We start from the raw sequence: 72,089 nt of genomic DNA on the forward strand, positions 1-72,089 counted from the left end.
AGATGATCAGCACCCTCAAATTACCCTAAATTCATTCAAATATCCTTGACTATAGAAATGTTATATATTTTGTTGAGCTGTGTTATCTTTATTGTGCGTGTGTATTCAAATTCTATATTTATCTGTATGGCCAATTAACGGTTAGACTACAAGTCTAGGAGCTCTCTACCTGAGGATAAATATAGTATCTTTTTTTTTCCATCTCACCTTGAGAACGTGGAAAAAGAGAAGCATCTCAGCATGAATAGCCACAAAGGACTCTGGGGAATTACGTTAACACGTCTTTGGAAATTACTGCTAATTAAAGCACAGACAGAAAGGAGGTCTGAATGACAAAAAGGGACAATTTAACAATTACAATATAAAATGATTATTTAGTAGAAAAGACCATGGAAAGATATCTAAAAACTTTAAATCTGAGGAACATTAATATATGTGACATACTGTAGTGAGCAGTTTGCACAAGCCTTTGTACTGTATATTCTATTTGCGGAGCAATCTGTGCAGAATATGGAACAATTAAACATTGGTGCAACACAGCATTGTCCTGCACATATTTTTACACATGATGCGGCAGGCAGTGCAGCTGGGAGTGGGGCGGGCGACAGGGGTTTGGGGGTGCTTCCGAAAATAGGGCGGGTGGCTGGGTGTAGGGGCGATGGTGATGCCGGAAGTGGGCGGCAGTGGCAAGGCCAGGTTAGCGTAACCTCTGACCATCACACTGCACAGAGCTGCACGCCAGGTTCGTCACAGCCATGCAGCCTCTGAGCAAGTGCTCAGACTCATATAAGTAATTATGCCTATTTTAGGCGTATTCATATTTTCAGCATTTACTATGCCGAAAATACATCAATTCATATTCGTATTCATGGCACATTTGTATTCCTATTTACAAATACGAATGTATATGCCATTGAAAGAATACAACGAGGATTCCTAATTTACTATGCGGCCGTATATAACATATGGCTGCTTAGAAATTAGAAATCACCATTAGCGGGATATGGCCGCTTATTGCCGGTAAAATATGCCTGGAAAATACTGTACACTTCATTTTCCAGACATGTTTGGGAGAAGCCTGCATGGATCAGTCAGATCTACTACAACTGTTTTTGAACTACAAGTTCCAGCGGGCACTTTAATGCCACGCATGCTGCAACTTGTGGTTCTTCAGAGTTCCACAACAGTACACAATAGTTTCATCTATTATTTTACACCATCGGCCCAGTGCCCACCACCCAGGGGCACCGGGGACAGTCCCAGGCTTCAGCCTGGGCAGTTGAATGGGTGTATGTTTCAGCGCTGGCAATGTCTTTCAGCTGCCTACAAGGTTAGATTGGGGAGTTTTTAAGGCGCTACGGAAAGGATATGTGCATATATGACAGTGTATAACAATGTGCTTGCCTGTGAAAAAAGAGGATTAAAAAGTTTTAAAATGTATACAGCTCTTTTCTGAGTATGTGATAGCGGAGGCTCTGGGGATCACGCTTGGGTGAAACAGACCTACACTGTCCCTACAATACCTCTCCTGTGTCTTGCGGGGATCTTGTGCAGGGCTGTTACCCTTGATGTTGTTGTGTCTCTGTCTCCCGGCTTCTCCGTCCGATCGTGGTGACCGGAAGTTCGGGTAGCGTGTTTCCGGTTTCTTTGTTCCACGCTCCCGGCAGTGTGGGCAGGTATATTCTGGAGGGGGGGGGGACCCCTTCATTGGAGTGGTCCCACTTTCCCAGGATCCCTGCCCAGGCTGTCTGGTCATGGGGTAAATGCTTTGGCCGGGGGACTTCTTTAAAAAGTCTTCCCCGTCTGTGGCATTACCCTGCTGGCTGGTTGGGCCTGGTGCTGGTTCACAAAATACTGGGAACCCCTACTCATTTTGTCCCCTGTATTTTGGGATCCAGAACCGGCCCTTGAGCTAGGGGACACCTAATTGATTTGTTCCCTGATTTTTTAAAACCAGGACCTGCTCTTTGAGCCTGGGGCTGGTTATGGTCGTAGGGGGGGAACCCATGCTATTTTTTTATAAATTATTTATTTATTTTCGCTGCAGCCTGCACGGATCTGACTGATCCATGCAGGCTATTAGAAATAACTGGGTGAAGTGTCACAGGCAGGTTGTGAGGGAAAAAATGGAGATATAGGAATTGAATGGTGAACCAACATGCGACCTTTTAACAAGAAGAGTATTTGGGGTACTAGGTTGGTGGTGCTCCCAAAAGATTCAGCAGGATAACTGAATTAAAGTGGGTGTCTTGGAAGAGACGTAGGAAGAACGAAAGGGTTTTTGGAATATTAAGAAAGTGAAAAGATGGTGTACAAATGTGTGACATAAAATCTAACCTTTATTGATTACACTTAAAATACATACAAGCACACGTCAATTTGATACAAAGAACAGTTTTAAAATGCAAATCAGCATGTGAATTAAACTGTGGAATTTATTTTATAATAGTACATACACAATGCAGGCAAAAACGAAATTGTAATACAATAGCCGTCAGGTGGGCGAAAATGATTTTGCAGGGAATTTACCAGGCAGTAAATAATTTGGGCAAGGCAAGTTTATACAGGATAATGATACCGTGCACATGAAAGGTGCAGATGTTGTTAATATTTTGGGTTCTTGCTTCAGACCCTCCTTGAGTGGTATACAACAATTGATGGGCCCGAATGCGATGATAAGGGCAACAGGTTTACGTTACTATTGTTAGAGCAGAATTGGTGGATAAGAAAAGAGGGAGGAATGCTCTTCGTATGCATTCGCTACTTCTGCTGTCTGAGTGTGTGATACAGCACTGGATATTCCCTGGTGGTCTCCCAAAAGGTACTGATCCAGCCAGTCGCTGCTTAGCTGCTGAGTTCGGATGGGATCAGGCGGCCCAGCGATGTATGGCTGTATATAGCATCAGATGAGAGAGCCTCAAATGGAACTAGGAGCCAGTTATCACTTCTGCTTTTCCCCGGTGTCACCCAGGAGAATGAGAGAGTGAACGAGTCCAGATGAGAGGTGATAGTAGATTAGAATGAATAAATAAGGAAGGAAAAAAGTATGCTCCCAGAGTAACAGTATATGTACCCACTGCAGGATTTAATGGATTCGTGGTCACTGAGCCAGTAATGGGAAATACTGTGCACAATGCCACATGCATGGGTGAGTGAGGTCTTTATAGATCTTGGATCATTGTATGTGCAAGATAAATTTATTACCAGCAGCATACATAACAGCATGTGGATCAAAGCATCTATTGAAGGAATATATCAACACGCATTAGTTGTGGATACTAAATAATGATAACAGGTATCTAGATGAAAAGACAATATTAATCACTCAACAGAGTGCAGCGATAAAGTAGTGGTTGTGGGTCATACCTTAGTAGAACTGTTCGCAATGATTAGAAACAGGGAGGCTGACCAGTTGGTGTTAATTAGCTAATTATGCTAAATTACTTATAACAAGAATTCAGCAAGGTTGTGCAGGAGAGCTAGAAAGATAATATAATAGAGATATAGTAGACGTTACTGCAGTAATTCTCCACTACTTAGTGGAAGAGCAGTTGCACATAACCATATTTGCAGAATGGGTAACAATAGTAAGCAGGAAAGTTAACCTGAACATAACAATTGGCGCTCGATTTGTCATATAGCGGACACCTAATTATGGAGTGCCCCCATATGACAGAGCGCAAGCGTCCCGCTCAGTAGCGGTACTGATACATCCACGTACCAGACACAGAGTCTGTACGTGACCGTCAGGCAGTGTATTAGGTGCAAAATACCTTTAATACGTGGCAGCGGGATCCAGGCACGATAGTACAGACCGTGCGGCGAGTGCTCCCACCGTCTAAGCTGTAACTGCCGCGCTGTTCTGAGAAGGACTGAGGGAGGGCTCCGAGTGGCTGGAAATTCCCTGACGTCAAGGAGACACGTGTTTCGCCCCGATTGGGCTTGATCACAGTGACGTGTTAGGCTGGGGACTCCCTGTCTGTATATGAGAGGGAGGCAGACCAATCCTGCGTTAAAGAGATGATGGACATGAGAATGTCCCAATAGGAATGGAAGGTGTGTAATAGCCGCTTGTGTCCATAGTTAAGGCTTTAGCCTGAGCATTAGTAGCTGTAGACACTGGTTAAGTCGACTGTAGGCACCCTGAAAATTGTGCTGGGATAATGAGTGTGTGACACCACTGGTGTCCGATACAGTTATGGCTGTGGTTAAGGTATTCACTAATAGTGATACCGCACGATGTAGTCGACATTAGTTGTGTCGACTGATGGCACCGAGAATTGGTGTTTGCAGAAATGAGAGGAATGTGGGGAATATAACTGAGTATTAATTCTATTATGATTAATGAGGAGAAAGAAAGATGGATATAGGAAAGGGAATAGTGATACAAATAACGTTATGCTAGGGACAACATTAGTGGAGACCGGTATATTGGTCACGCTGTTCAGCACCTGATGGTGCGAGGGTTTGTCGATAGATGGGGATAAATGATTGTATAACTGCTTAAAGATATCAGAAATTGGGTATAATAGTTGAAGAAAAGCATTACTGGGTCAAGCGATTGGTAAAGTTGGAAAAATAATAATAATAGGTTAAGATAATTAGTAATGGAAATCCGTTCTGAAAGAAATCATATATAAAAAACAAATGTTAGTGGCATATTTTGCGAAAAGACATCCCCTGTTGAAGTATATCAAGATACAGGGTGATATGATCATAGTGAATTTAGTAAAATTTAATCCACTTGACTTGATAAATATATTAATGCATGGTAGGAGTAAGAGATTCTTATACAGTCTTATAATGGGATACGCATATACCATATAATATCGATGTCCTAATGAAATACCTTCCAATGTTATCTTCATATTGACAAATATTTAATTGGTTGGACAACCCAATTTTTGTTAAATGCAAGGAATCAAGAGACTAATGGTTGTAACCGATTTCGATATAGTACAGAATCATAAAGGTTTTTTGACCGTAGAATTTAGTGAGAGTGTTGGAGCTTTATTCGATTAAAAATAATACAAAGGAGTCGATAGACCATCTGTAGGGAATAAATTCTATGTCACAGAGACTTATATAAATTCTTTAACCGTAGAGGCTTGGAACCCATCGGTATCAAGCTGTCCACTTGACTTGATAAATATATTAATGCATGGTAGGAGTAAGAGATTCTTATACAGTCTTATAATGGGATAAGCATATACCATATAATATCGATGTCCTAATGAAATACCTTCCAATGTTATCTTCATATTGACAAATATTTGGTTGGTTGGACAACCCAATTTTTGTTAAATGCAAGGAATCAAGAGACTAATGGCTGTAACCGATTTCGATATAGTACAGAATCATAAAGGTATTTTGACCGTAGAATTTAGGGAGAGTGTTGGAGCTTTATTCGATTAAATATAATACAAAGGAATCGATAGACCATCTGTAGGGAATAAACTCTATGTCACAGAGACTTATATAAATTATTTAACCGTAGAGGCTTGGAACCCATCGGTATCAAGCTGTCCAAGTGACCCGTATGTCCTGAAAAAAGATATGCAGTGTTAGACATTATTATTGTATACTGTAGATATGGAAAAAGACAAGTTAGTTATTAAACTGTTCCCCTGTTATTAGAACCAAGGATTTTAGGAGAATATGTTGGAAGATGAATATGTGGAGATTGTTGATTGTAACTGCTTAGCAGTTAGTTGGACAATTGAAAATTTGGGTAGAGGTCTAATTAGTGAGATTTGGATGTGGTATATCATAGGAAAGAGCTGAAATTGATATCTTCGTTTAGGCCTTTGGGAGAAAGAGTGTCCAGCTGAAAGATCCACCAGCTCTCTTTTTGTAGCAAAGTTTGGTTAATGTCACCCCCTCTGCGTCCGAGATGAATTTGCTCAAGTCCTGAAAATGTTAGTAGGGAGGTATCCGAATTGTGGTGTCTGAGAAAATGTCTGGCTACCGAGGTTAGTTGTTTCATCTTCACTTTATCAGTAGCCGCATTCCTAATATTCCCGATGTGTTCAAGCATTCGTTGTTTGAGTGGGCGAGAGGTGAGGCCAACATACTTCATGTCACAGGGGCAGGTAATGCAGTAGATTACATTAGGACTTTTGCAGTTGAAGTAGCCATATATAGTTATTGGGTCCCCAAAGCGGTTATGTATAGTCAAGGTGTTCCTGATGTGACTGCAGGCTTTGCAGTTGCCGCATGGGTGGCTACCTTTAAGTCTGGGTTCTTTGCGTTGATTTTTCACAAAATGACTGTGGACAAGATTGTCCTTAAGGTTTGGGGCTCTTCTCCAGCTTACGTCTACCTGTGGTTTCAATTTCGCCGCCAGGTCTCTGTCCGTCAGTAGTATGGGCCAATGTTGTTGCAGAATGTTCTTGATGTCCCTCCATTCTTGGCAATATGTGCCAACCATTCTGATTGTAGGTGGTTCAGCCTCTTTAATTTTATTTTTGAACAGAATTTCTTCACGGGGGGTATGTTCCACTGCCTTTTTTGCTTTCTTGATGTTACGATTGGAATATCCTCGTTCCCGTAGTCTGTTTGTTAGTTCGTCACACTTCGCTTTAAACACTTGTTCGTCTGAGCAGTTGCGACGCACCCTGAGGAATTCTACCTATGGGTAGATTTTTGACTGTTGGGGGGGAAGTGAGAACTGGTGCTGTATAATAAACTGTTCGTTGATGTGGACTTCCTGTAAAGTTCTGTACAGAGTTTATTGTCTTGACCTCGGTAGAGATGTAGATCCAGGAATGTTATGCTCGATGAGCTGCTCTCATGTGTAAATTTAAAATTTTTTATTCCAGGGAATATCCAGTGCTGTATCACACACTCAGACAGCAGAAGTAGCGAATGCATACGAAGAGCATTCCTCCCTCTTTTCTTATCCACCAATTCTGCTCTAACAATAGTAACGTAAACCTGTTGCCCTTATCATCGCATTCGGGCCCATCAATTGTTGTATACCACTCAAGGAGGGTCTGAAGCAAGAACCCAAAATATTAACAACATCTGCACCTTTCATGTGCACGGTATCATTATCCTGTATAAACTTGCCTTGCCCAAATTATTTACTGCCTGGTAAATTCCCTGCAAAATCATTTTCGCCCACCTGACGGCTATTGTATTACAATTTCGTTTTTGCCTGCATTGTGTATGTACTATTATAAAATAAATTCCACAGTTTAATTCACATGCTGATTTGCATTTTAAAACTGTTCTTTGTATCAAATTGACGTGTGCTTGTATGTATTTTAAGTGTAATCAATAAAGGTTAGATTTTATGTCACACATTTGTACACCATCTTTTCACTTTCTTAATATTTCAAGTGTGCCCCAAAAACCCTTCTGATCCATGCAGGCTGCCAACTCGTATTTGTATTTAGTGGCCCTATATATTTGGCTACTAAATCCGAAAATGGCAGAATACGACTGGCTACGCCATCGGCAAAATACGAATCTGTAAATACGGCAGATTAGTAAATCTGCTCTATTTATGTTTCGTATTTTAGACAAAATACGACCAATGCCAGTCATATTCTGTCGTATTAAGAATATTCATATCCTTAGTAAATTTCCCCGTAGGTGACATGCATGTTTGGTGTTCCAAAGACGGCAAATTGTGCTGATCCCAGCCTAATATACACCCTGCTTTAAGGTGTATAAAAAAATAAGTGATCATTATAAAAGTACTCGGATTGAACTTTGTTGTCCTCAGTAAGTCCTACATTTTATTTTCAGTTATAATGGTCAATTTATTTTCTCTTATTACCTTAGCCATGTCTTCTTATTGCCTTTCTAGACACCGTTGTTCTCTGTCAGGGCCGTTTCTAGACAATTTAGCTCCCAGGGCAAAAAAAAAAAAATGCGCCCCCCCCCCCCCAATACATAACATGGCACAGAAGAAATTGAGCGCGCCGGAGGCGCGCGGCGAAATAGGGGTGTGGCTTAATTTAAAAGGGGGTGTGGCTTAATATAAGGGCGTGGCCTAGCCGGAAAACAATTACCTTACATCACACTTTTGCGACCTGCGTGACCAGACATTGGTTACCGCAGGAGTTGTCATTGTCCTCCTGCACTTAAGTTGGCGGGCTGAAGGCCACACAGTGACATAAAAAACATAAAGGCCCACACAGTGACCTAGTACGCCTCACAGATCAAGGCCAAACAATGACAGGCTACTTAAATCATTATACACTATTTATCCATGATGCCAATTACACATGACGCCGCACACTGTGATGACAATTACACATTACGTCACACACTGTGATGACAATTACACATTATGCCGCACACTGTGATGCCAATTACATATTACGCCGCACACCGTGATAAAAATGACACATTTTTGTTGCAGACCGTGATGCCCATTACACCCCACACTGGGATGGCAATTACGCAATACTCCCCACACCGTAATGCCCATTACACATTATGCCCCACGAGCCGCTGCCGCACAACTGATGCCATTTACTAATATGCCCCCACAGTGCCAGATATGCCCCCACAGTGCCACACATATATGCCCCCACAGTGACACACATATGCCCCCACAGATATGTCCCCACAGATATGCCCCCACAGTGCCACACATATGCCCCCACAGTGCCACACATATGCCCCCACAGTGCTGGATATGCCCCCCACAGCGCCACACATATATGCCCCCACAGTGACAGCTATTCCCTCAAAGGCCACACATATGCCCCCACAGCGCCACACATATATGCCCCCACAGAGACAGATATGCCCCAACAGTGCCAAATATGCCCCACAGTGCCACAGATATATGCCCCCACAGTGCCACAGATATATGCCCCCACAGTGCTGGATATGCCCCCCACAGCGCCACACATATATGCCCCCACAGTGACAGCTATTCCCACATAGTGCCACTCATATGCCCCCACAGCGCCACACATATATGCCCCCAGTGACAGCTATGCCCCAACAGTGCCAAATATGCCCCACATTGCCACAGATATATGCCCCCACAGTGCCAAATATGCCCCCACAGTGCCACAGATATATGCCCCCACTTTGCCACAGATATATGCCCCCACAGGGCCAAATATGCCCCCACAGTGCCACAGATATATTCCCCTACAGTGCCAAATATGCCCCCCACAGTGCCACAGATATATGCCCCCACAGTGCCAAATATGCCCCACAGTGCCAATATGCCCCACAGTGCCAGAAGAAGCATATACAGTAACTCACTGTGCCTCCCCCTGCTGCCATCGCCACTGCTGCTGCCTCTTCTTCAACTTCCTTGGGGAGGGGAGGGGAGCGCATCGCATGTCTCTCCTTCCCCTTCACTGAGCTGTCAGCCATTCATACATCGCGGGCTGTCTCCTGATTGGCTGACAGCCCAGTGACATAGTGAGAGAGGGGAAGGAGGGACGCACGATGCGCTCCCTCCCCTCCCCATGGAAATTAATCAGCGCGGCGCCGGCGGTGTGCGGTCACGGTGAGAGCTGAGCCGGAGAGGGGGAGGAAGGGAGGCAGCGCTGGGGGGAGCTGCTGCCGGGCGCCCCGGCTGTTTATTAGAGGCGGACAAGCCGTGCGGCGCCCCGGGCTGCTGCACGGCTTGTCCGCCTCTAGAAACGGCCCTGTTCTCTGTCAACAGTCTCTTCCCAGAGTGTCTTTCTTTTTTATCTCTCCTTTCTTTCTTTATTATTCCCTCTTTCTATCTACTCTTATTTATTTCACTTCCTCAGTCTGTAGTTGCATTGCCTGCTGTTACCACCACTTCCTCTCCCAGCCTACTCTCTCTCTCAACCAATCACAGACATAATCACTTTGTACAAATATTATGCAAATATATTTAATCAGCAACCAAATGATTTAGTAAACTAATCAGAAGCATTGTATCTAACTAATGAACAATGGTAGATATGTATACAGATATTAGCATATGACACTAGGATTGCCAACTTTTCTAGATCTCATCAAATCACCAGAAACAGGCAGCTATTTTTATACAAGGCACTAACAGCAGAGGCAGCTGCTGTTTCAGCTATCTTGTATGCCAGTACGTTAAGAAAAAAATAATAATCCACACTTGATATTTGGAGGTGAGTGAGATCCCATTGAGATGTCTTTTCTAGTCTTCCTCCTCACACCCTTTATGTATTAGTGGACCTTCAAGTATCAGTGGGCTGGCCCAGGGGTCATCCGTGTTATAGCTGGCCCTGCACAGACTGACTGGGATCCAATAAAGTGGAGTTGCAGCTGTGGCACGGGATGTGGGGAGGGCTGCAGCTGCATTTGGCGAGAGGGGATCCCATCCCCCATTGACAGGTTCCAACCCCCCTTTAGCAGACCCCGCCTCATTGGGACTGTGTACAGAGGTTTCTCAGGCTCAGTTTCCTTTCCCATACAGATGTGTGTGTGAGTGGTGGTGGTGGTGTTGGTAGGGGGGTGGTTGCAAGAGATGGGTACTATTCAGGGCCGGATTTGTGCCTAGGCCCATGAGGCACCGGCCTCAGGGCAGCACCAATTAAGGGCGGCAGGCAGGCAGACATTCTTTTAAATAGGAGCATGGCAGAGCGGGTGGGCAGCGGCGAGTGATGAGCGCTGCCGCCCCAGACATGAATTATCATATGTCGGCGGCAGCGCTGCTCGTGACCCGCCGCTGCCCACCCACTCTGCCATGCACATTACATCACCGCTTAGTGGCTGGGTCCGACGGTCCCCCTCCGCGTCCAGAAATAGCTCAGGCTCACTGCTGCCGGCTCCCGCCCATTGGCTACTCTACACACACACAGTCTATTGGCTGCTGTGTATCCAATAGCTGAGCGGCGCACAGATCCTCCCTGCGCTCAGTCAGTCACAGTGTGTGAGCCGGAGAGAGACTGACGGAGACACTGTGCTAATCACTGTACTAATAAGTGCCTCCCTCCCTCCGGGTCCTCCGTACAGTGAGCAGTCCGCAGTGCTTAAAAAAATATTAAGGTGGGCTACAGTTACATTTTTATGAAATATATAAATAACAATGTATATACATATATGATTACATTAAAATAGGGGGGGGGGGGGCACAAAAATGTTGTGCCTAGGGGCGGCCTGACCCCTAAATTCGCCCATGGTACTATTGGGAGTGTGAGGTGGATGCAGGAGATTCCCCTTCCCCATGCACCATGAGTTTTGGTTATGCTGTCAAATATTCATATAGGGTTAGGCTGAGGTGGTGGGTTAGGGGTAGGGTCAGGATTAAAATGCTCACCACAATCTGTTGGCATTCTGGGTGGTGGGATTCCATCATTGAGATTTTGAACATTGGTATTTTCAATACCAACCCTGTTAGAGAAGCCAGGAAAAGCCATGGATTATGACTCTGGTTCCATATTCCTCTGGAATACAACCATAAAGTGAAAACAAATATGACTACCGTGCATTTAAGGATCCACTAATGTCAGTTCTGTGGGTTCAACTTCTTAGTATAGTATTTCATCATGTGCCACTCATAACAATGGCTATATAACTCAGTCACAATTCTGATATAAACATTTCCCCATTTCCAATTCATACATATTTATTCAGCCTTCATAATAACTAGTGAGCGCTGGCAGTGATTACAGTCATGTGTGTGTGAATAGCTGCCAAACATTGAAAATAACTCTAAGGAATAATTTCCCCGACCATGTGTGGGAGTCACAGCGAATGGGCTGCCATCTGAAACGACATGCACATTGCAGGCTGTTTGCATAATGTGTGTCACTTCAGGGTATAACGCATGCCAAGACGTAGCCCTTACATAAAGGGTTATCTTTGGAACAGTTTATGTAATGGTGTATTATATTTTTATAGATGGGTACAATTTATTATGTCTGTGTTTTTTATTTCGCAGCATGTGTCAGATTATCACTATTTTTCTATCACAAAAGTATAGATTGTGTTTTATCATATCAAAGCTATTTATCATCTTTAGTGTATTTACTATTTTCATCATTAGATTAATTTTTCCTATGCACTACACCTAGGGCAGTGGTTCCCAACCTGAGGGTACTCTGCTGACCGGTTGGTAGTATATGAAAATAATATTAGTAATGGTGGAAGAAGAAGCGGTCTTCCGATGACAGAAGAAGTCTTCCATTGCCATGGAGATGAACCTCGTTGCATCACTTCTGGTTCCATCTGCAGCATCATCAGCGTCTCCTCAGGCTTTTGCCTGACCAGCAATCCACTGGGAGCTACCTGCGCTGCGCTCAGACATCAGTGTTTATCTACCCTGCACTGACATGGGTGGAGGAAGCAGCGGCATTAATCCTACAGGCGTTAGTGAGAAACCCAGAGACCGTACACAGCCAGACACAGAGGGACCCGAATCCTGACCGCAAACTACTCCTCCGCTACTCCTTAATATGAAAAAATGAAAATGGGAGTCATGGCACTCCCCTATGTCAAATGCCACACTCCTTCATGTGAGACCCCACCCCCTTTTGACGTGACTGCCTATGGTACGGCAGATGTCACACATCAAGAGTTGGAAGGTATGCTGCAACAAAATTTTGCATTGGGTGGTCATTGTGGGTTGTTGTCAGTTTCATTTCAGTGTTTTTTATTAATACAATTGGTTATGTTTGAGGAAAGTGTAGGTAAGTGATTCGCGTAGTTAAGGGAAATTTCTAGGTGTAATAGGTGGACTAAACATTATAACTTAACGTACCAGAACAAAATTACTTAATATAAAAATGAGTGGGCCACAATTAATTGTTACCAGTGGCATCACTACGGAAGTGCGGTTGTGCGATCCTTACTGTCACCATCCAGGTGGTATTATTGTGTAGCATCTTGCTGTCAGTTACTGAGGAGGAGTACGCAGTGTGGGGAGAGTCCCAGTGTGTCAGGAAGTGGTGGTGCTTTAAGTGCCATCATTTTATTCATTTTCTTTTTGACATATATGATTTTGTTTACATGCTGGCGTTCACCCTTCTTAGAAGGGAACATGCATCAAATCTTTGAGAGAGATAAAGTTATTTATAGCATGAGATTCTATCTAATATTTATCTAGCACAGTCTATAAAATAACAATTTGAAGCTGAACGGCTGCTATGGGCAACTATCAATTTTATCAGAATCAGAATTTGATACAGAATGTTATCAGTGCATTTTATGTGCCAGGTAGAGCACACAAAACTATGACTACCATGCGGTTACACTATATATTCTCACTCAGGGCGGGATGTATTAATATACATCGCCGCCCAGCTGCCGCGATGCTACCGCATATGTAATAACCTATGCGGCTAGCATCGGGGTTCAGTGACTGAGACCCCCGCGATACCTGTAATGTGGTGTGCGGGGGTCTCCGTCACATCCCAGCGGCTGCCAGTGTCCCCCTGCGTCTCCTCCTCCCCCCTGCAGCCGGATGTCCTCCCGGCTGTGACACCTGCTGGGGGAGGAGGAGATCGATGGAGGACGGGAGGGGGGGTCGCATGGACGGCGGGCAGCGGGCGGCGATAGAAGCCCATAGGCTTCTATAGGGGGTACTTATGTATTATCTGGGCTCCCATGTTAAATGCACCCCATTTTTTCATACCCCTACTATCCAACTACGCATGGAGTTGATTTTATATAGAGTGGCGAGCGCAGCGAGCCACCGTGCCTAAAGCGTGGTGAGCGCAGCGAGGCCCCGCGAGGGGACGCGGTCTCACAAGAAAAACGGGAGCCCAAATATTACATAAGTACCGGAAAATGCAGTAAAACCCCAGTTTTACCGCATTTTCCCTTTAGTACATCCCGCCCTCATTGATTAGAATTGCACTACTATCTCTAATAGTTAATGTATATGCTCCTGTCTGTCGTCTTCTATGCCAAGTCTCATTGGATACTTTCCTCAGCAAAAGCAGCTTACTGTTTAACTGGGATCTTTTATGCATTGTCTGTATTCCACATGCTCCTCATGTTAGAATCATAGCTTATGAGAACTATTTGGTAATCTTCAATTACTCAAATATGTTATTTCTAGAAGGTGATTTGTGGTGACGACCCCTTTTTCTCCCTTCATACTTCGATAAATGAGGTACCATTTTAAAGATTAAGTTCTCTGCTTCTGACAAATTGTTCATTTAGAATTGCACATTGTTTGCTTGAAAATCAAAGTAAAAAATGAACCTTTGGCCCCAGAGTTCTTTCCCTGGATGCATAGATACGGCATGGCTAAGATGATCAGTTTTGATCGGCTATTCAAAATGGCTACAAATGAACCGGTTCTTCTTTCATCCTACTACAAACCACCATCCGCACTAAAATGAATCGTATTTTATCTCCATGCAAATTTTCACACGGGCCACCTAGTAAACATATGTTTGCTCTAAACAAAGGATGGAAGTGCTTAGTTTCGGGTGCTAATGATCACATAACATGGATAAGACAATGTGAACTATACAATGCAACTCCTCTAAATGGAGTCAGTTCTGGTCACAGTCCCTGTTCTTCTCTTTCCAAACCTTTTTTAGGTTTGGAAAAGGGGGGTGCAGGAGCTGCCTGCCAATTGCGGGAGGATTGCCGACCTTCCCGGGGGGCCGGGAGGGGGACACGATTTTCGAGAGCCTCCCGGCAATTCCGGGATGGGAGGCAAGCCTGAGATAGACCATGAATTAGTTTGTGCTGTGATTTCATAATGGTAACTTTCTACTATACCAATGATTTGCTGTTGTTACCTCTCTCACACACACCCAGGACACTGACACAGCATAACCATTGCTGTCATTACCATCCTCCAAAAGCATCTCCTGCAAACTGATGTTTCCTCATATACACCCAGCCTTCTCGGGGAGAGATACCCGTGGGAGGTAAGTATCTTTTCACAGGCAAGTTGCCTAATTTGGGTGTGCCTGCAGACTTGGAGCTTGACTACCCTAAAAAAAAAAAAGACCTTGGACTTGTTTACTATCATTGGAGGTTCTAGAAGAACGTCGCTGTTTGGGAATATTCGGTGCTTCTCAAAAGGGGATGAGCATCCTCTTTAGAAAATTGCACAGCTTTGTGTGGAATGTGACTTGGGTAACAGCAGGAGATGTGGACAGGAGCTTTATTAATGACATCAGCCAATGTTAGCTATTAGGGTATATTTGTATGTTTCTTTTTATAAGAATGTATATTTAATTCTTCCATGTTCATACAGTATTTCATTATGTCTGTTAATATAACTCTGCATAGTCTCCTAATGCCCAGAGTGATGGGTAGTCCTTCAGCCACGGGTCCGCAGGGGTTTCCCCCACAGGGGGTTTTCCCTCTCCTGAGTGATGAAGGATGACTCTTTGTGAGTCACGAGGCTACCACCAGCTTGGTCCTCTTATAGGACAAGCTTGTAAGAACGACTGGCCATTTCTTGGTCAAATATTTCCTAATTTATAGTTTATAGAGTAAAAAAAAGCATAATTTCCTTAAAAACTCAATAAAGTTATTTTACTTAAAAATTAATTTTGCTTGATTGTGTCTTTGTTTTATGAATGTATACTATCAGAAGGTGAAGAGGCTGTGAGGCGTAGCCAGGCCAATTAGACCAGAATGGGTAATGGGAAATATAATACAGTAGTTGGGGAGATGAGAATGCTACGCTATATATACAATAGAGCACGGGGAAAGGAATACAGTTTGCTGATAATAAAAATGATGACAATGGATGGATGCTGCTGATAGGTGGTCAAGAATTAGGTAGAGAAATTATTTTAATAGTATGTAAGTAGGAGATACAGTACTGTACATAGAAGACAATAATAATTATATTATAATCAGGGGATAAATGCTTAAGTATATCTGCTGCTTTATCAAGAAGAGGATTCAGTGACATTTTGCAAATAAAGAAAGAAAACTAAAAGAGAAAAAATGGAAAACACAAAGAAACAAAATCAAACAAAAGAAGCAAAAAAAATAATAATTAAATAAAATACTGTAAAGCCAAAAATAATATATTAATTCCTAAATACCTATTTCAATAGTTTATTTGGTTGTGCTTGGGAATTTATTACTTTACCTCTACATCTAGTGTATAGTCCTACTGTATATATGCCACAATTTATTTCCGTTACCACGATTGGCACCGCATGTATTGTGTTACTTCTTTCTTGGTCTGTTACAATATTTTTTTTAAACCTTAGCTTTATTTATTTATAAGTATGTAAAATGTAAACAGATTGGCTGGCGACAATAAAAAGAAGACCATATCTACCAAAGATTTATAAGGCATATTGGGCATGTCGTTTCTGGATTTTGTTTTTTAGAAGTAGAGCAGAGCCTACCCTAGCCAATTTCATGCCCTAGGCAAAATTTCGGCTGGTGCCTGCTAGCACTGCAGCTACTGTAGTTCCACCTTTAATCCAGCTCCCCTCTCCCAGAAAAGCACCCATCACCCAGCAGCAGCCAGCAACACCCACCATCCACTGGTGTATCTATATTGGGTAAAGTGGCTCTAAATTGCACACCCTCAGTAATGAAAGGTGCCATCTGCTGAGAATAAAATGGTTTACACAGAGAGAGAGAGGGTGCAAATGCACTATGCTATCATTACATTACAATATATAATAAGAGGTTGTTGGTATATCATTGGCCAGTGATATTGGCCCGAGTATGTCCCTAACACTATGGGGTCACCACCTGGGACGCAGGGAACCCCGAAACATGATCCAGCCAAGGACCCCCCCAGGGCACCACAATAAAGAATAGGGATAGTAAAGTGGTAAAATTATAAGTATGAAGGTCCCTACTATATGTTTGGAGGTAGAGAGTGTGTGAAATAAAGATTGCATACATAAATAATAAACAAACATGATATAAAAAGTGACTGTGTATTTAATTTGTGATGCCCTGAGACAATCCAGCCAGAGCAGCCCGGGGGCCGCACGCCCCATGGGTGCAAGGTGTGCAATGCACACGGGCCCCTGAGTCCAGGGGGTCCCTTCATTGCACACCGTGCACCCATTTCATTCTACTCACCTCTCTGTCGATGTGGCAGCACAGCGGTAAAGATCACTGGGAAAATGTCCGCAATAGAGCGCAATAGAGTTGTCCTCAGGTATACGGTGTGGGTGCCATGTTCCCAGAGACAGGAACTCCAGGAACATACAATATGAATATGGGTCACTATGTGCTGTTTAATATGAATATAGGTCACTACGTGCTGTGTAATATCACTATGGGTGACATTACACAGCACGTAGCAGCCCATATTCACATTATACAGTGCATAGCAATCCATAGTCACATTACACAGTGCGTAGTGATCCATATATTACACAGCGCGTAGTGCCCCATATTTATCTTACACAGTGCGTAGTGCCCCCTATTTATATTACACAGCGCGTAGTGACCCAAATTCACATGACACATTACGTAGTGACCCCTATTCACATTGCACAGCACGTAGTGGCCCATAGTCACCTTACACACATTTAGGTACAATGCTATACAATATGTACAGTACAGCATGCCCGGTATGGCTAGGCTATGCTATTCTAAATTTGACACCATTAACCCTCCATCCACTGTAGTAGTTGTAGTAAATGGAGCAGTCACAGGAGGGAAAGGTTACAAGTGGAGTACCCCAGGGATCTGTACTTGGACCGGTGCTTTTTAATATCTTTATTGGTGATATTGCAAATGGAATTGAGGGTAAAATGTGCCTTTTTGCAGATGACACAAAGGTATGCAACAGGGTAGACACACCAGGAGAGGTAAAACAAATGATTGAGGATCTAGGTAGATAAGAGGAATGGTCAAGAGCATGGCAACTACAGTTTAATGCCAAAAAATGCAAAATCATGCACTTGGGTCTCAGAAATCCAAAGACTAAATATAGTATAAATGGCACTATAATGGAAAGTACTGAGGAAGAGAGGGATCTAGGTGTCACTATTTCAGGGGACTTAAAGGCAGGTAGGCAATGTAACAAAGCAATGAAGAAGGCAAGTCAGATGCTTGGTTGCATAGGGAGAGGTATCAGCAGTAGAAAGAAAGAAATAATAATGCCACTGTATAGGTCATTGGTACGACCTCACCTAGAGTATTGTGTTCAGTTCTGGAGGCCATATCTCCAGAAGGATATAAATACATTAGAGACTGTACAAAAAAGGGCAACTAAAATGGTGCATGGCCTACATCAAAAAACGTACACGGAAAGACTAAAAGATCTAAATATGTATACTTTAGAGCAGAGAAGGGAAAGGGGGGACATTAGAGAAAATTTTCAAATATATCAAGGGCTTTAACAAGGTACAGGTGGGAGACATTCTTCACAGGAAGAGGAGCAACAGAACACAAGGACATGCACTGACACTAGAGGGAGGAAGATTCAGGGGAAAAATGACTTCACATAAAGAGTAGTAGATAAGTGGATAGCCTCCCATCAGAGGTGGTAGAGGCAAATACAGTAGAGCAATTTAAACATGCTTGGGATAGGCATATTGATATCCTTACAAAGAAATACTGTAAGGCAGACTAGATGGGCCAAGTGGTTCTTATCTGCCGTCAAATTCTACTTTTCAGCAGGGGGGGGGGGGGGGGGGGTTTCCTTGGACTGGATTCTTCCCCACAACATGATCAACATGGGCATAAACCCTCAATAATAAGTTGATGTGTGATTGAAGAGGGCGACCTATACTAAGTGTAATATTCCTTAAATGTCAAAACAACACAAGCTGCTTACACAATGTGAGCAGAACATTTTTTCTACATAGAAAGGTTTTGTGTCTGCTATCAGTGATCTTCCCAATCAGCTAAGACTGACACTGTAGCAGTGGAATATGTTGGTGTGGTGCTGATTATTAATTAAGCCCTGTCCAATGTACTGTATGAATAGATGCCTCTGGCAGTTTTACAATAAGTGAATTCATTTTCTTGATTTCATTCCACTGATAAGTGTTAACAATATTTTATTGTTTTGAACCTACAAAATGTTTATTTTTTTTACTTTTCAAAAAGGTCAGCTCAGTTCTCACTTGGCTGTAACCCCAAATTCTACTGAAAGCACCAATTTTTTATTTATTTATGTAGGGCGATTTTCCCTTAAGCATAGTTCCTCTGGTTCCTAGGCCATTGGCGAATACTTGCTATTATTATAGAAATGTGTTCCCAATGTGTGCTGCTGATTACCACCCCTCTTCAGCACTTGGTCAAACACCCCAGCTGCCAGGTCTGGTATTTGTCAATAGGACCAGTATGGTGAAGAGAGCTAGAGAAGGCATCCAGAAGAAAGCTAGTGGCCTGGCTGGGTTCATGAGGAACACAGTAATAAGGAAAAAGGGGAGGAGTGAGTTAGTAAGAGATGGGGAATAGGTGGAACAAGAAGAGGGAGACATAGATCCAGTGGTGCAAGTAGAATTTTTTTCTTGGTGGTACTGATAGTCTCCACCAAAAATGGGCGTGGTTATGTGTCATGAGGGGGCGTGGACAAGCCGATACTAATGGCCATTACTATGCTAATAACCTCCAAATGCAATATAGCAAGAGATTAAAAGGTCTAGCATATATATTTAGTGTGCACCTGCAAACTCCTCCTCCTGCTTGCTGCACTACAAGTCTCAGCAGGTAGCACCTCATATGTCCAGGGTGTGCAGTTTAGGGCCCCTCCCCCTATGTACTATATATTATGTTAGTCTGTGGGACTGTGTTTGGGGCGCAGGGCTCTTTGGGCTGCTGTTGCTGGGCTGCTCCATGGCATCATATCGTATACTTTCAATCACCCCTTTAGTTTGTTTAATATATATGTAGCACCCTTCACATTTATTATTACTTCTTACCTACTGTAGGTAAGTCCTATCACATATAATTTCCCCTATCCCTTTTACTATCACTTTTAATTTCACACTAATGTGATGCCATGGGGTGGTTCTGCTGGGCTGGCCTGGGGGGCCCTGTGCCCTGGACCTGTCCCAGAGTAGTGTTAGGGACTTGTCCTATTGAGGTAACCTGGACGCGGTGGACAAGCCGATACTAATGGCCATTACTATGCTAATAACCTCCAAATGCAATATAGCAAGAGATTAAAAGGTCTAGCATATATATTTAGTGTGCACCTGCAAACTCCTCCTCCTGCTTGCTGCACTACAAGTCTCAGCAGGTAGCACCTCATATGTCCAGGGTGTGCAGTTTAGGGCCCCTCCCCCTATGTCACATTTACAGTAACCTGACTGCCCACATACAGTGGATGAAACTATTTTGTGTGTCCAAACATTTTTTAATCCTATCAAAGAACATCAAAGAGATTTTAGGAGTGTGGGCAGGTACATGAGATGTCATGACACCATGCAGTAGTGGCCGCTTGGGTCCTGCTGGGCTCTAGGCGTGTGCCTAGGTTACTTTGTGGAAAATCTGCTTATGACTGGATCCAGTAGCCCCTGTAGACCCCACAGTGGCTTAGAGGCATTGGATGGCTTGTGGGCACTGGTGGTTTGTAGGCACTGGATCCAGGCTACCACTGCCAGGATAAGTTTATTGTCTGTAATCCCGTTTTTCCTGTCCCCTTTGACAATGTCCATCCAAATTGGAGACAGTTATTTAGAACGCTCGAGAAGTGAAGTGGCCATTATGGGAGAGACATTTTTAACAAGGGCAGATGTGACAGTCCAGGATCAGAGACCAGAGGAATCCTCCTGAATCCATGAAGGTGGTGGTAATGGCAGTCAGGGGCAAGGAGCGAAGACACGGGGGCAGGATCACCTGAAGCTTTTTCTGGCAGGAGGAGGCGCAATATTTATAGTAACGCCACTAACTGGATCTATTTCATACCGCCTATATCTGGGCTATACAGCATTAACTCTGTGCTGTCTCACACCCTGCTATTCTTTTCGGTTAATTAAGCAAAGACCTGGTTAAGTTATTCAATGTGTGAAATGATCTCTATCACACAACACTGACACCTATCAATTTAGGATCTGCCAGTTGGGGACATTTCAGGGCTGGCATTAACCACTGATGACAATCGAACTAGAAGTATCAAAAAACCAAATCATAAGTGAGAAAACACTCGGTACTGGTGTAATAGCACGGCGCCCGTTACGTAGTTAGCGTAGCATCCCTGTCAGATTCAGCGTAGTGTTCGCGCGGCCAGCGTAGTTAGCGTAGTCAGTCAGAAGTAGCGTAGTGTTCCCACTAGCATAGTCAGCGTCCCTGTCAGAAGTAATGTAGTGTTCCCGCGTCCAGCGTAGTCAGCGTCCCTGTCAGATATGTGTTCCTGAAACACCCCCACTCTCCACGCCAGCTCGAAGCGCGGCGAGCATAGAGAGCACCATGAGGGGACGCTTTATGCGTCCCCCCAACCTGTTCATACCCCCACTATCCACATCAGCGTGGAGTTGATTTTATAAAGTGTGGTGAGCGTAGCGAACCACCGAGCCCAAAGCGTGGTGAGCGCAGCGTGCCCCGCGAGGGGATGCGGAATACATGTAAAGTAATCCGTGTCCCCTCGCAGGGCTCACTGTGCTCGCCACGCTTTGGGCTTGCCACACTTTATAAAATCAACTCCATGCCGACGTGGATAGTGGGGGTATGAACAAGTCAGGGGGATGCGTAACTCGTCCCCTCGATGACTGGCGTGGATAATGGGAGTTTGAAAAGCAGGCTTTCCCTGAAGCGGACACGAGTAGGGTTGCCGTACCCTGCCGCAATAATACTGAGACGCAGGAGCGTCTGAGATCCACCTGCATCTCAGACAGATGGAGCGCCTCTCTGCCGGCGCCCGCATGATCCCCTCTCCGCCGGCATCTGCCAGAGCAGGGGACCTGGCGGTTACCGGTGCTGTGTGAGAGGCGCTCACTAGGCTTGCCATGGACACCGGGGACAGAGCCATGGATGCCGGGGACAGAGCCGGGCTGCAGCGGAGTCACTACACTAAGTACGCTAGGCAGCCGTTGGGCTACGCTGAAAGCGTAGCTTAGCCTACGCTGAAAACGTAGCGTAGCCGGGCGCCGTGCTATTTCACAAGTACCAAACACTCTTTTAGGAAATCATCACCCAATGAACAACTATGCCTCACGTTGTTAATTGGTGGGTTTGAAACACCACTGCTTAGTAAATAAGCCCCTAGTTATAGGGCAAGAAGAGAAAGATTATATATTTTTGTGCACAATTTAATCACCTTATTAGAAAAAGCTTTATTTTGGTAGAATTGTGCAATCATCAACAACAGGCTCTGTATGAAAAACAATACTAATGCAGCTAGTATTCCTTTTGTAGTTAGAGGTGATACTTAAATAATTAGCACTTCTATAACAAAAAAAACCATCAGAGAAAAAAAGATAATCAGAATCAAATTAAAACTGAAAACTGGGACATCTTGTTTGAACAAAGCAGATGGTGCGATCTTTTCAAAATTCTGGCAAGCTGCATCCACCCTTATAAATAGCTAAATGAATCTCTCTGAAAGCCGCAGAAGTACTTTGAAGTTAAAATAAACTCTTGAAACACGATGTAGACTTTTTCCCCAATAAATATAGACTTTAACAAACTTTTAAAAAGAGTAAGATCTAAACAACTGTTACTTAAAATCCAACTACCGTATTTGCCAGCGTATAAGACGACTGGGCGTATAAGACGACCCCCCAACAATTCCACTCAAAATATAGAGTTTGTTATATATTCGCCGTATAAGACTACCCCCTCTTCCGCACACCTTCCACACACCAAATAAAACGTAAAAGAACATCAGATTGGATTTCAACATGTTAATTTATATTCAAATGCTTATGACATGCAGGAAAACTGTACCTGTCATTGTCACCATTGTATGGCCGCAGAGCGACAGCAGCGCCTCTGGCCCGCCCCTGCATCTCCCTGTGACCGGCACTAGTGCGCAAGTGCGCATGTGCGAGCTCTGCGTAGACAAGAGGTGGGCCGGAGTGCTGCTGCTTCCCGCCGAGCAGAACGGGCCGAAAAGGCTGGCACCCCTGTCTCGCTGCTGATGCTTGCTGCAGCCACGCTGATGACCCACCGCGGCCGCGCTGGATACCGCGCGATAATGGATGGTATGTAGAATGAGGTGGGCGGGCATCAGGAGGCCACTATGGGCAGTTATGTCTACCCCAACTGAAGTGCACCCGGCGTATAAGACGACCCTCCCACTTGGAGGCATGTTTTTCAGGGGAAAAAAGTCGTCTTATACGCCGGCAAATATGGTACTTACATTTTATTGTATCACTGGATAGGAGGAACTTTGGGGGTTATTCTAGTTCATTCTTTCTGACAAAATCCTTCTTAGATGGACAAAACCATGTGCACTGCAGGGGGGCAGATGTAACATGTGCAGAGAGAATTAGATTTGGGTGAGTTATTTTGTTTCTGTGCAGGGAAAATACTGACTGCTTTATTTTTACACTTCAATATAGATCTCACTTTGAAGAAAAACCCCACCCAAATCTAATTCTCTCTGCACAAGTTACATCTGCCCCACCCGCAGTGCACATGGGCCCTTATTCTGATCGGTGCGGCCGGCTCCGAATATGCGGCCAGGACCGTGCGTGCGAAACCCCACCTTCCATACGGATCGCCAACTCCGTCCGCGGAAAGAAGCTGGCCGAACGGACCGCACGTGTATTTTTCACGGAATACGCCTCCTCCATCTCAGGGAACCTCCCCCATCATTCGATGGTCGCAGACCATCGAATGCAGGACCGAATGGTCCACCAGCTCCCGCAACCTCAGACCACACAGACATTTTTCAGTGCAAAAGCAGGGATCTGGGCGGGCAGCTGACATCCGGCAATGTCATATGTCCGCCCCCTACACGTGCGTCACGGCCGCATTACCATACATACGCCCAGCGTTTGCATGGGAACGCCCATGAAACGCGGGGCGTATGCATATGGTAATGAGCCCAAATAGCCCTTCACGCCCCTCTCCACCCCCTGTTCGGAGTGTTCACATTTCATGCGGGATTTGGCCGTACGCCCCGCTCGCACATGCGCAGAGACGCCTCTGCACATGCGCAGACACAAAACATTGGCGGCACGAACGCACGCGGATATTACCGCACCGATCAGAATAAGGGCCATGGTTTTGTCCATCTAAGAAGGATTTTGTCAGAAAGAATGGACTAGAATAACCCCCTTTGTTTCCTTTTTAAAGACATTTTTGCAAAACTTCTAATATGGAGGCCAATGAATTTTAGCTATTTAAAACTCATAGGAGGAAATTTACTAAGATGAGAGGTCTATTTCACAGGGGATGTTGCTATGGCAACCAATCTGATGCTATATTTTTATATTCTAGAACAGGCATGTCATAACTATGGCCCTCCAGCTGTTGTGAAGCTACAAGTCCCATCATGCCTTGCCACAGTTTTGCTATTAGGGAATGCTAAAACTATGGCAAGGCATGCTGGTATATGTAGTTTCACAACAGCTGGAGGGCCAAAGTTTGGACTTGCGTGTTCTAGAAGGTGTTAAATAAATAAGAAGTAGATTCTGATTGGTTGCCCATAGCAACATCCCATGTGAAATAGAACTCTCATCTTAGTAAATTTTCCCCATTGCGTATAATAAATGTGCTCTAGCCAATCAGTTCCCAACTGCCATTTTTCTGAAAAAAATTACAGGAGCTGATTGGATTGGGCATCAGTTATCAGATACAATGAGTTTTAAATAGCAAAAACGTGTTGATAAATGTATGATGTTATAAAGTATGAGGTGAATTGCCCTGTTCAGTCTTATCCTGTCTTCCCACTGTAACTTTGTGTAAAGTACAGTATGATGGAGTACCTTTTTCCCCTGCATCACAAACAGCAAGAGCTACATGACAGTTTTTAAAAGACACTGATATAGGCCAAAAGGCTTTATGAGGTCAGGCATTTTACAATGTCCCAGAGTAATGGGAAAACAATGGCGCTGATTCCAAGTTGTATGCATGGATCTTGCAGATTTCAGAATCTTATGCGACGAAGAAAGAAAGCAGCTTACTGTATGTGAATGCAATGAATCAGGTATTTGCAAACAGTAGGATATCCCCGGTGCATATTGATTGATCCATCTGTCAACAGACCACACTGGTCCTGCACTGTGGTCCTCAGATACCTGTACTTCTGTCCCATTGATGGGCAGTTTGATATAATAAAAACACTGTGGTTATAGGCTAATTAGGCTGCAGCCTAGGGCACCAGGACTAAGGGGGGTGGGGGCTTGCAGGTGACAGCCGAGGAACAAAATGAAGGCCTGATTTGTTCCATGCTTGTTGTTTATTCCAGGTGTGCCCATAAAAATGCTGGGCGTACCCAGACGCAGGCGGCTGATGTCACATGATGTCATCGCCCACCCTGAATTCGGCTAACTGCGGCCAACTGACTTTTTTAGTGAATGGGTGAAAAATTATTTGATGGTGGTCGATCATCGTACGATTTTTCAGCGTGCACATCCCCTTGCATGCTAGTGAGGGCAGTCAATCGGCGCTGGGGGGGGGGGGGGGCATAGCATTTACCTGTTAGCTAGGCTGCGTTTATACATAGTCTAGCGAACCAGTCTGATTCGGGCCATGGGTTCCTTTATTGTGCCAACACAATTTTAGTCTGGAATTATAGAATAACAATCTTGATCTTTTCAAACAAAAGAGAGATAAAAAATTTCATCCAATAAACTGAAGGCAAATTTTCTGCACATAGACATAAGCATGAGTAGTTTATATGAAGTACTTGGGAAAATACTTTTTCAATATCTTACTAATACAGCTAGTAACTATTATTAACACACAGAATGCAACTCCAATTTTTTGGGGGCACATGCGCACTTAGCACATACTGTACTTGCCTAGGACACAATGGGTGAGATTTACTAGGATGAGAGAATCAGAAAGTGAGATATTCGGTAAGAAATCTACAGTTTTTTTAAAGCGGCTATCATTTACACGGCAAAACCAGTTTGATTTTGCGAGCGCAGTGAGCCACCGAGCCCGAAGCGTGGCGAGTGGACGCGGATACCTGTGAAGTCCGCGAGGGGACGCGGATACCTGTGAAGGTATCCGCGTCCCCTCGCGTGGCTCGCTGCGCTCGCCACACTTTCTATTCTCAACTCCACGCCGATGTGGATAGTGGGGGTATGAAAAGGTCAGAGGACGCGTACCGCCGCCCCTCGGGGGCTCGCTGCGCTCGCCACGCTTCGGGTTGATGTTGACCGTAGGGTGGCGTTAACAATTGGGGGGGCCATTTCACACTTCAGCTATTTGGGGTCTGTGGGCCATTTAACATTGTTCCCTATGTAAAATCGGGTCAATTGGGACATTTAACATTGTTCCCTATGTAAAATTGCGGTAATCGCGTCGGTCACATCGCATGCGATTTTTTGGCCGCATGCGATGCCACCGACGCAATTTTTTACCTTGCGATGCCTAAGATCAAAATCGTGGGCGCCGTTCTAGGTAAAGAGTACCAAAGTCTGATCTGGCACCCTTTCATGCTGTCGTTAACCACAGCATTGAATAGGTGAGTACCAATATTTCCCCTGTCGGGAAATATCGCCACATATTGAATACCCCCATAGTGATAAAGAGCACTAACCGCTAAGTCTACTATTGTACATGAATAAACCTTGTAACAGTCGCCTACTATGTAATGCTGGGAAGTACATCCTGTTTCCCGGAGTACTTGAGCACGGCCATTCTTTCTTTATTCACTGTTAAATTATTAACGTCTGTAGACATCAGTCATGTCATTACATCTGTTAAATCCTCCAGTTAAAGAAAGAGCATTTTCTCAATGTTGCTGTATTTATTTGTTGTATGTATGCACTTAATCGCGATGCACATTTGGGAATTGGCAATTACATTTGCATTATTGTTTTTTTTTTTATGTAACTCAAAGGCAATGTTTCTGTATCCTGCTGAGGCAAAGGCCCTAGCATTTAGCAACCATGACCTCTTTGGCAGGTTACTCTTTGGACAGACTAGCTTATTAATAGGTTCTACTCCACAGAAAGGAACGGTGGGGCAGATGCTCTTATTTGCTCTAACCTTCCACCCCCTGATCTTTGGGCTTGGCAACAACTTTTTTTTTCACCCTGATCATCACCAATCCATGCTTCCCTTAGTAATTAGAGGATCTAAATTCACATGGCAAGTAATGCACCTCTACAGCAGAGGGTCCAACCAGTTTACCACACTTCCAGCAGTCCAGCCACATACATTTCCATCATTCATACAATAAATCACAAGTCACATGGATCTACATTCTGTCAAATCCCGAAGTAGACTTTCTTGGGTGGTCTGTTTGACCATATTGCACTCTCCCCTCATAGCAACCAAGGGAAGGAGACAACACTCCTCAGCCAATGCATTCTTCATACTATAGGTCAAGAAGTATCCCCAACCAAGCAATCGTGTTTATACAGATGAAGCCTCATTTTGTGCTCCCTTCACATCTTCAATGTCATAAAATACAGCTCTAATTTTTGTTTCAGGGAACCCCTCAGGAAATACAGATGGATCGCTTGTTGTCTTTGCAGGGGCTGGTGGTGGTTTCACCAGCCCCCGCCAACCACTGGAAGGGGATGCGCCCACAGGAGATGCACACACATCCCCTTCAACCGGAGCTCCCCCCGGGTCCCCGCTGTCCCCCATCCCCACCTACCACCTCCCCGCCCCCCCCCTAACCCTGCCCGTCTCCATGAAGCGGAGACGGGCAGGGTTCCCATCCCTCGCTGACGGTAAACTGGGATGCGTATGCTGGCGGGACGCTCGCACGTCCAAGTCAGTTGTAGCGTCCGCTCACCAGTGGGGGTGTTCTGGCAAGCCCCGGTGCTGGATGAGCGGCACTACATCTGTAGGTATCTTAGGATAGGACCAGAAGGGATGGCAAAAAGGTATCACTCCAGGACAAATTGTGCCAAATTCTGTTCCTGTCACAACAAGCCTCAAGCTATGTTTTTGATGGGTGGCCTAGGGTGTCTCAAAAAAATGTTCATAAAACTCCTGCTCCCCATGGTTTTCTCCATTCCTTTTGCTTCCTAAAGTGAGTATATGAGTTTTGAGCTTCGTAAGTGCAGGGAAAAGTGTGCCCTTATGGACCAAATTTTTCGAAAATTCATCTACTTTCCAGTATGTCCTCCCTATTTTGAATTTTTGGGGGAACGGTTGGGTAGGCTCATAATAATTTTAAACTGTTATTATACATTGAAAACCCTAAAATTAAAAAATGCTATATCCACCTTCCTTAATGTTCTAAAACGCACCCCAAAATTATTGCAATACTGTAAAAACAAGTTAATTTGTAAGAAAAGTTTTATTGCATGACCTCACCAATCACCATCATTACTATTGCTGCACCACTGCAGATGCTGAGTGACTATGGGGCAGATTTATTAAGCTTGGAGAAGAGATAAACCAGCCAATCAACTCCCAACTGTCTTTTTCAAACACAGCTGATTGGCTGGTGCTTTATCTTCTTTTACCTTTTCTCCGCTTTATCTCCAGTTTATCTCTTCTCCAAGCTTAATAAATCTTCCCCTGAGTATGTACATGTACAATAGACAACAGTGCGTGCATGCAGTGGTAGTCACGTGGTGCACACACACACGCATTTTGCCATTCAGTTGAGACAGTCAGGCAGTGAGCAAGTTAGATTGTTCATTGTGTTCAAGTGTTGACAAGCCGAAACATGCATATTTGATGGCTGGGCTTCCACCTTTGAACCTTTCGCTCCGATGATAACCATCCATCGTATCAAAAGTATTTGATGGTGAAAAATAGTTATATAACTAGAGCATGTGCAAAAGCTTGTATTTCCATTGGTAGGTGGGAATTGGGATCGGTGGCAGGACCCAGACTCTGCAACATATTAATTTGGATTCAGTATTAAATCCCGGCGGTCGGGATCCCGGCGTTCAGAATCCCGACGCTGGAATCCCGACGGCCGAAATCCCGACAAGGGGGGGGGGGCGTGGATCGCTGCGCTCGCCACGCAGCGGGCCCGGTGCCTCGCTACGCTCGGCACACTAATTTATTCTCCCTCCAGGGGTGTCGTGGACACCCACGGAGGGAGAAAGTGTCGGGATTTCGTCAGTCGGGATTCCAGCGTCGGGATTCTGAATGCCGGGATCCCGACCGACGGGATTTACACTGCATCCCATTAATTTATCACCAGACATTGGAGGTCATTCTGGTTGACATGCAAAGCTGCGTAATTAAAACAGCATTAAACCACACAATGTAAACAGTGGTATGTTCAATTCATCATTAGGCCCTAAACATATAAACCATCTGAATGAACACAGAAAGTCTCACAGCAGGGGTGTAACTAAAACGTCATGGTGCCTCCCCCAAACGCGGACCGCCTGTCAATCTCCCTGCGTGCGGCCAGTCATAAAAAGCCATCACTGGCTTTCACCGCAGGGAGAACATACACATGCGCACTATGAACCATGAGCAAGAATGTTCGTTTGATAATAGCTTGAGTTGCAAATTTGCAGCCCAGCGAATGGATGTGAATAGTAGTAGTAGTTTGGAAGAACAGGGCAGGAGCGCTGCTGAGGTAATTAGGTAGGTTGAGTACGTGAGGAAGGAGGGACCTACTCATAAGAGTTAATAATAAGTAGGAACGGATGGAGGGGTAGCGTAGGCAGGATAGGAGGAGCGAAAGAGGTTAGGAGGAGGAGGGATAGGCTAGTCGGAAGAAGTGGGTTTGGAGGGAGCGCTTGAAGGAGGTAAGAGAATCAGAAAGCCTGATGGGTGGTGGGAGGTTGTTCCAGTGAAGGGGGGCAGCGCATGAGAAGTCTTGGACACGGGAGTGGGAGGAGGTGATTAGGTGAGAGGTCAGGTGGCAGTCGGCGGCGGAGCGAAGAGGACGGGAGGGAGTGTGGATAGAGATCAGTGAAGAGAGGTAAGGAGCGGTGGAGGAGGAGGAGAGAGCTTTGTAGGTGGTGGTGAGGAGTTTAAAGAGAACTCGGAAAGGAATGGGGAGCTAGTGAAGAGATAGACAGAGGGGGAGGTGGAGGTAGAGCGGCGGGAGAGGAAGATAAGCCTAGCAGCAGCGTTAAGAATGGATTGGAGAGGGGCGAAGGCGGGCGAGAGGTAGCCCTGAGAGAAGGATGTTGCAGTAGTGAAGGCGGGAGATGATAACACCGAGGCAGCGCGTTTGGTCGGTGGAGGTGATCTCATTTTCACCAATGCTGATGGAGATAGTGGGAGAACAGCGGATGTTCGGGGGATGAATAGCCCCATTATTACATCAGCCCCAATGTCTATGACTTTTCAGGTCAGGTGTAACTACACTCCTTTATTCAAATCCAGCATACACCACAATATTCTGCTTCTCTCTAGCCCCACTCTCTACTCAAAGCGGGGAGGGCGTTAAAATACGTACCTATAAGGTGTTATGAGGATCATGACTATCGGGCTGCTGCTATCAGTCTGACCGCCGGCAATCCAATCACCGGGATCCCCATACAATCCCTGTTAAATTACTGCCCTTCTTCACAATTTTACTGTTTTTTTTTTTCAATCTGTTATTTGTAGCAAAAGATTAGTATATTTAGGACTCGTTAAGGACTAGATGATTATTAAATATGCAAAAGCTTAGATATAAAAGAGGCTGCACATTTTCAATTGAAAATAGTTAAGTATCATATAAGAAGGCTTGTCAAGCTCTCTTGCATTGAATAATCAGAAGGAATTGTACCAGAGATTTTCACAGCTGGTCTAGGACACTCACACATAGATTTACAGATACAGAACACCCTGCAACGCTAACTGAATATAAAATTCACTGCCAAATGATCAGTCTGAATGTTTACTTCTTAAAAACAAAACAGATGAAGACAGTGTTTGGGCCAGATGTATCAAGATTCAGAAAGTGTTAAAGTGGAGAGTGATAAACAACCAGCCAATCAGCTCCTACCTTTGATTTTTCAAACCCAGCCTGTAACATGGCAGTTGGGAGCTGATTGGCTGGTAATTTATCACTCTCCATTGTATCACTTTTTGAACAAGGATCATAAAGGCCCTTATTCTGGTTGGTGCGGATATTCCCGCATTCTTACGGAGCGGTCCGCACGCTACGGTGTTTTGCCGCATGCGGCCATCGTCCGTAGAAACGCCCGCGTGTCCTCCGCATTCGGACGGACTCACTCTTTAAGAACAGGGCGTGTTTACGGACGACATACAAACCATGCGTGTGCGGGAGAAACACTCCGATTCTGCACGGTATTACAGAGTATTACAGAGTATGCTCGGAAATACCGCATCCGACCGGGAGCCAAGCGGTGCTACCGCCCGTAAGCGGAGTATTTACGCCAAACAACCCACTATTAAGTATCTTCTGCAAGACATCACATGACCCACTTATTCAATTACCTATCCTCATAAAAAACTGCTTATTTGGAATTGGAATCAATTAGATGCCAATATATCCTTACAAGCATGCCTAACACATGCATTGCACACATTAACCCTTACAGCAATTGAAGTGCAATGGTTTCAATTAAGGCACTGACAAGCGGCCTATTAGTGAGTAATGAGTAAAGGAGTAGATTCTATTGGGTTCAGGTGTTAATGCTTGTAGTCATTAGGCGTACGTTCGCCTACCGCATGAACGAGTGGTGTCCGCAAAGCAATAGTACACTTGTGGACACCGCACATTTCTTCCCTTTTTGATCGCGTGCATTCGGAGTGCTATCCGAATGTACGCCCCCCAACATAAGTGTACTCCCCCGTGTCCGCCCATGTTTCCGCCCCGTTTTGCCCACTTTGAAACTACGCCCATGTGACATTCCGCATGACGCCCATAATACGCCCATATTTCCCGAATGATTGCGGGGAACAGTTTTGTACGGGATTTGGCCGAACTGGTACGGAGTCAAGGCGTGGCACATGCGCGTTGCGTTCGCCACGCATGCGCAGACGCCGTAAAGACGCGATCCGAAAGTATGCGGTAAAGTCCGCGTCAATCAGAATAAGGGCCAAAGTTAATAAACAGATTAAATAGAATTTCCTTTGAGTGAAACCTATAAAAAATGAGCTACTGAAACTAAACCCTTAAAAGACAAACTTGATTTCAGTCCAAGCAGAAACCAAATTAAGCTGAAAATGTGTCTCCCTTCACCCTTGGCATCTGTTAGTTTTATATTTAGTGAGTCCATATGTCTAATTTCCTCCATCATTAACATGGGTAAAATGCAGCATCTTATCCAGCCTCTGGAGAAATAGAGCCAATTCTTAACCACATGAACTGTAGCCTTGATCATGTTTTTCACTTGTCTTCCCATAAAATACAATTCATAGGATGAACGTCAATTAGCTCCTCTTGACACGCCAATTTCCTTACAATTTAGCCGAGGTAAAGTATGCGTAGAAGTAAAATGACAAGAAGCAACAAAACTTCACTGCTAGAATACACTCAAACAGGTGCTTGTGGAACTTGAACATCCTAACAGGGCTGGCGCCACCACTAGGCAAATCTAGGCAATTGCCTAGGGTGCCAGCCACTGGAGGGCGGCACTTCGCCCCTCGCCTCTCGCATGGAGGCTGCAGGGGTGTCCGTGCCGGGTACCTGCGGCACTGTGTGATCTGGCGGCGGGGTCCCTGCAGTGATGCGCTAACCAGCAGCCAGGCGGCGGCGCGGGAAGCGCTGCTGGGTTTGAAAACATTCCGCATGCTGATTGGCTGAGATTCAGCCAATTAGCTTGCGGCGAGTTTTCAAACCCATCAGCGCTTCCCGCGTCGCCGCCTGGCTCCCGGATAGCGCGCATCACTGCAGGGACCCCGCCGCCAGATCACACAGCGCCGCAGGTACCCCCCCCGTAGGCACCGGGGCGCCCCACCCCCCCTGGCCTGGGGCGCTCCGGTGCCTTGCACCGGCCCTGCATCCTAATATCCCTTTTACACCTAAAAGCCATGTCACAACTGGGTTTTTGGACCTAGCTCCAACTCTGGAGCGCCCTGGTTTTGACTCCTTTTACTCCGGCATCCCCACATGGCATAATGCCAGGTGGGTGACATCACTGGACGTCTCCAGTTTTTTTAAAGTGGCAATCATTTATACTGCAAATCTAACTGGTTTTGCAGTGTAAATGATTGCTGCTTTAAAAAAACTGGAGATTTCTTACCAAATCTCTCACTCTGATTCTGTCACCCTAATACATTTCATCCATAGTTTCTCCGAGGGTAGCACTCTGATCCGACCATCTTATTTACCTCTGCAGTTCAGAACTACTTATACAGTTCTTGCATCAGGATGCAAACAATAACTGATAACACTTACCTTATAAATAGTTTATCACCAGAAAGATAGAGGCGCTTGGACATAACAAATTACATACTATCCATTAGAAAACCACATTTGTTTGGACTACTGAAGCCTAAGCAGATCAATCATGTACAAACAGCATATTGCAATTGCAATGTATCAGTATAAACTATCCTTTGTCATAAACAAAACCTTATCTAAGAGCTGTATCAATACCAATAATCTCCAGAATATGATTTACATATACTATATACTATATACATTGATGAGCAAAATAACCACCAAGAAAGTAGTGATTTGCAGTACAAATGCAATTTAGGACAAGTACATGGTAAATAGAAGACAGTTGCAGCAGCGGACACTGACGCAATTATAACAGTGGCAGAGATATATTCTTAGAAAGCACATAAGGAGAGAGGGCCCTGCTCGTTAGACCTTTTACATTCTAAAGGCATGTATATTACATACATGATCATATGCAGAGGTGTAACAAGGGTTGGTGTCACCCAGTGTAGAAACTCATGATGTCACCCCTCACCGCTCCCATGGACCTGCGCCCAAGAGAGAGAGAAATGTGGCACTACAAGTCTCTGGTAGCTTTAAAATGACCCTATTTGCTTCAACATTTTGGGTGTTACCCATTCGTCAGCTAGCACCTGAAACATTAAAGCAAATAAAGGTGTTTATACACATACATACAGCGACTGCAGTGGAAATTTTGAAGTGGGGGTATGGAAAAGTAAAGGCTGTTGTTCGCTCTGGAAAAGGGTGTGTGGTCACTCAACTCTTAAAAGAGGGCATGTCCTTAAGTGAAGTGTACCACACCATATACCCAGGGCAGACGACGGGGGGGGGGGGGGGTGTCAAGGGGGACACTTGTACCGGGCCTGGACCGGTTGAGGGGCCCCAAGGCTTTGAGGGACTCAGGAGCTGTAAGCATGGCTGCCTAGTCACCTGTCTGGCTACCCGTACTAATGAATTTAGTGACATCACACAACGCACCAAACCAAAGATGTGGTCTTCCTAGATTTTGCTAATGCTTTTGATACAGTACCACACAAGAGGTTGATAAATAAAATGGAGGGCCTGGGATTAGGGGCAAATATCTGTAGTGCCACAGGGTTCGGTACTAGGCCCATCTTATTTAACATATATATTTAACATATATATTAACGATATCGGGATGGGGATACTCAGCCATGTATCCATCTTTGCTGATGACACAAAATTGAGTAGAGATAATAAATCAACAGAGGATGTAAACATACTTCAAAATGATCTTGACAATCTAGATGAGTGGGCTAAAAAGTGGAAGATGAGGTTCAATGTGAACAAATGCAAGGTCCTGCACCTTGGGAGACATAACCAGTGTGCTAGTTACAACCTAAGCGGGTAGGCATTGGGTATTTCAGCACTTGAAAAGGATCTAGGAGTCCATATAGATAACAAGCTGGGGTGCAGGGCTCAATGTCACATAGCAACAAAAAAGGCCAACAGAATTCTATAATGTATTAAAAGGGTCATGGAAACTAGGGACTCAAAAGTAATTATGCCACTGTACAAGGCATTGGTTAGACCTCACCTTGAATATGGAGTACAGTTCTGGGCCCCACACTATAAAAAGGACCTCATGGAATTGGAAAAAACCCAAAGAAGAGCAACAAAGCTTATTAGGGGAATGGAGAATTTAAACTACGAGGAGAGATTGAGCAGTTTTGGACTATTTACACTAGAGAAGAGATGTTTAAGGGGGAACATGCTCAACATGTACAAATATATCAGGGGCCAATATAAGGAATTCTCAAGCACCTTTTTACTGCAAGAAAGGAATCGAAGACACAAGGAAGAAGATTTCGTTCTCTCAAAAGAAAACATTTCTTTACGGTCAGAGCAGTCAAACTTTGGAACTCTCTTCCTGGAGAGGTGGTGTCGGCAGATACAATAAATAAGTTCAAAATAAGGTTGGACAAGCATTTATTGGATAAAAACATCCAAGGGTACTAATAAGAATCATATTCTGTCTTTTACAAGGGATAAGCTATTAAAACATAGGTTGAACTCGATGGACCCAAGTCTTTATTCAGCCTTATCTACTATGTAACTATGTAACACGACGCACAATGCTGTGCCCTCCCATTTGTCCTTCCCCTACTATATTGCATAGTAAATATTAATTATCTGTTTATTTCTAATAGTAAAAAATTACATTCAATACTCAATGTAATAAAAATCCACATGATGTGTTGGGGGGGAGGGCCCAGAGTTATCAGTATTCCGGGCCCAAGATTTCTATTGCTGGCCCTGCATATACCCCTTATGCACATTATGCACCACAATAGTAGGAACCACTATACTATCTAGTACTGGTGCCCCTTACACATTATGACACATGGTCAAATTCATATGATGCAACATGGAAAGAGCCAAAATTCACATTATGCCTCACAATATATGCCGAAGTTCGACCTCTTACATATTGTATATACCAGGGGTGGCCAACACGCAGCTCTCGAGCCGCATGCGGCTCTTCTGTTCTTGATCTGCGGCTCCCCACCCTCCTCCCGCCTCCACAGCCAGCACTGCTCATGGTGTGGCAGGTATTGCTATCTCCCGGAACCCCCCCTCCCCGGTGGCCCGTCTGCCCTCCCTCCTCCTCCGCCAGCGCTGTTCATGCTGCTGCAGCTGTCTCACTTTCCAAATTCCCGGACCCCGCTGGGAGGCATGGCTCTCTTCCCTCCTCCTGCCACCACAGCCAGCACTGCTCATGCTGTGGCAGGTATTGCAATCTCCCTGGACCCCCAGGGTGGCCCGGCTGCCCTCCCTCCTCCGCAGCCAGCTCTGTTCATGATGCGGCAGCTGTCTCTCTCCAAGTCCCCGGACCCCGCTGGGAGGCATGGCTCTCCTCCCTCCTCTGCAGCTTGGCTCTCTTAATGATGCTGTCGACAGCTGTATCCCCTCTGCCGTGTGGTCCGGCTCCTCCTCTTCCTCCTCCTGCCGCAGTCCTGGTAAGCGTCAAAAGTAAGTTGCTTCAGCCCTCTTCTCTGTCGCCCATTGTCACTGTGCCTGCACCCTCCCTGTCACTGTCCCCAAAAGTGCCTACCTGACCTGACACTAACCGCAGGTCACTGATATATAAAATATAAGTGCAATGGAAAGACTGCAGCAGCAGTGTGTGTGTGTATATATATATATATATATATATATATATATATATATATATATGTATGTATGTTTGTATATATATATATGTATATATACATATATATATATATATATATATATGTATATATATGTATACATATATATATATATATATATATATTAGCAGCAAAATTGGATAAAGGATAGCGACTACCTGTACCTATATAAAAAACGTATCCAGTTGTAAAAAACAAAGGATTTTTTATTCAAGTACACAGTACTAGTTAAAAGAGCAAACAATGGGTAAAAATTAGAAAAACACTTTTACGTAAAATATGCGAAATATTATAAAAAGGCCTACAAAGGAATTCGCTATAAAAAAGGGGTTGGAGGGGGAGAGAGATAAAGCTATAATAAGTACATCAAACAGAATCAAGGAAAAAAACGTTTTTCTTAAAAAACTGAAGTGGAGTGTCACTTATCTAAAATGGAGGAGTCAGCAGGCTGTACCCAACGCGTTTCGTCGTAGAGACTTCATCAAGGGGTGAGGGAGGTGAGTGCCTGGAGCTCTATTTATACTGTATAGGTATAATGGACATAATTATGAGGTCACTTCCTGTGGGATGTGCCTATCGTTTCTAAAGTGCGCAGAAACGTGAATAACTATCTATAATCTAACTGGGTGTTTATGTGACATGACCCTGATGCTTACTGTTCAAAACAAAAATATTACAAGACACATTAAATGGCAGAAATAAGGTTAATAACAATCGTGGGTAAAGTGCCCCACTTCCGGTGGGCGGACGTTACTTCCGCCCCGCTTCCTGTGTACATTGGTGTTGAAAAGTCTGTTCACTTTCCGCCACACATCGGCGGAAGTGTATGCATGCCCCACTTCCTTCTTGTAGTGGGCTGCTTCTCATTCGTTGTTGCGAGTGACAGTCATTGCTTAGCTGGGCACTTGGGTTTTTTCTCTGTGTATTCGGATATGTTGTCTCCCGGCGGCGGCCATTTTGTGGGGGATTTTCATATCTTTTTCATGGTGGAGCGGCCATCTTACTGGAGACAGATGTGTGAATTCAGTGTTCATACTCGTTTTAGCTCATGGGATTGTAGTGGCGATTTCAAGTAGACATAGGAATGGAGAATAAGATATATTAATATAAATTCATGGTTATGTTAACACAAATATATTTACATTTATGGTTCCTAATAAAACAATTACAAAACTATAATAATATATAAGCATATAAATTGCATAAAAATAGCAGCGTTTTTTTATTCTAAAATAGCAACGTTTTTTTTTTGTAAAAAAGCATTTTTTTTTAATTTTTTTAATTTTTTTTTATTATACATAGCAGCAGTGATGAGAACAATTAGTATAGCAGCAGTGTAGCAGCAGTGTAGTATATCAAGGCTATAATAGCCTGTGGATAAATATAGGATAAGTGCAATAGTATTTTTAGGGCAGAAAGTGCCTCGAAGTGATAAGAGGAGTGCAAATAATATTTGATGAGGATATATATAAAAAAAATGTTTATTATTTAAACAGACATTTTGTGAATAAGTGAGACGGTGGTAATTTTATTTTATTTTATTTTATTTGAGAAGTGGGAACAGTACATAATGAAGAAGGAAAGAGTGAAAGAGAGAGTAGAAGGAGAAGGAAAAGGGGGGGGGGGGTTGAGGAATCCTGGTGCCATCAGATTGTCCATATCATGAGGTTTTTCTTCCTTGTGCTGTCTGTACATTACAGAACCTGTTCTTCTCAGGTGGTCACCCGTCCTGGTACTGGACAGGCCCGGACACTGCTTGGCTGCCAAGATCGGACGGGTTTGGGCATTGCCAGCGTGGTATGACTGTAATGTCTTTTTCGTGTGCCCAAAAAACCTCTCGGACGTGAGTGCCTTCTTGTTCGGACATGGAGAAGGAAAGGGGAGGGGGAGGGGGGTTGGGGAAGCAAGGAGAGAAAAAATGTAAAAGAAAAAGAGAAAGAAAAAGAGACACAGAGAGAAAAAGGTGGTAGTGTAGTGGGCGTGAGGGAGTGAGTTATAAGAACTGAAGGGGGATGTGGATATAATGAAGTATATTCTTATGGAGCCTTTACAGAAATGGAGCGATTTCATATCCCTCATTAAGACCATTTGGGTGTAATGTCTGGAGCTGGAATATCCAGTACATTTCCCTTTGTGATAGCTTCCGTGCCAAGTCGCCTCCTCTTTCTCCCAGGTACACATGTTCGATGGCTTTAAAGGTGAGATCTTCCGGATTTGATGTGTGTGTCGTATTAAAGTGTCTAGGAATTGCATGATTGTCCAATTTATTCTTAATGCTTCTCACATGTTCTTGTATTCTTATCTTCAGGGGGCGCTTGGTCTTACCGACATATTTCTTCCCGCACGTGCACTCTAGCAGGTAGATGACAGAAGTCGAGTTGCAGTTCATGAATTCCTTAATTTGGAACTCCTTGTTGTCTCCTGTGTCTGTAAAACATCTCCTGTTCGGATGGAGGTATTTGCAAATCACACATTTGCCACATTTGTAAGATCCTTTGCACTGAGGTAACTTTGTAGAAGGTTTAATGGTCTTTAACATACTGGGTGCAAGTATGTCCTTTTAGTTCTTGGATTTCCTGTAGACTATGACAGGTCTGGGTGGTAAGATCTCTTTTAGTAGGGGGTCCATCAGAAGTATCCCCCAATGTTTCTGTAGAGACTTTCTGATGGTTTCTTCATGTCGGTTATATGTAGTAATAAAGGATACGTTTTCTTTCTTTTCCTCTTCTTTGTTCTTATATGTAAGTAAAGTGGTGCGACTTGTGTTCCTTGTTCTCTCTGCTGCTTTTTGGATAAGGTTAGTCGGATATTGTTTCTCCTCAAATCTTTGTCCATACAGGGTAAGTTGGTCTTCGAGGTCTTCAGGTCTGCTGCAATTTCTTTTAATTCTATGAAATTGTGAATATGGAATATTGTTCTTCCATCTTTTCAAGTGGTTACTCCTGTGGTGCAGATAGCTATTTTTATCTACACTCTTAACAAAGTTCTTAGTTGCTACTTTTATGTTTTCGTTCATCAGGATTAGGTCCAAGAATTCAATTTCTTCCTTTTGTACATTTGATGTGAATTTTAGGTTCATGTCATTACTGTCCAGATTTTAAAAAAAATCGTAAAACTGTGACTCTGTTCCATCCCATACAATTAAAATGTCATCTATGTAACGTTTATAGAGTATTATCGCGCTTTTTACATCTTGATTGTTGTAGATGTGTACATTCTCCCAATGTCCCATAAAAAGATTAGCGAAGCTTGGTGCAAAAATAGTCCCCATTGCTGTTCCGCATTGCTGTAAATAAAATTGATCCTGAAATTTAAAATAGTTGTGGTGTAGGATAAAAAGCATGACATCACAAATAAAATCTCTATGATCAGGTGTAAGAGAGGCATCTTCTTCTAGATATCTTCTGCAGGCTTCCACTCCTTTGCTATGTTCAATGCAGGTGTATAATGACTGTACGTCTATGGTTACCCATAGATATGTCTCCTTCCACTCAAGATTCTCTGTTATATTTAGTACTGCTGTTGTGTCCCTCAAGTATGATGGTAAACATTTAACATATTTATTTAGAAATATGTCCACATACTGAGACAAGTTTGAGGTTAGTGAGTCTATTCCTGCCACGATAGGTCTTCCGGGCGGGTTCTCAAGGCACTTATGGATTTTTGGTAGGAAATAAAATATGGGGGTAATGGGGTCTGATCTTAGTAAAAATTGGTACTCCTCTTTCGTTAAAATGTTTGTTCTGAGACCTTTTAGTAAGAGAATTTGTAATTCCTCAATGTACGCGTCTTTAGGATCAATGGGGAGTAGGCTGTATGATTTCTCATCATTCAGGAGCCTATGTGCTTCTTTGACATAGCCTTCCCGGTCCATGATAACCAGTCCCCCCCCTTTGTCAGCTGGTTTTAACACGATGTCTTTATCCTTCTGTAGTTTTTTGAGTGCCTCGCTTTCAGAATTTGTCAGATTTTTGTTTTTGATTGGTCCTTGTTCTGTGTCACAGAGATCTTTCTTCACTAGGTCGTGGAAGATGCTGAGATTAGATCCTTTTGATTCTAATGGGTAGTATTTGGATGTTGGTTTTAAACCGGATTTGGATTTATTGTCAAAGTTTGATATTATCGCGTCTTCTTTCTTTAGGAAATGCCTTTTGAGTGTCAGCTTACGTACAAATTTGTTCAGGTCTATGTATGTTTCAAACCTGTTAAGGCCACTTGTAGGTGTGAAGGAGAGACCCTTGCTTAGAAGGGATACCTCTGGGGTTGTTAGTACATGTTTTGAAAGATTGAAGATGCCGTTGTTGGTCGCCTTATTTGTGATGTCCTGTTGTGTTGTTATGATGGTCTTTTTTTGTTGTGATGTGTTCCTCCCACTGCCCCGTTTTCCTCTTCGTCTGGCAGTTTTCTTTTTAGTGGGGAGGCTTGCTTCACATTTTCTTTCAGGATCGCTCGCAGGTCCTCTTTTTTCCGTGTTCCTGTACTTGGGGATAAAAAAGAGGCTGATGAGGATGAGTCTTGATCTCCATTAGATCTCAGTCGGTGTAAGGCTGTGAATCTGTTGTTGGTCCTCACAGGTGCGTTGTTTGGTGAGTCATAACTTTTGTGTCTTGTTGATGATTTCTTGTGTGGAATATGTTTCCATTTGTTTCTGTTGTCGTGTGGTATATTGTGTTCAGGGTTGTTGAATCTGTTCCAATTCTTGACCTTACCCTGGTCATAGTCCATTTTGTCCCTCAGGAATTTCTTTTCTTTGCCTTTGATGACATCCTCCTCTATTCTATCTAGTTTTTTGTTTAGTACTTTTTCATTAATTCTATAGTCCTCCGTGTCTTTATGGGTTTCCAGAACTCCTTCCTGGGCTTTAATAGTTGTATCCAATTCTAAGAGAGTTCTTTGTTTTTCTTCAATGAGTAGTTTCATCAAGCTCAGGGAACATGCATGAAGAGTGGCATCCCATTTTTCCATAAACGGGGAGTCCTGGTTCCCAAAGGTGGGTTGTTTTTGGATTCTCAAACCTCTTGGGATCCTATTCACTGTAATATAGTGCTGTAGTCCTTGTATGTCCCACCATGCTTTAATCTCTTTAGTGAGTGTTTTTTCTATGGCCCAGAATAGATCATCTAGGTCTTGTGATGGTACGGGTTCCTCTATCTGTTTACTCTCATTAAAAATACTCTTGCACAAAAGATCTCTTTTTGTGGTTCGTTCATTGTTTCTGAACATGTTTAAAAAGTCCTAACACCGGGCTGCCTTACAATAAATACCAAGAATGTCCAAAGAAAAAAGGGAATGTATGGCGCCACCTGTGTTTCTGGACTAATAAATAACCTAGTAGTATGGTTATGATAGGTAACCTTTATAAAAAAGGAGGGGGTTGTCAGCTGGTCCTTTAAGGAAAAACACCTTGGTAAGGGGTGTAAATAACAATTAGCAGCAAAATTGGATAAAGGATAGCGACTACCTGTACCTATATAAAAAACGTATCCAGTTGTAAAAAACAAAGGATTTTTTATTCAAGTACACAGTACTAGTTAAAAGAGCAAACAATGGGTAAAAATTAGAAAAACACTTTTACGTAAAATATGCGAAATATTATAAAAAGGCCTACAAAGGAATTCGCTATAAAAAAGGGGTTGGAGGGGGAGAGAGATAAAGCTATAATAAGTACATAAAACAGGATCAAGGAAAAAAACGTTTTTCTTAAAAAACTGAAGTGGAGTGTCACTTATCTAAAATGGAGGAGTCAGCAGGCTGTACCCAACGCGTTTCGTCGTAGAGACTTCATCAAGGGGTGAGGGAGGTGAGTGCCTGGAGCTCTATTTATACTGTATAGGTATAATGGACATAATTATGAGGTCACTTCCTGTGGGATGTGCCTATCGTTTCTAAAGTGCGCAGAAACGTGAATAACTATCTATAATCTAACTGGGTGTTTATGTGACATGACCCTGATGCTTACTGTTCAAAACAAAAATATTACAAGACACATTAAATGGCAGAAATAAGGTTAATAACAATCGTGGGTAAAGTGCCCCACTTCCGGTGGGCGGACGTTACTTCCGCCCCGCTTCCTGTGTACATTGGTGTTGAAAAGTCTGTTCACTTTCTGCCACACATCGGCGGAAGTGTATGCATGCCCCACTTCCTTCTTGTAGTGGGCTGCTTCTCATTCGTTGTTGCGAGTGACAGTCATTGCTTAGCTGGGCACTTGGGTTTTTTCTCTGTGTATTCGGATATGTTGTCTCCCGGCGGCGGCCATTTTGTGGGGGATTTTCATATCTTTTTCATGGTGGAGCGGCCATCTTACTGGAGACAGATGTGTGAATTCAGTGTTCATACTCGTTTTAGCTCATGGGATTGTAGTGGCGATTTCAAGTAGACATAGGAATGGAGAATAAGATATATTAATATAAATTCATGGTTATGTTAACACAAATATATTTACATTTATGGTTCCTAATAAAACGATTACAAAACTATAATAATATATAAGCATATAAATTGCATAAAAATAGCAGCATTTTTTTATTCTAAAATAGCAACGTTTTTTTATTGTAAAAAAAACATTTTTTTTTATTTTTTTTTATTTTTTTTATTATACATAGCAGCAGTGATGAGAACAATTAGTATAGCAGCAGTGTAGCAGCAGTGTAGTATATCAAGGCTATAATAGCCTGTGGATAAATATAGGATAAGTGCAATAGTATTTTTAGGGCAGAAAGTGCCTCGAAGTGATAAGAGGAGTGCAAATAATATTTGATGAGGATATATATAAAAAAAAAAATTATTATTTAAACAGACATTTTGTGAATAAGTGAGACGGTGGTAATTTTATTTTATTTTATTTTATTTGAGAAGTGGGAACAGTACATAATGAAGAAGGAAAGAGTGAAAGAGAGAGTAGAAGGAGAAGGAAAAGGGGGGGGGGGTTGAGGAATCCTGGTGCCATCAGATTGTCCATATCATGAGGTTTTTCTTCCTTGTGCTGTCTGTACATTACAGAACCTGTTCTTCTCAGGTGGTCACCCGTCCTGGTACTGGACAGGCCCGGACACTGCTTGGCTGCCAAGATCGGACGGGTTTGGGCATTGCCAGCGTGGTATGACTGTAATGTCTTTTTCGTGTGCCCAAAAAACCTCTCGGACGTGAGTGCCTTCTTGTTCGGACATGGAGAAGGAAAGGGGAGGGGGAGGGGGGTTGGGGAAGCAAGGAGAGAAAAAATGTAAAAGAAAAAGAGAAAGAAAAAGAGACACAGAGAGAAAAAGGTGGTAGTATATATATGGAGCCAGCTTCATCTATCTGGCCTGGCGCACCGAGACGGAAAGATATGGCGCGGCTCTTTGTATTACCAGAAGATATTTTTTGGCTCTTAGCCTCTCATTGGTTGGCTACCCCTGGTATATACATATTACGTATTGTGAACCGTAACCATGTGCATTGTATCGATAGTAGTCTGCTGTGCGAATTCACAGCCGTGCGATCAGTCTGAATTGGGACCCTAGTACAATTCATTCATTGAAAGCATACTGTTTTCTGTTGATATGTTTGTTTTAGAAGTAATATATGTGGTCTCTAAGACATCTTTGAGGTTCTTGCCTCTTGTATAACCATGTACAGTATAATTAACATCCAGGGGTAAAAACAATAATCATAATCTGTCTTTAAAGATACACTATGTTTAACAAGGGATGAAGCTAATAGATCATACTCGCTAAAGGTTGAACTCGATGGACGCAAGTCTTTATTCAGCCTTAACTACTATGTAACTATGATCATCGCTGTCCATACATGCTGGGCAAAATCGGCCAGTGCATATGGACCTTTAGCCTACCATGGTTAAAATGGTTCACCCAGTGGATTATATGTTGTTTTCTGGATCTTACTTGTGTAGCTAGCAAAGTATCTCTCAAATTTGTTAATGGCTTTCTGTTTAAGCAAATTATTTTATTTATTTCCCCAAGGAAAGAATTTCTTAAACATCAATTCCAGTTATACTTTATTTCTATCATTATTAATCCTACACACCCTCAAAAATTGAGAGTCTTTCAAGCTCTAGTCTTAATGAAAGTCTTGATGAAAGCTTTTATTATGTAACATATAATTTTCATGATTAAGTTACTGAGTTTCAAAGCCCTACATGACCAAGGCCCAAGGTACCTGAAACAGCTTCTGATTCTATGCTGTCCCAGCCCTGTACTGCCATCTGTATATGAAGCACTTTTAGCAGTACCTAGAATCTTTCATAATTCATCTGGGTGTAGAGATTTTAACCATGTGGCTCCATCTCTATGGAAGTAACTTCCCCGCACAGTTCGAGAGACCACCACTCTAGAATCCTTCAAAAACAGACTCAAGACTTTCCTGTTTACTCAAGCATTTCCTTAATTCCTTTTAGTTTATGAAAAGCTTTTATGTGTTTCATTGTTCCTTTACTGTATTACATTCATTCTATCTATTAAGCGCCTTGAGTCCTATTGGAGAAAGAGCGCGATATAAATAAAATTATTTTTATTATTCTATTGTAACTATTAGTAATCTTAGAAAACAAAAATTGTTGTAATTAATTTTTAAACTATTTTTTTAATTGTTTCATTTAGATAATTTACCTTACTATCTTGGATATCAAAAGTAAAGCTCATGGGGGGGGTATTCAATCCCGGCCACTATTTGGGACGGGGGAAATAGCGATGACGGCCTATTCAATGCTGTCTTTCCCGACAGCATTGAAGAGGCAGATCGACAGAATGGGCCCAACTTTAAAAGCTGTCATATAAATTCCTTTGGTTCCTCTGTGGTTTTGTGGTGAAGCGTGTTCACTAAGTAACTACTTATATCCCAAGGGCGGATTTAAGGGGGATCAAAGGGGGTGAGGCCAGTTCAAGGGGGCAGGGTATTCCTACAGGCAACGTATGCTCACTGCAGCCGGCCATATCTGCACTCACACCCTCTCCACCCACCGATGTCCACAGAAGTCGCGGAGGTAAGAGGACAATCTGCTGACTCCCTCTCCTCCATCCAGTGGGGGGCCTCTACTCATCGGCAGGCATCAACACTGTCCCAGCTCTCCCCTACTCCCTGCATGTGGCTGCAGATTGTCCCAGATCAAGTAGTCGAGAGGCTGTAATGGCTTCTTATGATATGCACGCTGGTCTCCTTCCTGCTGGGAACCAGTGTACGGGGATGTGCTACACGGTTGGCTCCAGTCCCTTCATACAGGAAGAGGACGGATCTGCAGCTGCTGATTTATGTGTGATATTCATACTTACACGGTGACTTCAATTAGCCACATGAGTGTACATGTAACAGAACAAGAGGGTATAATGTACGCAGTTTGTGCATTGCTTATCCTATATTAGCTGTGAAGCAGAGAGCTGTCCTGGCTGGTACAAGGGTGGGACTCAGAACTAGGCCTTTATTGATTATTTTGCTTCTGCCATCACTTTACAGCCTACTGCCCTCATTTTAAGTTGCAATATCAGAACCTGTAAGCTTTGCGTGCGCCAATATTATTTTTTATTGGATGTCCTCATATAACTCAGTCTTCCCTTTGCATAATAACACTCAAGTTGGTTCCCAGTGAGGATGAAAGGGGGAGGGGGGGTCTAATCTCTCAGGCGGAGTCAGCAGTGTATTTAGCAAGTCATGATGGTGCCATGTTTCTTGAGTGACAGACACTTAGTAGCACCTCCAAGATAAGAAGTAAGGAGAAATATCGTCGCTGTTAATCCTTTTTGGCCACTAAGGGAATCCTATAGATATGACTTACTCAAGTCAGTAGTCACAAGTCAGATAGATTGAACTCGATGGACTAACGTCTTTTTTCAGCCTTAATTACTATTTTACTATGTAATCTGCAGTAAACCAGCGTGATTTACGTTAAAAAGACAAAAACAAACAAGCATCGTTTTGCCGTGCAATTGCAGATGTAAGTGACGCTTCTCATTTTCTTTGTTGTTCTCATATCCTGACAAACAGAAACATTGCCAGCTTCATATTATCCTGGCTGTAATGTTATTGACAGCTGTCTTTCTGGGACAGAAGCCAGATATTTCCCATAGGAAAAGTCAGGGTATAACAAAAATCCTGAGACTATGCAAATTAGGGTCTAATCAATGGATTACGATAAGGACATTTCTAGAATGTATCTCCACAGCAGTACAAAATCATCAAACTGATATATAATACGTTTGTTTTGTACGACAGAAATATCTAACGTGTTTACTGAACATCCCGGACATTTGTTACAAGAAGTCACGCTGACACCTTTTCTGGTGCATTATTGCCGTACTGGCGGTAGAAGGACAGGGTTCTGGCGGTAAATGAGGTGGAGTGCTAATTTTAGCACCTTTATTTGAAAGCTGCATTCTTTAACAGTTGCTATTTAATGATATTTGAATGTTGTTGATGCCACAGTGATACTTTTAAAACATTTCAAATATTTTGTTTGAAGTTCACTTTTAGAGCGTCTCAGGCTGTACATATTATGGACTATTATGGACAGAAAATTCCAGCGAAAAATCAGGTCTGAGTGGCTTATGTTCCAGAAATGTCTGAAGCATATGTTTTTAATAGAGAAGTTTTTATTAAAGCTGCCAGGGACATAACTGTAGAATCACTATTTAAACCAAAAAAGGTTTCCATTGGAAGGTTTGCCAGATACCCCTTACTGACAATGGAGTGTTGGTGCCTAAAAATAGAATTAAAGGAGACTTTAGCTTGTTATACACCTAAAAGCTAGATTCACACAATAGAATATATACACCCTCATAACAAGTCATATGTGGTCTTGAAATGTTGGCTGAAATAGGCATCCTTATTAATAACAAGCGTAAAAGGGCTCCTGATGGTAAAGGGCTCCTGATGCTGGGTAAGCTAGCCAGGTGATAAGCTGGGGGTCTGGGGTTGCATTAGACTGTTAAAAAGATATTATTTGTCAGATAATTGAATGTGACGCTGTAACCTGTTACCTAATATGAACTGCTCTTATACCCATGTGAGTGACCTAACTGCTGGAGAAGAAATAAACCTGCTATGTGATCCTTGTCATAATATATATTTTTATTTATATAAAACAGGGCAGTGCTCCATAGAGGACACTAGGGTTCTTGTCACGGCCAAGCAGAGTGCGTAGCAGAAACAGTGGGTGTGCCTGTTCTGCCATCTCGCAGGCATCTGGTTCGCGACATTGTGTAGACGGGGGTTGGAGGCACATGTTAATTTCTCATAAGGTCCGGTGAGGTCTTCTCTGTTGGCTCCGAGAGATGGGCGCCACAATCTTGATTCAGTCACCTGACCGGCCAGTGACTTCTGTGACCAATCAGAGCCTAGTTTTGCTCAGTTCATCTGCCTAGCCAATGGCTGGTCTCCCATTGATATAAAAGGGGACTCTAGCAATTCCTCCCTGCTGAAACTACTTCCTCCACTCCTTGGAAGTATCAGAGTTTTGCTAGTAGTCCTGCCACGGTCGTCGGAACTCTCGGACCCTGTCTGCAGTTATTTCACTGGAATTCCCAGTCTATGGCTCGATTCAGACCTGATTGTATGGCTACAAATTTGCTACGGAAGCCGAGGGATGCGCTCGTTTCACTCAGGGATCCGTATGCGGTGCTGTGAGGACTCTGCACACGTAACAGTATTAGGCCACGCCCAACGCATTTTATCCAATCAATGGACTTCATCAGGGAGGTGTTTCCTTAGGCTTTAACAGGTGCTGCTTTTATCTACACATTTTAATTGGCTACAATTGGGGTCTTGTTTGTACTACTGCTATAGCCCTGTTACTATTCAGCTGTATATACTTACTGTATCTGCAACATGATAATTAAAACATTCAATTTATAGCACTAATATGTAGTGTATTATACATAGTTTACTATGCAGAATTCAATGCTCATAAAATTATACAATACATTTATAACATAACCAATAATAAACATATATATATATATTTTTGTTCTACATACATATACGGAATAATAATAGTAGATAAAACTAAAACTGTAAGTTTTTTAGATTAAAAATTGTGCTACACAACTGTTTTGTTGCATATTTCCACTGCATCCGGGAGTTGTGAGCTGTACACATCACTGTCCCTCCCCGTGTGCTTCTAGTCTACATTTCTGTACCACATATGGTACGGGTCTTGATAACTTTTTTATGGTTTATAAAAAAAAACAGTATTGTAAAAGTTTTAACAGTTCTTCACTATTGGACTCTATGTATGAAATTTAATAGGATGAGAGAGTAAGAGATTTGGTAAGAAATCTCCAGTTTTTTTAAAGCAGCAATCATTTACACTTCAAAATCAAACTGGTTTTGCAGTGTAATTGATTGCCGCTTTAAAAAAACTCTGAATCTCTCATCCTATCAAATTTCCTCCTATGTTATTTTTCTTTTTGGATACTATCCTGGAGGAGGGTTCTGTGATTTGTAGTTCCATCAGCGCCTGGGACTACGCCGTGCAGTTTTGGTGGTATTGTATAAAGGAATGTAAGGTGTTACATTTGTCATAGAAGTGTTCCTGAGCAGCTAATCGCACAGTTTATTTACTATTTATTACCAGTTTTTTATATAGCGCACACATATTCCGCAGCACTTTTACAGAGAATATTTGAACATTCACATCAGTCCCTGCCCCAGTGGTGCTTACAATCTATGTTCCCTACCACATGAACACGCACACACAGACATTCTAGGGTTAATTTGTTGGGAGCCATTTAACCTACCAGTATATTTTTGGATCGTGGGAGGAAATTGGAGTACCCGGAGGAAACACACGCAAGTACGGGGAGAATATACAAACTCCGCACAGTTAGGGCCACGGTTTCAATCCCAAATCTAATTTTCATGTTAATCTTTTAAATTGATATATATCTACCCAAATTCTTGGTATGCATAATTAATATCCTTTGTTTTGCATAATTTGTATTTTTTTTATTATTATTTTACAATTGTAGATTGGTAATTTGAGTCATACAGATTACTGTTTCAATTAATTTAGCCTAATATTTCTGCTGATTTATGTGCTGATCTGTTCATTTATTATAAATATAAACTTTATTGAGAGGATGAGATACAATACAAAACTGACCTATGCAAAGGTCACAAATAGAACGCAGATTAGGCCATATTAAATAAAACATGGGGGGCGAAATGTAATAGGGTGCGTTTTTTTAGACTAAAAAAAATCGCACCAAATCGCACCTTTAAAAATCGCGTTTTTTGCCGCGAATTCGCATATGTAATGAGATGCGAATTAGCGGCAAAAAATGCGATTTGCCGCGATTTGCCGCGATTTTTAGTCATGAAAATGTGCGCATTTTCAGTCATGAAAATGTGCGCATTTTCATAAATGCGATTTTGTGCTAAAAAAAAAAAGTAAAAAAAAAATGGCGTGGGGTCCCCCCTCCTAAGCATAACCAGCCCCGGGCTCATTGAGCCGGACCTGGTTCCAAAAATACGGGGGGACAAAAAGCATAGGGGTCCCCCGTATTTCTGAAACCAGCCCCGGACTCTTGGACCGGTCCTGGTTCCAAAAATACGGGGGACAAAAAATCTGGGGGTCCCCCGTATTTTGAAACCAGCACCGGGCTCCAACAGCCCGCGGTGTCATGCCACAGCCGGGGGACACTTTTTATACAAGGTCCCCCGGCCAAAACATGAGCACCGTGGCTGGTCAGCCTTGGACGGGGTACCTGGAGGAGTGGGGACCCCCCCAATAAAGGGGTCCCCCCCCCCAGGCTTCACCCGTCCAGGGCTGAAGCCCGGGGCTGTCACCGGCGTCCGTGGCCAGTGGACGCCGGCCTGATAGGGTTAAATCCATCATACATATCATTACATTGCTTTTTACCGGCGAACTACAAGTGCCAGCAGACCTCCCCCGCATGCTGGGACTTGGAGAACCACAAGTCCCAGCATGCAGGGCATTAATGGGCCCGCTGGGACTTGTAGTCCACCTGTAAAAAGAATGTTTATAAAAAACACACACACAGAGAAGTACAAGTTTATTACACACACACACCTCAATTTTACACCAGCGTTACTTACCATTCCTGGATCCAGCGCTGGTCTGGCTGCTTTACAGCCGGCTCCCCCCGCACTGACAGGCAGCGGGGAGAACCGCTTTCTCCGTTGCCTGTCACCGGCTTTCTCCGTAGCTTCTGTAGCTCTGTCCCAGTGCTACAGAGGCTGAGAGCGTGATTGGCTGAGCTACAGTATGCGTCTCCATGGAGACGCATAGCTCAGCCAATCAGGACTGAGCTATGCGTCTCCATACTGCGATTTTTTACCGCGATTTTCAACCTATTAAATGTGCGATTTTCGGAAAATGTGCGATTTCGGCCGTTTTTGACCAAAAATCGCACATGTCTAAAAAATCGCACTCTATTACATTTCGCCCCAGGTATCAATAAAATAAGTCAAGTTCATTCTTATTTGTGTCTATGTATGCAGACGCATCCTATTTTAATAAAAAACAAAAAAAGAAAACTTTTCAATAGAAGTAAACAAAAAAATTTGTGAAGAGAGAAAAGAAGTGAGAAGACGAGAGAGTAGAAGAAAAAGAGGGAAGGTGGAGGGGGAAAGATGAGACTCAGCTGGTGCAATCCATTGATGTGTAAGTATGTGGGTCAAAGGCCCTTATTCAGATTCGCGCGGTACGGCCCGCGTGCGGCCGTACCGCCGATGTTTTCCGTCTGCACATGCGCAGAGGTCAATCTGCGCATGTGCAGGCGAATTCGCCGCACAGAAATTTACTACGCCGCAAAGGGGGCGTATAGGGGAGTGAGGGGCTTCATGCCCTCATTTCCCTATGTATACGCCCCGCGTTTCATGGGCGTTCCCATGCAAACGCGGGGCGTACGCATGCTAATGAGGGCATGACGCAACTCATGGGGGCGGAAAGCTGACGTCGCCGGATGTCAGCTTTCAGCCCCCATACAAGCTACCACACGGACGATTGTCCGTGTGGTCTCAGCTTGCGGGAGCTGCCGCGGCGTGCGGACCTGCCTTCGATGGTCGACGACCATCGAATGCAGGGGGCAGCTCCCACCATGGTGGAGGCGTAGCCTCCACCATTTTTATGCGGATCGCCAGCCGTCCGTGTACGGACGGCCGTGGCGATCCGTAGGGTGGGCGGGGATTCGTCTGGTGCGGTCGGAGCCGCATATGCGGCTCGACCGCACCAACCAGAATAAGGGCCATTATCTTTATCTTAAATAAGCAGGCTAAATAAATGCCGTTGGGACCTCTCTTATGTTTAGGGATCCCAAGTTTTGGTGAAGCTCTTAGAGGAAATCCTTAGGAAACTGGTTATGTATTTCATGGAGTGGATGTGCCATATTTTGCCTATAATGTCATGAAATTTAGGCGCTTCGGTTTGTTTACATGCTGAACCGTCATCAGCTTCCCATTAGGCATGCAAGACACGTGCCTAGGGGGCGGTACTTGTTGCTTGTGTTGGTACTGACTGCCTGAAACGTACCAGCAGCTGCAAGATATTTCCACTGCACTGTTCCATATGCCCTCTTGAAAAGAGTGTAAACGCATAAGATCTACATAAATAATATAAATATGTTTACATAATCAAAAATAAAAAAAATCATATTGTTTTTATTATTCTGTTAAATGGGCAATCATCTAAAGAGGGTATATAACTAATCAATTAAAATAATACAATAAGGCAGGCGGTCCTTTTGTGCCTAGGAATGTCCTAAATCCGCCCCTGATGATGTAGTGATATTATGCCTTGTCGCCAATAACTGTTAACAAAAATTATTTATGCTGGTAGCATGTTGTGTTAGGTACACACAATGGTAGGAGAACATATTTTGGGCTAAAAGGAATAGGGATATCTACGACTGATCCAACAAGAACACAGACCTTCCTCCTCTGAGGAACCAGTATCAGCAACTTCACCAAATGGGAAAAATGTACCAATGTCTGTCCCACAACACCAACATTGTTTGGAGATCTCACTATGCATCTTGTTTACTTTGGTGGGGACATAATATCACTTGTAAAGTGTTTTACCCCATCAGTGGTGCTTTTGTTTTTTACGGAGCGCTCCCTGCTGGGCAAGCTTTCTTTTGGTAGCGCTCCTTAAACTCCCCCCCCCCCCCCCCATACACACACACTGCATTTCCCGGGGCCGGGCAGTGCCACTGAGCAATCCATCAGCCACTGCCCAGCCCCGCCCCAGCAACCCGGCTGTGTGCAGCATGATGACATTACAAGGTCATGCTGCACACAGCCGGGGGAAGGAGGCAGGGCCGGGCAGTGGCTGAAGCTGAGCGCAGCACTCTATCTCATCCCTCAGCTCAGCAGCACTGCCCAGCAGGAGGTAGAACAGGCAGTGGTTGTGTAATGGGGAAAGTGAGCAGAGTGCCGTGGCGCTATCTGAGGGGATCTGCCTAATGGGTCCCTGGAGGTGTGTCCCAATTTCACCTAAAAAAATGACAATAGTACAGTGGGTGTAGGGATCCACTTGTGGGCGCTCCCTATGGTTTGGACAATATGTGATTGGAAAAAAAGGGAAAAAGGAGAAAAAAGGAAAAAAGAGGGAGTGTGGTGCTTCCCTTTTCTTCTCCTATGTTGTATGTTTTCTCCGTTAGATGTTCCTGGGTTTGGATGTTGCTAGTTCCCGATATTTCTCGATGTCCATATGGAAAAAATTAAACAAATAGAAACGATCCACAATGTGAGATATCTTTGGGGTTGAGTGGTTACTATTTCTATGTCACTGTGAGCATGGGTGGCGTACCGAACTCACTTGTAACAGCAAGGTAACAGCAAGTAATCAAGGTATCTTTGAATGGGTAAATAGGGTGGCGTACCCGTACTCACGTGGTGAGGTGAAAATCAAAGCGCATCAAGGTATATCACAAGTAGTTATAGTGGGACTAAATAACAATTAAGAATTTTGTACGAATATGGATTCCTTTGGTTCTATTTCAGGAAAGAAAGAGAAGACGACAAAGACGAAACAGGGGGAGGAAAGAAAGAGAGGGGGGGAGATAGTGCTGCGACTCCCACAACCTTATTTATGTATTCTAGAAATGTTTCCATTTACACAACATTTTTTTATTTGAATTCTTTTACAGATGTGAGTGACGCTGGCACTCACTCACTCATATTTTGCGCATCTCTCACAGAGATGTTGGCATTTTTAGCAGATATTTTTGGGGATCTCTCACAGAGATGTTGGCACTCACAGGGTTAAATTGATTGGCAATTTCCGCCGTTCAACACCGGAAGTGACAGTTTGTGAAATTTGATTTGGTACTTGTGTATTTTGCCGGCGCCCATCGCATCGCATACCATTACGCATGCGATGGTATGCGGAGCGACGCGATTTCGTTGGTTAGTGTACGATGGCATACAATTTTCAAATTGTATGCCATTGTACATGGCATACAATGCCATACGATGCGATGCGATTAAACATTGTATAAGCACCCTAATGGGTGCTTACAATGTTAAATGCACCCCCACGCCACCCCCCCACTATAAACGTGAACCCGAAGCGTGGCGAGCGCAGCGAGCCCGCGAGGGGCGGCGGTACGCGTCCTACGACCTTTTCATACCCCCACTATCCACGTCGGCGTGGAGTTGAGAATATATAGTGTGGCGAGCGCAGCGAGCCACCGAGCCCGAAGCATGGCGAGCGCAGCAAGCCCTGCGAGGGGACGCGGATACCTGTGAAGCCCGCGAAGGGACGCGTTTATCTGTGAAGGTATCTGCGTCCCCTCGCGGGGCTCGCTGCGCTCGACACGCTTCAGGCCCGGTGGCTCGCTGCGCTCGCCACACTAGTCTGTTCTCAACTCCGACGTGGATAGTGGGGGTATGAAAAGGTCGTAGGACGCGTACCGCCGCCCCTCGCGGGCTCGCTGCGCTCGCCACGCTTCGGGTTCACGTTTATAGTGGGGGGGTGGCGTGGGGGTGCATTTAACATTGTAAGCACCCTTTAGGGTGCTTATACCATTTTTCATCGTATAGGGGGTCAAAATCGCGTCGCATCGCATGCCATCGGGTACATGGCATGCGATGCGATACGTTCATCGTACGATACTGAAATCGGGCGCCGCCAAAATACACAAGTACCTTTTGATTTTTTTGCTTATTAATCAATAAAATTCCATCCCAACTATCGTCTTTAACTCTGTATTTAATAATAGAGACAGGATGGACGTCAGCTTTCCAGAAGAGAACATATGGTAAAAAAAGAGCGAACAAGCTATTCTTACTGGTAAACAATAAGCAGAAATAAATACTTCATGGAGAATCTATTTTCCTTGCAATCCAACAGATAATCTTAACAAGTCATTGAAATTTTATGGGACAGTTATTTATAGAGCTCGGATGCGGCTCCGGATGCTTATTAAATATTTCACCGTCTATTTTATTGTTTAATAGACTGCACACCGCATTGCCTACTATTTCATAAAGGACTGACCTTTTCGATATGGATAATTGGCTGGTTTGTGAATAGGTTTGTATCAGGCCTGGCTACAGAGGGCACTGACATGTAACGTAGCTTCAAAAGACTTTGATTTTATTGTTATGAATGATGGATATTTTCAGCATTGACTGTATGTCATTGAAGTCGATTGAGACTCCAGTGCTTCTTGCTGCTATAATGGTAGAGGATTCATATAATGGGCATATGGTCCCATGAATAGTGGTTATAATATAGGTGCTATTATATGGAAGGATTAAAGGAACTGAAAACCACACTGCAGTCCTTTAAATTAGACCTCTGGATTAAAGCCCCATACACACTAGGCGATACTGTTAACAATATCGCTCGGAAAGGGGCTTCTGAGCGATATTGTTCACACTATAGTCTAGTGTGGACACTTAACATTGTTAACGATGCGTGCTCCCATGTGTCGTTAAGGATAAGTGATATCTACTGAACACACAGGTCAATTTGTTAATACAGCCAAACAACCTATGTTCAGCTGGACCCAGTGACGTCCCTGAACGGTTTTGGTGGTCGTTACCGTTCAGTGTACGGGCAATATCGGCCATCCGTGGCCACAGCCAATATGGTTAAATGTATCAGTCGCGCCCATGTTCATGTAGTGTGTATTCAAATAAAGTACTTGAAGAAATGCTTTGCTTGGCAGATGAAGGAGGTGGGATTTAGCGGCCTATGGATGCCTCATTGGATATGTCTTGATATCAGTGCCTCTTAAACAGTGAAAGCCTTAGATAGAGTTTGACACTTCTGCCCACTGAACGTAGATATACAGAAGAAAGCATACTTATTTATTTTGTGTGTTGCAGGATTATTGGAATTAACCAAATTTTTAGTCCAAATAAAACACTTTGTAAACAGTACCGTATTCATGAATCTGGGCTCCGTCCATTTCTAAATGGCACCGCCCTTCCTAAATGACTGCAAAAAAAGCAAATAACCCTGTATTGCAGCTTCAAACTCATCTAAATCTAACCGCCGTTGACAACTCGCAATCTATTACATTCAGCCCTGGGTCAAAGAAAAAGGCTGAGATACACGGACCTAAGGGTGGGGTCTTCTATAAGGGGCAACATCTTACTTTAGGCGCAATGGGGCAGATGTATTAAGCCTGGTGAAGAGATAAAGTGGAGATCAAGTGGAAGGAGATAACACACCAGCCGATCAACTGCGTTTGAAAAATTACAGTTGAGAGTTGATTGGCTGGTGCGTTATCTCTTTCCTCTGTATCACCACTTTTTCGCCACTTTATCTCTTCATCAAGCTTAATACATCTGCCCCTTTGAGTCATATGGAGAGACATGCGCTGAATAAACTTGTAACGTAAAATGAAAATACATGTTAGATTGAGGTATACAGATAATAATGAATGATGATGCAGGCGGATGGAAGAACTTGAAATAGTCCCCACTACAATTAACAATGACAGGGTATGGGCAGAGAAGGGAGAAGGACAGTCACTCTCCACAACCAAGACCATGGAGGGAATATGTCATTAGGCCAGCCCTATTAGGGTCGACATGCATTCCGTCGATCAGTAGTCATCAGGCCTTAGGGCAACACCTGAAATAGGTTGGCATGGCTAAAGTCAACAGGGTTGGAAGATCGACACCGACATTAGGTCGACAATGGCAAGATCAACAGTCAAAAGGTTGACACGTTTCATGTTTTTTGAGCCGACATGTGCCGACAGGTGGTATTTTATTCCCTACCATCCACTAGGGCGTGGAGTGTGCCGAGCGCAGCAAGGCACCATGCCCAAAGCATGGTGAGTGCAACGAGCCATGTGAGGGGACTCAGTACTCTATGACGGTGTCCATGATGACTATGTCAAAAAACTTGAAAAAACACATGTCGACCATGCCATTATCGACCTAATGTTTGTTTCGACCTTCCAACCTTATCAACCTTAGGAATTTTGACCTATTTCAGGTGTCGACCTACAGCCTGTCAACCTTCAGTGATCGACCTAATGCATGTCAACCTGAATTGGGTGGACCCAATGGCCCAAAGCTGCCTGGAGTTTGGAGATGTGAATAAGGTCTCATCTCTTTCACTTTCAGACAAAGAGTTGGGCTGGTGCATTTGTCCAATGTGGTTCCAGTGTATAGGTAAACTTGCAATACAGGAATTGATCTGTAATTAAACCTGCATGTGCATGGTCACCAATTTGCTGATTGACCCACAGAGGACTGATGTGAGATAGACTGAGTCATAACCAGGAGATGGGCGGAGAGGTATGGGATGATTTAATAATTTCCGAACACCATGCTTCAGATAAACATGGAGTTACATACGTAAAAGCCAAGCACAGTGGTCCAATGAGGGGGTTTCTGAGTGCCCAGAAACTTTCATTGACAAACCAAACTTTCCCCAGAGTTACAGGCATACCCCCTCACAGCGTATTATCACTTTTGTGGGTTTAGGGAGAGGGGGCCAATATAACGCCATATGAGAATAGAGTTATTTTAGCTCCATCCCCATCTACACAGGCAGGGCCGCCAGCAGGGGGGTGCTGTGGGTACAGCTATCCTGGGCCCTGGCCTCTGGAAGGGCCTGGGCAGCTCATTTTGCACACTGCAACCCCCCCTCCCCCGACTGCCTTCACTGTGCTGCCTGCTTCTTCAATGCAGGATGCCGGTGGCAAATTAAAATGCTGCCAATCAGAGCTTGTGTACCATTAGCCGATCAGATCAGCTGCCGGTACACAAGCTCTGATTGGCTCACCAATTGGTGCTGCATTTTAATTGGCCGCGGGCATCCTGCATTGAAGAAGCCTGTGCTTCGGGACCTGTGGCAGGAGTCGGGCGGTAAGTGAAGGGAGGAGGGGAGCCCAGAGGGGCCCATACTGGAAATCAGTCCCGGGCCCCAAAATTCCCAGTGGCAGCCCTCTACACAGGCACTCAAATTTCGCCCTTGCAAGAAAATTGGGCCCAGTCCCTCACGTGTGTGTGTGTGTTTTTGCTGGGGATGTAGTATGCTTTAAAATATATTACCCGTCAGAAAATCCTGAGAAAATGCCAGTGGTCACTTGTACCATGCACTGCTCCAAGTATTCACTGGGCTTACTGATGATTTAATCAATAGCGAGTGTCATTCACTACCGCAGCTGGAGATGAAAATCCTCTTTGACAGATATAAAGATTTACAGTGCAAGCCCTTGTAGTCTGCCATTTACGATATACAGTCCCACAAGGACTTGACATAAAAAAATCTGTTGATCTTTCATCTGCTACTTGTTACTGGGCTGTAAAATGCATCTTAATAAAACATCACATCCTCAGTGAACAAGATCAGAGAGGTTATTCGGGAAACTTAAACAGGACGCTATTTATTCCACATTAAGATTTTTTGACAACTTTATTTTGAGGAAAAAATGGATAAAATCAGTGGGGAGAAAAAAACAAGTCAATTATGCAGTCATTAAAGCAGACAGGGACAGTTTGGTAACATAGGGATTATCCTGATTACAGGGAAAATTAGGATTAGCTAAAGCTCTAATTAGCACCTGCCAGTTTAAGAAAATGATCCTTTGGTAATCAACGACAAATTACTTAATGGGAACTTTATGGGGAAAATGTACTAAAATGGGCATTCTATTGAACATTCTATCAGATTCTACATCTAATTTAGTTAGCACCTTCTAGATAGATATAGGGGGGTATTCAATTGACTGTCCCAACAGCCGCGACGCTGGCCCGTTTTCATTTTGTTCGACAACATATCGACAGGTGGGATTCAATGTCCGGCTTGGCTTTTGGCGAAAAGGGGGCGTGTCCGCGTAAATGGCCGTGGATTGTCGAGATTCGGGACAATTGACAGCCGATGTTGACAAAATGGGGCCGACAGTTTTTAAAGTCGGACCCGTTCTGTCAATCTACCTCTTCAATGCTGTCGGGCGGGACAGCATTGAATAGGCGCCCACCGCTATTTCCTCTGTCGGAAATAGCAGCAGGGATTGAATACCCCCTTAATCTGATTGTTTGCTATGGGCGGATACATAGCTGTACCTCCATATACCGGGGTATGAAAAGGCCCCATATAATGAATCTAAAACTGCACATCTTTTTTGGGGAAAGGCTCACTGTGTCTCTATGATCACTTTATGACACCCTGAAGGGAGGCCTACTGGGGAAACAAAAGGCAAGGTGATAATCTGAGCAGCATAGGAGAGCTGAGTGACCAGACCGGTAAGAGTAGGGACAGTCTGGGCAGAGGGACAACAGGGGCATGACCCGTTGGGTGTTCCTGTGGAGTGTTCCTTTGCGGTTCATAGAGGTTTTCTTAATTTCCTTTATTGATCTTCCATCTTTATTGGATCATGTTGGACCAGGAAAGAAGGAATATATTGTAGAATGAAAGTGTATGGAGGTACCATACAAGTTCATTATTGTCATGTTTCATTTTATTTTACGGGGGGGGGGGGGGGGGGCTGACACTAAGGCATCATTATTTATTTATCACTTAATATTGGCAGTAGAATGTGTCAGTAGATAATATGGGGTGGTGTATAACCACGCAAGAGGAGTAGGAGGAGCATGACATAGAAACGTAGAAACATAGGGTACTTATGTAGTAACTGGGCTGCCGATTTTGAAATCGGGTCCATCGCACCCGACCATATAGCATGCGATGCGATGGACCCGATTTTTCCATAGGATTCAATGTTTAAATGGACTGAGTTCATTTTAACATGGAATTCAATAGGAAAAGGGGTCCTTTTCATACCCCTACTATCCAAGTGGGCATGGAGTTGGATATAAACCTGTGGCGAGCGTAGCGAGCCACCGAGCCCGAAGCGTGGCGAGCGTAGCGAGCCCCGCGAGGGGACACAGAATACCGTCCCCTCGCGGGGCGCGCTTCGCTCGCCACGCTTCGGGCTCGGTGGCTCGCTACGCTCGCCACAGGTTTATATCCAACTCCATGCCCACTTGGATAGTAGGGGTATGAAAAGGACCCCTTTTTCCTATTGAATTCCATGTTAAAATGGACTCAGTCCATTTTAGCATTGAATCCTATGAAAAAATCGGGTCATCGCATCGCATCGCATGCGATATGGTCGTATGCGATGCGATGCGATATCGCATCGCATCGCATCTGATTGTATGCCTTAACTTAAGGCATACAATCAAAAAATCGGCAGCCCAGATACTACATAAGTACCAAACATAGAATTTGACGGCAGATAAGAACCACTTGGCCCATCTAGTCTGCCCCTTTTTTTAAACATGTTACCTCAAACCATATTTGATCCTTATTTTTTTGTAAGGATATCAATATGCTTATCCCAAGCATGTTCAAATTGTACTACTGTTTTTGCGTCTACCACCTCTGAAGGTTGTACGGATAACATTGTCTTTCCGTTTTTAAAAAATAATTTTATGTTGTAAAAGAAAACATTTTTTACCCATTGAAAATAAGCGAGCCTGTAATGATTAAAGATACCTTGATGTTCGTGTACATACACAGAAAATCGTGAGTACCGGTACGCAGCCTGAAAAAGATACCCTGATGCGAGTTTCTTTGCGTGTTAATGTGTAAGTGAGGTACGCCTCCCACAGATCATCTTGAGAAAGATACCCAGATAAGCTTACCCTCACTACATTTTTATGTAAGTGAGGTAAGAAGGATTATAAACCTGGGACAAAATACCATCATCTTGAAAATTGCACCAAACCCCCGTTCCAACCTAAACCCTTCCATATCTTTGCTTTTTTCTCTTCCACATAAAAATCAACGAGAGAAAATCCAAATGTGGAAGAAACTAAGGGAAGATCAAGGATCAAGAATACTTAAGTTAAGTAGCCCCATCCCCACACATCATGCTTGACCCAGTATAGCGCCATACCCCACATCCAAAACCCCCCTTCTTCACATGAAATGGTTTGTCCCCCGCACCCAAGGCTGCAAATGGATATTTATGCTAAACGGGCAGGTGGCTGTGCGAGCGGTGGGTGGCCTTAAAACCACACGCAGATCTGCGAAATTCTCAGCGTTGCATGTGGACTAGAAAGTTTCTATAGAAATGATTTCTGGTAGATAAATATACATGGGGATAAATTGACTACATTTTTACAAAAAATTAAAAGAGGTGATATTTCCCATAGCAACTAATCAGATTCTGTCATTTTCTGGGATGCAATAGATAAAATGATAGACAGAATGTGATCCGCCCAACATCATGGGCGGAAGGTAATGCTGCCTGTGTTTGCCGGCAGTGCGGGATGGCATTTATTTAAAGGGGTAATCACTTACAAGGCAAAACCATGTAAGTTAATTTACCCCTTTGAGTCCGTTGTAGCAAAAAATGATGCCAACTGTCATCTCCCCACTAAACCATGAATTGCGCCATTTTGTTAATGAGAAATCATGACCTAGACTGTGGCAGCCTGTGGGTATGATATACTCAGCAATACTTAATGACAACAGTCACCTCTACTTGACCTTTGGCTGCTGTCTGTTAAAACTGAAATTTATTTTTATTTATACCATTAGTAAATATTACCCTTTTACATGTATATTTATAAATGTATTGTAGGCTTGGTAATTTATAGTGGCTAGAGGATACGGCCGTTGGGTCCACCTATATTCAGTCGACATACATTGGATCGACAGGCCATAGGTCGACACCTATAAAATGAAGACATGGCTTAGGTCGACAGGGACTTTAGGTCGAGATGACAAAGTTTGACATGGTTTTTGAAAAGGATTGTTTGCAAAAACAACAAAAAAAGGTGGTTTTTCATGTTCTACCATCCACTAGAGCAGCGGTTCTCAAACTGTGGGTCCTGACCCCCAAGTGGGTCGCTGCCATTTCTCTGCATGGGGTCGCGACTCCATGTTGCTGACCATCAGGCTGATTACTTCTCTTATCTCTCAGCCAGTGATACAAGGAGTTTGAAAAATCAGGTGAATTGTCTTATTTCAGAACCCTTGTATCATTTGTGCCTCCACAGCACTGCCATGTATAGGAGGTCTGCAGACCACACATGTGTGTTGACCATTCTGTGGTAACTTGCTGGGGTCCTGTAATAATTTTTATTGTCTGACGGTCCCAGAGCAAAATCGTTTGAGAACCGCTGCACTAGAGCATGGAGGGAGAAAAAAATAGTGTGCCGTGCCTATCGTGGCACCGTTCTCGAAGAATGGCCAGCGAAGCGAGCCTTGCGAAGGGACGAGGTACACTTAGACGTGTTCATGATGACATATGTTGCCATAGACACTAATTGACCTTTTATAGATGTCGACCTATGGTTGTCGACCCAATGTAGGTTGTCCACCCAACCTATATTGGGTGGCTAGATGGGCAAGTAATATCCTATTCACACCAGCATAATTTCCCTAGCGCAGGTGTGAAAAGTTCCTGGGCCAAAATCCCGGCATGGAGCAGGGTTGTTCCTGGGTTTAACCCGGGGAACTGGCCGGTGTGAATGGGGTAGGGGGTTGCCGGTCCTCTGTGTGCTGTCCGTCCGGGGATCCACACAGGCGGCGGGCGCAAATGATGGGACAGGCGGCAGATGAAGATGACGCAGCTCTCTGGAGGCAGTGAGGGCACTGGAGAGCTGCGTCATCTTCATCTGCTGGCTGTCCCGTCATTTGCGCCCACCGCCCGTGTGGATCCCAGGCCTGCATTGAGGACAAGCAACCGGGGTGAGTATTCTACACACCTCCTGCCTGCCTCCACCGCCAGCATGCATCCTCCCCACCTCCTTCCCACCCACCCCCTTCACACACCAGAAAATGCAGGGACTTTTCTAGTGTGAAAGGGGCCAACCCGGGAATGGCCCGGCATGATTCCTGGGCCATATTCCCGGGTGAGTCCCTGCATTTTCTAGTGTGAAAGGGGTATAAGAAAAAGCAGAGTCATAGCCCAGATGATATCCAAGAAGACAGAATAAAATTAGATCGAAGGAAGATTTTCTTGGTGACAGGACAGGACAATTCTTCATTAAATTAAGAAGGAATGTGACAGGAGTACAGTGGCATAGCTGAATGAGCACCAAGTAATTCACAGCCAAGGACATAGCGCATAACATAGAAGACGTGCCAACTTATATGAATAAATTAGTTTTGGATGGATATGACCACATTAACGGTAAGAGCACAGAATAATCTATGCAGGCTTGCAATGCCAGCTACAAAGGCTGTGATATTGCAGCAATTGGCCTGATATTGTCAAAAATATCCCTGATGCACAATTATGTTTGCATTAAAATCCATAGGATCATTATCAGGAATTAAACTGTGTGTTCTGCACAATTTTGTCCAATTTGGTAACCTACGCGTGGCCACATTCAGGGGATTTGTAAAGAGAGGTTTGCAAATGCTCCATTTTGGAACTAAAGTAAAACAAAAAAAAGTCACAATAATAATAATAACAATAATAATAATAATAATAATAATAATATATTTACAAAAATTAGAATGTATGCATGCAATGCAATAAGGCATGTTAAATGGAAAATAAAAGAATTACTAGAGTGTGCTCATTTCCAGTTTCTACAGCAGGAATGAGACACAGGGAAATTTACTAAGATGGCCGATTACGGCCAATCGCCTGTACGAACGGGATAGACCATGATTGGCCCGAAAATACGGCCTGAGAACTCGGCAAATTTACTAAGCTGACAAATTCTCAGGATTAGTATTCTCCGATGACAAAGTCATTTGTATCTGGCTGCAGCATTGCACAGATCTAAATGAAATGCTTTTCAGGTACACCCTGTATTTATCTATTGGACAAGTGGACTGTGGTTCTCAAAGTCTCAGCGTGCGAGGAAGGCTTGCTGGGTCAACAAAGCCCAATACATATTTATATTTCTGTTTTTACACCTTTCACTATAAACCTGGCACCCACCGCACAGGGGTGCCGGGGACAGCCCCGGGCTTCAGCACTGGTTGGGGGTGGCCTGGGAGGGGGAATCCCTTTATTGGGGGGTTCCCACTCCCCCAGGGACACAACCAGGGATAAACAGCCATATAAAATAATAAGTGTCCCCCAGCTGTGGCATTACCCTGATGGCTATTGAAGCCCGGTGCTGATTTAAAAAATGCGGGGGGCCCCTACTCCTTTTGTTCCCCCCATATTTTTGGAACCAGGACCGGGCCAAGAACCCAGTGCTGGTTTTTGAAATACAGAGGGACTCCAGGTCTTTTTTTCCCCCTGTATCTCTGGAACCAGCACTGGCTCCAAGAGTCCTAGACACGGATCTGACTGATCCATGCAAGCTTCATCAAAATACAGATGGAAAATGTGGTGAAAATTCCATTCGTATTTTGAGCTTAATTCACGGACGCTTTCAGCAGTACGAATGATTGTAAATTTGCTGATCTGGTAGAACTCATGGCCATATACTGATGATTTCTATCGATGGTGAACTCATTCATTTACCCAAATTTGTCTCAGCTTGCCGTACATACTGTAAAAACACAAATCAGATGAATTTGCCTGATTGCAAATTGGCGGATGCGGGGTTGCCGGACGTAATTTATATTGAATGGGTACGAATGGGTGCATTTGTAACCATTAGTTCTTTCTTTAGTAAATTTCCCCTACTAAGTGACAAAGAAGAAACACACCACCTGTGTAGTTGCTCAGTCAACTGATGTGAGTCACACTATGTATATGTATAGAAGCTGGCTTTATCATGAATTTAGTTAATAAAAATAAAAATAAATAATGGCGTGGTGTAGGTTCAACAATTCAAACATACATATCCAGATCCCAAAATAAATTGTAATGTGGGTAATAAAGTCATACCTTGACATTTAACCGCCGGGAAGCTGCCGGGGGAACCTAGTGGCTAGGATCGCATAAGATATATCATTTGCGGTCCTTTTGCATACAATGTATCGTATGTGATCCCATTCACGAGCCACTTCCCTTTCCAGACACGGGCACGCAGAAGACTCCCACTTGATGGGGACAGCATGTTGGGACGAATGCATACAGCAAATAAAGTGATTTGTGGTGTTAAAATGTACAAGTGAGACCAGTGAGGATTCTATCACTAAGATAACCCACGGTTGCCTACATTGACAGCCTCCACTCTGGGAGAGGCCCGGAGAGGAGACTGTCAGTAAGATGGGGCCTGATATCGGCATCATCCTTAAGCCCCGCCCCTAGCCCTGCAAATACTGGGAAGTGCGGGTCTCCGCAAATCCTGGTATTTCTTATTTTAGCCCTGCCCCTCCTGGAAAGCCTCGAAAAGCATTTAAACACTGCATTAATCACTTTTAATAACCAGGTCGGGGTATTTAAAAGACGGGATGAGGCGGTGAGTGGGTGGGCCTGGTGGAATCCGGGAAGTTTGCCCACCTTTCCAGGGGGCCGGGAGGAAGGCCTGATTTCCGGGGCCCTCTTGGCCAACCCGGGAGGGTAGGCAACCCTGGGATAACATTATTTTAATAGCACACACTTGCTGACTGGAAGTAAATTGCTGGACTCGGCTGCAGCAATTCAATATACCAAGTGTTATTTATTACATTCCCAAATGCAGCAATGGACAGAGGCTTGGATCATGTATTCAACAGTACAGCCAAGTCAGATTTTTATATTAATTAAAATCCAAAATAAATGTTAAATATAAAATCTATAGAAAGAAAGTCTATTCTAGTCTAAAAATGTGCTTCGAAGACAGATAATGTCCATTGTGTAGTACAGTATAATATGGATTTTGGCTTTAAGTCAAACCATAAGTTAAAGTATAGTAGATAAACTAAGTATCTTTCCATCAATATCAGAAGTGCTTGCCATATATACATTTCCCTGTAGCCTATTCTTGTGTACAGAGAGCAAATATTTAACCCTACTGCGTAATATATTCTCCTAGAAAGAATGCAATAACAAAAATAACCCGGGTTCTTGCCAGGTTGACCCAGGTCACAAGGTGTGGTGCTATCACATTGCACCTAATAACCCGGGTCAACCAACCTGGCAACCTCTGTATAATGGGAGACCTGGGTTTAGTGTGAAAGTGCCAGACCTGGATCGTAGCCAGTTCAGGTTCACACCCAGCATTGCGATCTGAAAGTGCTAATAGTTATCTTTCTTTACTATCTACCTATTAAGCATATTTGTATTTAAACCTCAGAAAAAGGAGGTTTTAAAGGCTTGCTGCTGCTGCAGTCCCTCTGCTATTGATTGCTAAAGCAGAGTTAATAGCAGTCTATCGTGACTGCGGTAATGGCCATTTACCAAGATATTATACCCCAGTAGCTAATGCCATCTTCAGGTGGCAGGTAGGAGCTGATTGGATGGTACAGTCCAGAATGTTACATGGTCACTGACAATTAAGTCAGTATACCAGCCAATCTAAACGCAGGGTGGTGAGTTTTGCTGCAAGGACATATAGAGGGCACACACGGTGAGATATGCACTATTTTTCTATTAGATTTAGCTTCTATAATCGAATGGGCATCAAATGTTTGTTTGACATTCGATGCAGATTTGATCCCAATGCGACACACCATAAGTCTTGGCAGGCAAGACTATATGGTACAGATCTGTACTATATAGCCAAAATCGAATGTGAACACTGTAACCACCCAGATCCAGACACAGATCAAATCAGAGTCAGACCCCATGTCTGAGTCAGAGATCGGACCTGCCGCACATAAGATAAATCGCAATCGACCCATGTGCTCATTGCCGATGCTTTTTAGAACCCGTGATTTATATCGCATCTGATTTCCCTTGAACTCCCCCAATAACTTGCATGTGAAAACTAGCACATCAAGTAGCACGTTGCTTGGAAGGACTCTCGGGGAGCTGCCTGGAAAGTACAAGTGAAATCGGATGTAACTTGTGGCTCAGACAAGTCACACTAGTTAGTGTAGGGGGGCCTTTAGTAGGGTGTGGATCGTTTTATCTACCATAGTTAGGTCGACAGTCATTAGGTCGACACCACTGGGTCGATAGGTGGGAAGGTCGACAGGGTTCTAGGTCGACATGGGACAAGGTCGACATGGGTTTAGGTTGACTTATGCGTTAGGTCGACATGGGTTAGGTTGACAGGTCGTTAGGTCGACATGGGTTTTTTCACTGTTTTTTGACCCGAATGTCAACACAGTCGACATGGACACAGTTGGAAGTCAACTCCAGCCCCTCGCATCGCTCGCAATGCTTCGCTGCACTCGGCACACTATTTTATTTTACCACCACGCCCTAGTGGATGGTAGGGCATGAAATACTGCCTGTTGGCACATGTTGGCTCAAATAACATTGAAAAAAACCATGTCAACCTAACGACCTGTCGACCTAACCCATGTCACCCTAACGCAGGGCTGGGCAACACCGGCCCTCCAGATGTTTTTGAACTACACATCCCAGCATGCCTTGCATCAGTTTCAGCATGGCCACATAGCAAAACTAATGCAAAGCATCCTGGGATGTGTAGTTCACTAACATCTGGAGGGCCGGTGTTGCCCAGCCCTGCCCTAACGCATATGTCAACCTAAACCCATGTCGACCTAGACACCTGTCGACCTTGACCCATGTCGACCTAGATCCCTGTCAACCTTCCCATCTGTTGACCCAACGGTGTCGACCTAATGACTGTCGACCTAAATGCAGTGAACAATACGACCGTTTGCCCTTTGGTAGAGCAGCAAGTATTGGCTGCAAATGGACAGAGAAGCCTCCATAGTGTCTGCTTTGTGTTCAGTGATTCTGCCAAAAACCAGCAGATTTCAATATCTAATATGCCGGTCCTTGTACTGTGATATTGTAAGATCCTATTGGCTTTCAATATAGAAATTGGATCATAAATATATCACTCAAAGTGGTGCTATTATCATGTAGTGCAGGGCCACTACTGCAGCGACACCTTGGGGTGAGATGCAGGGAAGTTTAAAAAGCAGACATCTGTGAAAATGCTATTTTTGGAGGATTGACCAAGCTCCATACATGTACCAAGCCCAGAATGTCATAGATTCCTGGGCTTGGATGGGGTGGGCAACGTAATCTTATAGGCTTCTATCACGTCTCCCTACAGTGGAATCCATCCTCGATTCATTTGCAGATAGGGCTCTGGATCCTGAATCCATAAATAATAATGCCACTATGCATGCAGAGAGTGGCCGGATGCATCGCAAGCAAAATGCAATGTTGTGCAGCTGGTGGCTTACCATATGTTTGCAAATATATGTAACTGACATCTCTGCATTTTATTATTATGTAGGATTTAAGTAAAGTTTGCTGGCCCTCTGCAGTGTGCTGGGAATTTGGGTAGCACAGTGACAAGAGTGACATGCCACGATTCCATATCATAGTATTCGGGAAAGGAAATTGGTATTATTTTGCCTTGGGTGCATTTTTCATCCACTTCTTGTCTGGTGATGTACTGGACATATTGAGGTACAGCATCAACGTCGTTGTGAGCGATCCTCAAATATCCGCTAAAAATGCCACTTTGCCCCCAGCGACTGTGCTTTTAGTATAAATAAATACAAATGAGGCCAAAGTCAAGTCATTGAATTTTAGTGAAATATTGCACCCAAAAAAAGAACAGTCGCTGTGAGCGGCGCTGGGGGTTTTAGCGGATATTTTGAGAATCTCTCACAGCAACGTTACCACTCAAAGGGTTAAATAGCTCTGTGCTCTAATCTGCGGCAGTGCTCCAAAAACAGATGTCCTTACTCTCATAAATATACCCATGACGCGTCTGGTCACATGAAAACAGCACATTTCCACCTCTTGCTGAATAATTAATGCTCCCATAGGTAAAAATAGATATTCACTTTCCATATAGTTTTAAACTTGTTAGAAAGTATTTGTGTGCATACAGGACTGTTTGTATAGATACATAACTATATGTATATACAGGTTGAGTATCCTGTATCCGTGCATCCCTTATCTGAATCATTCAATTTTTTTTTTATTTTTATTTTTTTTACCCCCCTAACCCTCATTTCATACTTACCAAGTCCCCGGGCGTCCACAGCAGGCCTCCGGCATCTTCTCCCGGGCCTCCAGCGGTCCCAGGAATGCATTGCGCGAGTGCAATGCATTCCTGGGACCGTTGGAGACCCAACGGTCGCGCAATGCATTCCTGGGACCGTTGGAGACCCAGAGAAGATGCCGGAGGCCTGCTGTGGACGCCCGGGGACTGCGTGGACGCCGAGGGACCACCGGACACCATCAGGGGAGAGGTAAGTATGCCTAAAAAAAATTATTCCAAAAACCGAAAAATTCCCCTATCCGGAATGCCGGTGGTCCCGAGCATTTCGGACAGGGGATACTCAACCTGTATATGCAAAGCAGCGGTGCAGCACTCAGCACAGTGTCTATGATATCATAGAGAGAGAGAGAGAGAAATTTAGATTAGATACATAGATATAAATATAGATAAACACACATAAATATATATATATATATCAGATGGCGGACTGGCACTCTGTGACTTTCTCTGTAGTGACCCTGGGGCCTACAGTGGTAATATAATCACATGTAGAAGCAGAGCCGGCCTTAGGCATAGGCAAACTAGGCAATTGCCTAGGGCATTTGGAATGCCTAGGGGCATCAACAGCTTCTACTGATTAAAATGATATGCAGCATGCCTATATTCTGTGTGTGAGTGAGGCTGTATCTGCATATGAAATAGTGTATTCATGGAAATCACTGTAACATAGCATTCTGTATACAGGTACAGCCACAGTCGCACACAGAATATAGGCATGCCACATATCATTTTAATCATTGGAAGCTCCTTGTGTGTGCTGGTCATAACAATGCAAATAAGACGAATTTACAGCAAAAAATGCCCCCAACGTTAGCAGAACTGGCCAGGAGCTGCATGGCCTATTGAGGCAAGATGTATGAGGAAACATCTGTATCCAAGCAGAGGCAGAGGTCACAGTGTTAGCGGCTGTGCGAGTGCTGTCTGCGGGTGGATTGGTTGTGCAACAGTGTTCGGCATATGTGTAAGGGGCATTATGTGTGTCATGTATAAATGCATTAATAATGTGCGACATACTGTATGTGCAACAGGCATTATGTGTGTCATGTGTATAAGGCAGGGGTTCCCAATCTTTTTTGAATCACGGCACCCTAGAGTATCAACATTTTTTCACGGCACCCCTAGGCCAAAAATAAATTTATTAGATTGGGTTTATATGTGATTCTTTGGGTCAGGTATGTGGTAAAGGACAGGATTTGCTTCTGTTTGTACACATTTTATTAATGGCAGCCACCAGCATTGCTTTTGCTTATAAATAATTAACCATTAATAATTTGAGTTGGTCCTGGACTACCAACCCAGGGCACCCCTGCATGTGTCCCAAGGCACCCCAGGGAGCCACGGCACACAGTTTGGGAACCACTGGTATAAGGGCATTAATAATGTGCAACATATGTGTAATGGGCATTATGTGTGTCATTATGTTTATGAAGGCCATTAATAAAGGTTGGCATAATGTGTAAGGGGCATTATGGTTATAAGGACATTAATAATGTGTACTGTATCATGTGTAAGGGGCATCAGGGGTGCCGAGAGAAAGGGGTAGGGGGTACAAATTACCCAGGCCAAGGTCTGATGGGAGGGCCCAGTGGAGGCCCCGGGCCCCCTCCCCTTAAGTGATAGAAGCAGCTGCAGCTCTTCTCCTCTGCCCAGCACACACTGCTTTGTGCTGGGTGGCAGTGCGGCCATGGAGGTGCTTAAAATACAATATTTTCTCAGGATTTTTTCTAAGGGTATAATGTGAGGAGTAATGTACATAAGGTGAAGTGGTACTACTGTGTGATGTAACGTGAATAAGGGACACCATCGCATGATATAATGTGAATAAAGTGGCACTACTGTGTGGCATAATTTGAATTGGGGGTACTATTGTGTGGCCATGCCCCTTCCCAGCAAGAACACACCCCTGTTTGGGCTGCGCACCGAATGTGTGCACTGTTTCTATTTAAAATTTTGCGGGTAGGAGCACCAAAATGATGACTGCTATGATGAGGGTTGATGGTGCTGGGAAAGGGGAGCAGGGTCAGAGGCGGAACTAGTGGCGGTGCTAGGGGGCACCAGCCAAAGTCTTGCCTAGGGCATCATTTAGGCTAGGGCCGGTTCTGTGTAGAAGAAATAACTGCGGCACTCCGTGGAGTGATTTTTACAGCTTGCACTAAAGAGAATACATCAGGTTCATGTCGATTAGACAGACATTTCAAAAAATAAAATACTCTGACGACGGAATTAAAGCTCTTTCTCTGCGCAACCAGTCTATTTGAGTGCCGCCTCACCACACTACTGACTACCCATTTTCTTTGGAAGGCACCAGGGCATTTGTTAAATTATTAGGGAGTGCCAGATCCCCTGCTTGGATATAAAGATATAGATATCTAGATATGAACAGATAGAGAGATATCTAGATATAAATCTAGATATAGACACTGGTTGATGTGGGCCATTTTAAATGAATGAACGTGGGCAGATGCGGCCACACCTTCCTAGTGCTCCACATCACACTACTCCATCAGCAGCGCTACTTTGCCTCAGGTATACACACCTCCAAAGATTTCGTTTGGACGACCCGGGACACTTGTATGCGCGCCGAAGGCCGCGGTATAGGCCACGCCCCTTTTTCATCGCTGTGGGGGCATGCCCAGCGGCTCCGTATGCTGCCAGCTATGCCCCCAGCTCCTCCAGCTGCAGGAATAGATGCTGTGCGCATAGCGTCTATTCAGGGTGACAGAGTGGGACTAGGGATGGCCATCGACCATCGATGATTTGAAATCATTGATTGTTCATGGCCAATGTCGAAAACTTTAGCCATTGATGGGGGAGAACCAAATGGTTTCCCTCCATCGATGGAACAGCATTTTTTAAGTGCTGGGACACAGAGCATAGCTCCAGCCCCCCGCCCCCGTGTTTTGATTGGCCCACAAACACAATGGATGACCATCGATTATATGTAAAAATGTTGATGGTCATCCATAGCATAGTTTAGCACTATCGATGGCTAGTTGCAGAATTACCATCGATGGCAATGCAGCGATGGCCATCCCTAAGTGGGACTCCCCCCCCCCCCCCCCGCCACGGGGCACTGGTGGCCATGGGAGGGACATGGGAACATCCCGATAAGCGGGACAGTATGGGTAATACCTGCACCTTAAGAGCCATTCCCTATAGTATCTCCTGCCCCTGTACACCTGGGCTTCAGCACTCCTGCGGGTTGAGGCCTTTCCACCCTTAAGCTGGGGCCTTGAGTCTGAGACCCACCGGCCAGAACATTTTTTAATCGGGGAGGC

At 43.9% G+C, this 72,089-nt stretch overlaps 3 pseudogenes; all 3 read right to left on the reverse strand.

Annotated features, from left to right (window-relative positions):
• Positions 1–2,781: 2,781 nt before the first annotated feature.
• Positions 2,782–2,898, reverse strand: LOC146061925 (5S ribosomal RNA; annotated as a pseudogene).
• A 35,165-nt stretch (positions 2,899–38,063) lies between these two features.
• On the reverse strand, positions 38,064–38,183 carry LOC146061916 (5S ribosomal RNA; annotated as a pseudogene).
• A 5,182-nt stretch (positions 38,184–43,365) lies between these two features.
• Positions 43,366–43,485, reverse strand: LOC146061917 (5S ribosomal RNA; annotated as a pseudogene).
• Between the last annotated feature and the right edge of the window lie 28,604 nt (positions 43,486–72,089).

Source organism: Crinia signifera, chromosome 2, assembly GCF_055691185.1.
Source record: "Crinia signifera chromosome 2, ASM5569118v1, whole genome shotgun sequence".
Classification (NCBI taxonomy): domain Eukaryota; kingdom Metazoa; phylum Chordata; class Amphibia; order Anura; family Myobatrachidae; genus Crinia; species Crinia signifera.